Raw genomic sequence first — 70,987 nt, forward strand, 5'->3', positions numbered from 1 at the left:
TTGCTTCCTGAGATCTCACCTAGAATAATATACCTAAAGCTCAGGGTGGTAAGTATGTAGCAATGCTGCAGGAAGAGTTTGGATTTTTATCCCCCCCTTTCTCTCCTGCAGGAGACTCAAAGGGGCTGACAATCTCCTTGCCCTTCCCCCCTCACAACAAACACCCTGTGAGGTAGGTGGGGCTGAGAGAGCTCCGAGAAGCTGTGACTAGCCCAAGGTCACCCAGCTGGCGTGTGTGGGAGTGTACAGGCTAATCTGAATTCCCCAGAGAAGCCTCAACAGCTCAGGCGGCAGAGCGGGGAATCAAACCTGGTTCCTCCAGATTAGATACACGAGCTCTTAACCTCTTACGCCACTGCTGCGTCTCCCCTATACAAGACAGGTAAGCTGGAACTTGCTTGCTTCCAACAAACCACTCCTTTATTTTTCCATGCAGCTAGAAATCCCCACTCAGCCTTCGCTGAGTGAATTTGGGCCAATTGCTTTCTCTTTGCCAAACTTCCCTCACTAGGTTGTTGGGAGAACAGAAATGGAGGAGGGGAGACCCATGTAATGTTCCCCCAAGTTCTTTGGAGGAAGGATGGCACTAGAACGTGATACAGAGATAAGCATCTCACTTGCTTTCTTATTACTTGATTATTCAGGGCTGCATAACGTGGCATGGAATACGAGGAGCTGACTCTACTGAAAAGCACTGCCTTGAAGATGAGCTGTGTTTTGTATGCGCGCCAACCTTGCGGTGCAGTACACTGACAATCAACAAATATGGACACATGGACCCGTCCCCAGACGCAAGGGTTTATGCATTCTCCACTGCCCAGCCCCCCGCTCCACAACACAATAACAATTCAGACTTCTAACTCAGCAAAATATTTTAATGTCTCTGCAGAAAATAGAATAAACCAAGAAATGCCCCAACTAAGCAAACAGGTTCCCTCCCCAACCTCACGTTGTTTTAGCAGCCCCACGGATCCTTTCTTCAGTGTTCAGATCATCTTCTTGAAATTCTCAATGGCTTCTTCAGCCTTCTGCAATTCAGTTTCACTTTGTTTCAACTGGGAAAAGAATTCAATATGTATTTGTAAGCGCAACGTCTGTACTGATTCTCCCCAGCTGTATATTGGCCAGGGATCCTGTGAGGTCCCCCCCACCCCCCATCTTGTGGGCATGGAACAGGAGCCACTGGGGGCATGTGTGGGGGAAATAGTTGTGAATTTTCTGCATTGTACAGAGGGTTGGACTAGATGACCCCATAGACCCCTTCTAACGCTATGATTCTATACCGTAAGTCCCCTAAGTGCTGGTCTCGAGAAGCCCGTCACAAGGACTGTCAAATGTGTATTCCCCTGCCCGTGTGGTGCGGAAGTGATCTGAGTTTTAACAGTGGTGATTGTTACCTTGGAAGCATCTGCCTCCTGGACTTTGGGGGGCACCTTAGTGGCGTAGTCTGGGCTGTCGATGCGCTCCCGTAACCGTTGGATTTGCTTCTGCAACTCAGCTTTTTTGCCTGCCAGTTTGGAGACCTCCTTCTCGGCATCGATCAAGCCCTGGCCGGGGGTGGGGTGGAAAGATCACAGTGCATCAATGGTAGTGTGAAGACCAGCTCTGCCACCAGCAACATACGTATCTCCTCACTCCAAGAATAAGGAGACACACCACCTCATGGAAACTAGTGAATAGCATGGTGTTCATGATCCAGCACAGCTAGTATTTAGGTTTCCAGCCCTCATGGTTTCTGAAGAACTAGATCAGTGGTTCTCAACCTTCTTAATGCTGCAACCCTTTAATACAGTTCCTCATATTGTGGTGACCCCCAACCCTAATATTTATCCATTTTACAGATGGAGAACACTGATGCAGAGAGTCTTAGGTGACCCCTTTGAACGGGTCGTTTGACCCCTAAAAGGGTCGCAACCCACAGGTTGAGAACCACTGGACTAGATTGTGTTCGGGAAGCCCAACCCAGAATGGGGGGGAGCAGACCCATATTTGCTGCCCGCACAGCCCTGAGCGGGCGTGGGTGCCCACACTGCTGGCGCAAGGGGCAAACGTACCAGAGGCAAACGTGACAGCACAGGGGCGACTTATCTGGGCGGGCGCTACGTGGTTCTACAGTGCCTGACCTAGAAGCCGCCACTATCCGTGTCTAGGTCTACTGGCTTAGGAAGCTGCGCTGGTGTGGCCAGGGGCATTCTGGGAGTGGAACTGACTTTAGTCAGCTTCAACTTTCTGCCCAGCTCCTGTGTGCTGGCAGAGCTGGCTGCAGAGATACACCATGTTTTTTGTTTTTCGTGGAGTATCTCTGTTATCCCCTATGGGGGATTCTTCAGTGGCGTATGGGGTCCAAATGGCGCCCAGAGACAAAAAACCCCCCCCCCCCCCCCGCAGAGCCCTGCTTACTTGCACAGCGCCTCATCTCACTCACTCATTCTTTCCTTTCCCCGCAGGCGCTGAGGCTGGGCTTCAGGGAAGCTGCCTCTCGGGCAGCATGTCTCTATCACTTTCTTAAAGGGCAATGCTCCAGAGATTGCTTAAGCAACCTGAGATTCTTGCCAGGAGGATTCTTGCCACTGGGATTCTTGCCAGGAGATTTTGTTTTAAGCTTCCCACACCACAGGGAAGTCCTTTGGAGAGCGTGGCACTGTAACCCCACCCACCCAATCTGGATAGGGCCATAAGCTTCTCTGAAGAACAGAAGGAAGACTGTAGAATTACCTAGTCGTTCATGATTAAATTATTGGCACAGTGTAGCACTTTTGCACTTGTGTAGTCAAAAATTTTAGTAACAGGTTCCCATGGTGGTGGGATTCAAACTGTGGCGTAACGCCAATGGGGCTGGGCGGGGCACCATGGGGGCGTGGCCGGGCATTCCGGGGGCGTGGCGGGGCTGTGGCAAGGATGCAGCCACTGCGCCGGTCCTTGGGAGGGAAACGAATGCACGCAGGTGCAGGCTGCCACGCACACCGGTGAACCTCCTGCTAGACTGCTTCAAGTTCTGCGCGCTACTGCTGAGAGGAGGGGCATAACTAAGGCAAAAATCAAGTGGCAAAATCACCAATTAGTAACCCCCTCTTGGCACACACAAATAATGAGTAACCTACTCTCGGGAACCTGTGAGAACCTGCTGGATCCCACCTCTGTGTGTAGTGCTTGACTAAAATCTCTCCACAATCCTAAGGGCTAGAAACATGGGTTTCTCTAGATGTCAAACGGTGAGACAGGAGCCAGCTATGCACAAATACTGCAGCTAGGCAGCATGAGCAAGCTCAAGACAGACAACATGCTGACAGAGAAAGGAAAACGGCACAACTATGCCAGAACCGCAAGCCCCCCCCACCCCTTCCACAAATTAGGAGGGAAAACCACTCCACTCCTACAATTAGTAAATCTTACTGGTTATTAGCTACTGGACACATCACTGAATATGTGACTTCAGTCACCTTGAGCAGAAGGTGCACAGTGCATCTGTCAGATGCAATGGCTACTGCGCAGCCAGGAGGGGGCGCTTTTCCAGGCTGAAGAACCAGGACTTGCTTGGAAGAAGACAAGGTGCGGATGTAATTGGAGCAGCGCAGGACAGCTTCCGCGGTGTCTGAGTCCAGGCACTGTAAGTAACCTATGGAGTGGAAGAAAACAAGATGTGTTAATTTACCTCAGCTGGCTTGAGTTTGGAGTCCCTTTTTATCCCCATCAGGACGACAGAAACACCACCCAGAGTTCTCCCTATCTTTGTGCAACGTTGGAACAGTGAGGTTAGAATAATTCTCAGTGACCGGTCAGCCGCTACAGACTTCCCAGTTCCCTTGCCAGAACTGGAGGCAGAGTGTTTCGAGGTATCCTAGTTTGCCAGGAGAACATACTTCTCCCCACTGTCCCGTTCCAACAAAAGTCTCCTTTGAGAGGAGCAGCAGTGGCGTAGGAGGTTAAGAGCTCATGTATCTAAACTGGAGGAACCGGGTTTGATTCCCCGCTCTGCCGCCTGAGCTGTGGAGGCTTATCTGGGGAATTCAGATTAGCCTGTTCACTCCCACACACACCAGTTGGGTGACCTTGGGCTAGTCACAGCTTCTCGGAGCTCTCTCAGCCCCACCTACCTCACAGGGTGTTTGTTGTGAGGGGGGAAGGGCAAGGAGATTGTAGGCCCCTTTGAGTCTCCTGAAGGAGAGAAAGGGGGGGATATAAATCCAAACTCCTCCTCCCCCTCCTCCTCCTCCTCCTCCTTCTTCTTGTTTGCTGCTTCTTGGTTTTCTCTCAAAATATAGGCCCCTTCCGCACATGCAAAATAATGCGTTTTCAAACCACTTTCACAACTGTTTGCAAGTGGATTTTGCTATTCCGCACAGCTTCAAAGAGCACCGAAAGCAGTTTGAAAGTGCATTATTCTGCATGTGCGGAAGGAGCCATAGTCTCCTGCTTCAGCACACAAAACACATAAACTGGAATCGAGGCATAATAAATTAACTGGAAAAATTCTACTCAACACCAGTGACTGATCAGCATTTCAGACTGAGGTTAGATAGGTCTATTTCTGGTAGCTACACGGCTCAATATTGTCTTTCTCCCTCCTTCTGCTTTGACCACCTCCCCGTTCTTCTCGCGCTCGGTACTCACAGTCAGTTTTGGTTTTGGTGAGGTTATAATCTGCCCTGAGGGACCGCGCAGCCTTCACAACGCTCAGCGTGAAGTCGACGGTGTGGTCCAAGCCCTCGTTCCTCCAGCAATACTAAGAAAGGACAGGAAAAGATTCATGTCAGCTTGGTTTAAAGATATTCTGGGTACCACAACTCACAAATGAAGTCAACCCATTGTATGGATACCGTGAAGGACAATCTATGAAGTTAATGTGCTACGTCCAAAACAATATAAGATTCACAAACACGCGTGGCACATAGGCGCTGGCCCAAGCAATTTATATTACCTGTTAGTTTCTTGTAAAGTATGCCAAATTGTTGGCTATTAGACTTATCAAACTATTATATCTTCATAACACACATATATATCTCCACTTTAAATCCAATTCATGCAACAATTTATTACAAGACAACCTTCTCTCAAGTCCATAATCATGTATTTGTTAAACCAACAATGTCCATAGTCTTGTAAATATTATTGCGTCAATGTCACCCGCTGTGACTGTGATACAAGTTCATGACAATGAAAATCCTAAATTGGTGGCTTGAATTACTTAGAAATACCGTCCCAATTCAAGGGCAGTCAAATTTCTCATCATTTTCAGTTGTATATATTTCAATCCACTCCGTTGTACTTCCCAAACGCTTCGCGCTGATTATCGCGTTTTCGTCTGTCTTCTTCAAGGGAAGTGTTCATGCACTTGATAAGGAACCCTCAACAGGTGATTCTGTTCATAATGAATGCTGGTAAATGAATGCTGGTAGAATGAATGCTGGTAAAGGGTACTAATAAACAGCTTGGATTTAAGTTTCTGCAGTTTTTTTCACGTTGATCTACAACCCCCCTCACCCCGCTGTGTTCCCATGGCCTTTTTTGCTATAATCCTGGGACTTTATATCTCACTACCTGCTCTGTGGTGGGGTAAGAAGTGACGCAGATGCTGGGGGGATCAGAGGAAGGAGACCGTCGAGGCAGCCGCTGGAACAGTTCCTCAGTGACAAAAGGCATGAAGGGGCTGAGGAGACGAAGGCCGGCGTCCAAGCAGGTGTAGAGAACGTTCCGGGCTGTCTGGATCGCAGCTTCATCTGGGCCAGCGAACACAGGCTTCAGGCACTCCTAGGTGGGAAATGAGAGGTGGCGTAAAGAAGGGTTTTTGGATTTATATCCCCCCTGTCTCTCCTGCAGGAGACTCAAAGGGGCTGACAATCTCCTTGCCCTTCCCCCCTCACAACAAACACCCTGTGAGGTAGGTGGGGCTGAGAGAGCTCCGAGAAGCTGTGACTAGCCCAAGGTCACCCAGCTGGCGTGTGTGGGAGTGTACAGGCTAATCTGAATTCCCCAGATAAGCCTCCACAGCTCAGGCGGCAGAGCTGGGAATCAAACCCGGTTCCTCCAGATTAGATACACGAGCTCTTAACCTCCTACGCCACTGCTGCATAAAGAAATCAAGTATGCCTCAAGAGAGCGCCTGGGGGCAGCTAGGTTTCTTATGTGTTGACTGATTATACTGGCAGCCCTATTGTTCTCCAGGAAGTAGTTTAGACGTAAAAATCCTCATTGCATTTATCGAGGTGTGTGAAAACACTACCTGTCCGTGGCTTCCTCAACAGCTTTGTGACTGAACAGGAACCTTGAGCGTAGGTGACCACATCAAAAACAAAACACCAGGCCACCTTTTATTAAGCAGTGTGGTGCAGCGGTTAACAGTGTCCGAAGAACGTCTGGAAGACCCATGTTTGAATCCCCAATCCTCCACAGCAAATTGCTGGGTCAGTCATACACTCTTAGCCAGAGGTGGGATCCAGCAGGTTCTCACAGGTTCCCGAGAGTAGGTTACTAATTATTTGTGTGTGCCGAGAGGGGGTTACTAATTGGTGATTTTGCCACGTGATTTTTGCCTTAGTTACGCCCCTCCTCTCAGCAGTAGCGCGCAGAACTTGAAGCAGTCTAGCAGGAGGTGCACCGGCGTGCATGGCAGCCTGTGCCTGCATGCATTTGTTTCCCGCCCAAGGACCGGCACAGCGGCTGCGTCCTTGCCACAGCCCCACCCAGGAATGCCCCGCCCCAGGAATTCCTGGCCATGCCCCCGTCGTGCCCCGCCCAGCCCCATTAGCGCTACGCCACAGTTTGAATCCCACCACCATGGGAACCTGTTACTAAAATTTTTGGATCCCACCACTGCCTAGGTTGCCATGCAAGGGAAGGGGAGGGAGGGGTAGCACACAAGGGATGGGGGAGGGGGCCCGGTATCTGGACCGTACTTGCCACAGCCCCGCCCCCGGAATGCCCGGCCATGCCCCCATCGTGCCCCGCCCAGCCCCATTGGCGCTATGCCACAGTTTGAATCGCACCACCATGGGAACCTGTTACTAAAATTTTTGGATCCCACCACTGCTCTTAGCTAAAACCTACCTCAAAGTTACTGTGGAAAAAAATGGAGAATGACATAAGCTTTTTGTATCCCCGCTGGGAAAAAAACAAGCATATACATATGTATGTAAATAAACATGCAGCACCGTGTCCGGTTCCATCCCTTGTATCTTAAGTTGAAAGGGTGGAGCGGCAGATGTGGACAATCTAATTCTGAGGCCTGACCTGGATGGATGAATGGTCTGATTCAGCATATAATGTGCCCTTTTTGTGAGGTAAGATATCACCCCTCCCGTGATTCTACTCACCAGGTAGACGTCACAAAGCTCATAGAGCCAGAAGTTATATATCGCTGTGGTGATGCCGGGAAAGTCGTAGGCCTGGAATCCGGTACCACACAGCTCCACAGCGTGGCTGAGGCGACTCAAGATCCACTGGTCCACAAGGCTCTCAGTGCCACTGGGCTGCAAGAAAACATTTCTAGTTATCGAGGAAATATTTCTGGCCGTGAGTCAGGCCTTTGGCTCACCGGGAGATGAGGCAGTGAGAAGAGCCCACGCTGCACGGCCTGCACTGGAATTAACAGAGTATGAAGGGGCTATGGAGAGGGAGGGAGCTCCCAAAGGCCCCTGGTGGGCCACTGCGAGTAGCAGAGAGCTGGACTGGATGGACTCTGGTCTGATCCAGCTGGCTTGTTCTTATGTTCTTATGTAACCAGAGCTCTTTCCAGGAGGGGCAATTTCAACCACAGGGCAAAGATTACAGAACCTGAAGATGATAGCTTCTTGATAGATGGTAGCTTTAAAAGGGACTTGGACAGATTTATGGAGGAGAAGTCGATCTCTGGCTACCAATCTTGATCCTCCTTGATCTCAGATTGCAAATGCCTTAGCAGACCAGGTGCTCAGGAGCAGCAGCAGCAGCAGAAGGCCATTGCTTTCACCTCCTGCACGTCAGCTCCCAAAGGCACCTGGTGCGAGTAGCAGAGAGCTGGACTAGATGGACTCTGGTCTGATCCAGCAGGCTCTTTCTTATGTTCTTATGAGGGGGGAAGGAAGTGCTGTTAGGAAATGTTCTTGCCTTGGGGCTGGGCGGTGGCTGGAATCCGTCCCCGAGGCCGCGGATGGCAAACTTGGTGGCGTTCCACAGCTTGTTGCAGAAATGGCGGTAGCCCAAGATCCGGTTCACGTCCAGGTTTATATCCCGGCCTGAGGGCAGGATGGAAGGAAGAGGAACGTCAAACGCGTGCAATGGACAAAGAAGTAAACTCAACATCAGGGATTAGACCAGGGGTCTTCAAACTATGGCCCTCCAGATGTTCATGGACTACAATTCCCATCAGCCCCTGCCAGCATGGCCAAGTGGTAGGGCTCATGGGAATTGTAGTCTATGAACATCTGGAGGGCCATAGTTTGAAGACCCCTGGATTAGACCCAGGAAACACGCGCCCTCCTCTCACAGGAAGTGAGGGAAATTACCTTGAGATGTGTACGCACAAAGAGCAAACCGAAGCGCATCAGTGCCACATTCGGGGATCCCACTAGGATAATCGTATTTCTGTAATGCAATCAGAAGTACAATCAGCCCCACTAATGGCATACAAGGAGTGAGATCCTCTAAGGGTCAATAATTCTTGCTCTTACACACCTACGTGAAAATGTTTCTGAGTGTCAACCTCTAATTTTAACTGAGTCAAAGAAAAGAATACCTGAGCTAAGTCTCATGACAGCTAAAATTAATCAAGGTGTTTGATGGATTTGTGGAATTGCTGAAGGACGTTTTATACATTATTGGAGACGCAGCAGAACCAAAGATTACTGGGAAATGATTTCTAGAGCTATTTCTCAAGGAACAGGTGAAGAGTTGTTTTTCTCCCTTGCATGTTTCTTGACGAATTACGTAGGCCTCCTTCCCACAGATGCAGAACAGTTTGTTTCAAATGCCATAACCTTGGCGAGATTAGTCTTTGCCCGATACCGGAAAAGGAACATAACTCCAAGTAAAGAGGAGTGGTTGGGGAAACTAAAGGAATGTGCCCAGTTGAGTAAATGAACCTGTATGTTACATGATAAAATGTTAGATATGTTTGAGAAATGAAATGTTATTCAGACTTGGATGGTGAACTGGAGTTTTAATAATAATGGGAAGCCTGGCTTGTCTGGAGCAGTAGAAAACAGCAAGAGTCCGGGTGCGCCTCAAAGACTAACAACATTTCTGGCAGGGTGTGAGCTTTTGTGAGTTGCAGCTCACTTCTTCGTGTAGTTAGAATGTGACCCCCTCTGCCCTTAAGCAGAGAATAATAAATTCAGACACCCAATGGCAACAGCCATGCAAATATCAATCTGGTCGCCGCATCTCAAAAAGGATATTGAGCAGATAGAAAAAGTGCAGAGAAGGGCAACGAGGATGATTGAAGGATTGGAGCACCTTCCTTATGAGGAGAGGCTGCAGCGTTTGGGACTCTTTAGTTTGGAGAGGAGACGGCTGAGGGGGGATATGATTGAAGTCTATAAAATTAGGCATGGGGTAGAAAATGTGGACAGAGAGAAATTTTTCTCTCTTTTTCACAATACTAGAACCAGGGGGCATTCATTGAAAATGCTGGGGGGAAGAATTAGGACTAATAAAAGGAAACACTTCTTCACACAACGTGTGATTGGTGTTTGGAATATGCTGCCACAGGAGGTGGTGATGGCCACTCACCTGGATAGCTTTAAAAGGGGCTTGGACAGATTTATGGAGGAGAAGTCGATTTATGGCTACCAATCTTGATCCTCTTTGATCTGAGATTGCAAATGCCTTAGCAGACCAGGTGCTCAGGAGCAGCAGCAGCAGAAGGCCATTGCTTTCACATCCTGCACGTGAGTTCCCAAAGGCACCTGGTGGGCCACTGCAAGTAGCAGAGAGCTGGACTAGATGGACTCTGGTCTGATCCAGCTGGCTTGTTCCTATGTTCTTAATAGCAGATAAATGACAACAGCAGGTATGGTTGGATTAGGTGTGATATGCAGAAAGGTAGCAAGCATGGAGAAATCAGCATTGGCCATGAGGCAGGAGTTTAGGTCTCTATTCAGTCCAGGATAATGCATTGTCTTGAGCTTCATTGTTAGATTAATTCAGCATCCTCTCGTTCTAACGGCCCTTTGCAAGAGAACTGCTAGACTTAAGTCAGCAACTGGAAGGTTAGAATGTTCCCTCACTGGTTTTTGAACCGTGTGGTTTATGATGTCAGACTGTGGCTCCGTGGCAAAGCCTCTGGTTTGCATGCAAAAGGTCCCGGGTTCAATTCCCGGCATCTCCAGTTAAAAGGACAAGACAATGTGAAAAAGCTATTCCTGAGACTCTGGAGAGGTGTTTCCAGTATGGGCAGACAATACCGACCCACATGGACCAGTGATCTGATTCAGTATAAGGCCACTGATTCAGTATAAGGCAGTTTCCACGTACCCATGTGATAGTATAGTGGCTAGAGGACCGGACTAGCATTGAGGAGACCAAGCTTCAAATACCCACACTTGCTATGACCTTGTGCTAGCCACCTTCTCTATCCTAACATCCCTCACAGAGTTACTGAGGGGATAAAATGGGACCCATGTCCACAAGACCCATGTCCACAACAGAGACCCATATCCACAAGGTATAGGTATTAACCTTTAAGGCTTTGCACGGCCTGGGGCCCTTGTGCCTTCGGGACCGCCTTACCCCATATGTCCCTACACGGCCCCTGCGTTCAGCAGAGGCCAATTTACTGGTGGTTCCCAGCCCCTCAATGATACGGCTGGCCTCCACCCGGGCCAGGGCTTTTACGGCTCTGGCCCCGGCCTGGTGGAACACTCTTCCTCCAACTGTCCGGGCCCTGCGGGATCTTGGAGAGTTCCACAGGGCCTGTAAGACCGAGTTGTTCCACCGGGCCTTTGGGGAAGCCAGCCGCTGACGGTGTGCACCCTTTTTTGTCCCTCCCTTTTAACATTCTGGGAGCTTGTGACATCTGGATTTACCATCCCCCTCTCTGGGAGGGTTTTATTGATAGTTTTAAATGCTGGACGCCAAGTGATCTATGTGGAACGCTGTAATTTTATGTTTTAATAATGTTAACCATATTAATTTTTATCGCTATTGCTATTTATGTAACATTATTTGTTGTTCACCGCCCAGAGCCCTCAGGGGATGGGGCGGTATATAAATATGAGAATAAATGAATGAATGAATGAATGAATGAATGAATGTATGTATGTATGTATGTATGTATGTATGTATGTATGTATGTATGTATGTATGTATGTATGTATGTATGTATGTATGTATGTATGTATCCTGGATTTCTTGGGTGAATGGCTGGATTTTTTAAATAATCCACCGATCAGAAAAACAGATATCAACAATCTTAAAAAGCAACAACACTAATGCCCCTTCTGCACATGCAGAGTAATGCACTTTCAATCCACTCTGTAGCTGGGCGGAATAGCAAAATCTACAAATGATTGTAATAAATAAATGAATGAATGAATGAATGAATGAATGAATGAATGAATGAATGAATGAATGAATGAATGAATGAATGAATGAATGAATGAATGAATGAATGAATCCTGGATTTCTTGGGTGAATGGCTGGATTTTAAAAATAATCCACCAATCAGAAAAACAGATATCAACCATCTTAAAAAACAACAACACTAATGCCCCTTCTGCACATGCAGAGTAATGCACTTTCAATCCACTCTGTGGCTGGGCGGAATAGCAAAATCCACGAAATGATTGTGAAAGTGGACTGAAAGTGCATTATTCTGCATGTGTGGAAGGGGACTAAGGCTGGTTCCTCACATGTGCTGGGGCACGAGGTGGGACAGGAAGCATGTTGGGGCAAGAAATCTTGTCCAGATGTACTTCCTCTTGTCCTCGGGGAAAACAAGAGCATTTCTGGAGCGACCTTTCACGCCAGAGCGGGGCAAGGGCACGGAACACCGGTAGTGGGTAATCGGCCTCACAGTCCCATATTATCCAATTCCACCATTAAGATCCTCTTCCCAAGCCTTTGATGTATAACTAAAGGACCTGTGAATTTAGGAATCCTTTGAATTTAGGTCAAACAACGTTTACCCCATAAGTAAGCTAGTACTTAGATGGCTGATTTTAAAACTTCTCAGGCTATAGCGGAAAAGGAGGAAGATTTCCTTCTGTAAAAAGGAGCCCTACAAGCTGAGAAAATTTGCTAAGTTGTGGTTGAACTGAACCGAGCCAGTTGCTGGACGGTTCTCCTGAGCAAGCCCCGGAAATGAGAGACAGGTTAAGCCATTTGTGGCTACTCTGACCAGAGTTCAGAAGTTCAGTCTTGGGGGCCTGTCTGCAAAAGTGTAAGGAAAATCAGAGAACAGCACACACTAAGTGATCATTAGGACAGAAACTGTGGTTTGACGCAACTTATGAAGACAGTCTGGAGGAAGATGTGAGCAATTAGGTAGATCTAAATCTTGCTTAAGCTTTACACGCAGATGTGAGCGTGAGATGGTTTTCGACAAGATGTGGTCAGAACATGCACACAGAGGACTGTTCCAGGAAGATGGTGTAATGGAACTTTTGACTGTGCACCAAAAAGCATTAGAAGCAGGGGGTGTAGTTGCTTTTTAAAAAACCCAATATAGACTATTGTTGGAGGACATGAGTGCCTGGGAGACACTCAAGTTTTGGTATTGACCTTCAAAGCCATTCGCGGCCTTGGCCCTGCTTATCTGAGGGACCGTCTCTCCCTATATCGCCCTTCTAGGCCCCTCCGTTCATCGGAGGCGGACCTACTGGTGATCCCTGGCCCCAAGGCGATCCGGCTGGCCTCTACAAGGGCCAGGGCTTTTACACTCTGGCCCCTACTACTGAGTGGAGACAAGGCTTCCAGCAGGTGAGATCAGGGCCCTGCGGGACTTACAAAGTTTCTGCAGGGCCTGTAAAACGGACCTGTTCCGCCAGGCGTTTGGCCAGCCGGGATGATGTCAACTTGCCAAAAAACATCTGGCCTCCCGTGGGTTCATAAAGGGGGAAAGAAGAGCTGAAGCCATCTATAGTTTAGTATTTTTATGTATTTTAGGTAAATTATATATACGATGTTTTAAACTTTTATTGTTGATGGAAACCGCCCTGAGCCTTCGGGGAGGGCGGTATATAAATATAATAAATAAGGAAGGAAGGAAGGAAGGAAGTCAGTCAGTCAGTAAGTAAGTATGGGGCACACCCCCAGAAAAGGGTCTCTCACACACCCCTGACTGACCTCTCCTTCCAAAATGTGGATTCGGAGAAACCGCTGAGGTTGCAAGACCTCCTGGCTCCAATGTGTACGTGCAACTTCCAAATCCCCTGCCCAAATCCCCCTGCGCCCTTTGCTCTGTTCATTGTCTTGTATCCAGGTGCTGCAAACCCCTACCTGCCTTGTTTGTTTTTCCTCTTGTAAACTGTCAATAAAAGGGCTTGGGGAGAAACGGGACGGCAGAGTTGCCCCCTGCATCTCTCACTGGCCGAAACGACATGCTGTCTCCATTGCTGTAAGACTACAGACTATCACACCAAGGAACGCTCAGGGCAATCCAGGCGGGGGAAAGCCCAAAGGGCAAGATACTACCCCAAGAAACCAGCTGCTCTCTATGCTCTCCAGTTCCACTGTTGCAAGGGCAAATGTAGGGATGACCGACCGTGGGTATCCCTTTCCTCCCTGCCACCCCGAAGAAGACCAGACATCCTGTCTACTTCTGAAGTGACTGGCTGGCCGTGAAGTAGATTCATCTGGTATCCTTAATTCCCACGGGTGAGGAGATATGATACATTTAATATTCCTGTAACTCCATTATTTGTTGCAGCTGGTGTAGTGTAGTTTACTACGCCATCCTGATTTGTAAATCTAACCACATCTGCACCTTGGTCTTGCTTTCACTAGAACCTAGAAAAGAGCATGTATCACTATGACATACTCAGCAGAGCCAAGCACTATGAAACATGCATTGGGGTGGGTGGTGAACATAGGTTGGGGAATGCTTTAGAGCTGGTGTATGAATGACATCTTAAACTGTCGGATGCTGCATTGTAGCTTGTTTTTACAACTGTAATTCTTACACTATCATTTTTACAACTTTGCTGTGCTGTTTTTATTACCCATAGGTCTCTGGGGAGGCAGCCTATAAAAGTTCCAAATAAATAAATAAAACAACTAACCTGTCCTTGTTTCGCCCGCTCTATCTCTGCAGAGTCCAAATTGCTATCCAGCAACTGAGCGTGCAAACCCTGTGGAGGCAAAAGGTAGTTTTTCATGGGACAGAACCAGGATACGTTACATAGGAGGGAAACCTCAAAGAACATGCTCTCGCCTTCATCCCCCCCCCCCCCCCGCCCCAGCTTCTGTAAGGCCAAATAAAACCATACGCGACCTGGAGAAGCTTCCAGTGAGGCAAGATTCCTCCCAAAGCCCAAACACCTTAAAAAAAACACATGTGCATTCTAGTCCTCCAAAATTTCCTGACAGGACAGAGGCGTAGCTGGGCCAGAGTGCACCCAGTGCGCACTCGGGCTCCCCCCCCCCCACGGCGGCGCCTCCCCCCACAGCGGTGCCTCCCCCCCACTCCCACTCACTTTAGAAAACCGAGCAGGCTGGAGAAAAGGCCTTCCTGTTCTGGTGGGAACTACATTTCCCAGGGTCTTCTGGGAAATGTAGTTCCCACCAGAACAAGAAGGCCTGTTCTGCAGCCTGCTCGGTTTCCTAAAGTAAGTAGTGGGGAGGGGGGGCACGCCGCAGGGGGGCCGCTGTGGGGGGGAATCATGCTGGCCCCCCGCGACGCCACCCCACTTCCACTGTCACTTACTTTAGGAAACCGAGCAGGCTGGAGAACAGGCCTTTCTGTTCTGGTGGGAACTATGTTTCCCAAGAGCAGCAGTGGCGTAGGAGGTTAAGAGCTCGTGTATCTAATCTGGAGCAACCAGGTTTGATTCCCCGCTCTGCCGCCTGAGCTGTGGAGGCTTCTCTGGCGAATTCAGATTAGCCTGTACACTCCCACACACGCCAGCTGGGTGACCTTGGGCTAGTCACAGCTTCTCGGAGCTCTCTCAGCCCCACCCACCTCACAGGGTGTTTGTTGTGAGGGGGGAAGGGCAAGGAGATTGTCAGCCCCTTTGAGTCTCCTACAGGAGAGAAAGGGGGGATATAAATTTAAACTCTTCTTCTTCTTCTTCAGAACAGGAAGGCCTGTTCTCCAGCCTGCTCGGTTTTCTAAAGTGTGTGTGGGGGGGGGGAGGGGGGTGCCATGGGGGGGGAATCATGCCAGCCCCCCGCGGAGCCCCCCCCCCCCACTTCCACTGTCATTTCCTTTAGGAAACCAAGCAGGCTGGAGAACAGGCCTTCCTGTTCTGGTGGGAACTACATTTCCCAGGGTCTCCTGGGAAATGTAGTTCTAATTTTAGGCTGAGAAGGTCTGTTCTCCAGCCTACTAGGATTTTTCTAAAGTAGAGATAGTAGGGGGGGGCTCAGCGGGGTGGGTGGGGGGGGCCGAGGGTTTTGCTAAGCCCCCCTCACGTGACTAAATCCGTGCGCCCGGTGCATGTGCACCCCTCCGCCCTATAGAACCCTTCGCTGTGACAGGATCAAACTTCTACAGAGTTCGGTCACCAAAAACACACAGTGGTCCCAGTTTGGAGGGTAAATCCTCCCCAGAAAAATTTGGGGCCTGACCATTCTCTCTTTCTCTCAGACACAAACGAATACCCAAGGAAGAGCCCTCTCAGTCTAAGTGAAATAATGGCCAAAGACATCTGAGGCCTTCTCTCCTTTAATGCTGAGGAGGATGACAAAAAGCTTATGAGGAAAATCCAAGAGAAGTGTTGGATTCTGGAAGTGCTGCCCTGGGATGCAGTTTTGACCATCGCAGCACTAACTTGTGGTTGCTCCCTGCCTGATTTTTCTGAGAACAGTGAAAAAGAAGTTACCTCCAGCGTAATGCCGGTGATCACATCCAACGGATCTATGACATTTCCCAGAGATTTGCTCATCTTCCTGCCATGGGCATCTCGGACCACAGCATGGAGGTAAACCTGAAAGGAGGACCGTAGGAACAGGATAAATAAGAGTGCTATGAAGAGAAAGCCCATGAACCAGCACTATATTTGGGTGGTAAGAGTGGAAGGGTCTGTAGTTCCGCATTTGCCCAACATGGTCTACAAATTCACTTATTTAAGTATGTGTTTATCTATTCACTCGATTTATATCACGCTCTCCCTTCAAGCAGGCTCAGAGCAGCCCCCCCCCCCCTCCTTATAACATCAAGCGGATCCTACCGCCCCTTCCTTTTGGGTTTTTGAGGGGGTTGATAAGAAGACAGGCATGACATCTGTATGTTGATCCTAAAATGCTGCATTTTAATGGGGTAATTGGGTTTATATTTATTAGAGAGCATTATTAGAGTGATATTTAATGGTTTTAATTTGATATATGTGCTCTATTTTGTATGTTGTTCACCGCCCTGAGCCCTCCAGGGGAGGGCGGTATATAAACCTAACAAACAAGCAAGCAAGCAAGCAAGCAAGCAAGCAAGCAAGCAAGCAAGCAAGCAAGCAAGCAAGCAAGCAAGCAAGCAAACAAAAAATTGAGTTTCATTTGGGAAAAGAACAAGGAAGCAGCATACGAAGGGTTACATGTGATAACTTCCCACACGCTGGAAAGCAACAGTGACTATTGAGCATGGGTGCGGACGGCCAAGCAGACACATGGAATGATTTCCACACAGTTTTCATAAGGGAAAAAGCAAGGGCGTAGTTACAGGAAACTACGCCCACGGCAAGCACTGAAATTGTGTCCCGATGTCCCGTCCCATGTAATATCATGAGTGATGTTTGTTATTCCAAGAAGTTCCACTGGGGGTTCGTGGATACAGTCATAAGAAGCGGACATAGTTCATGGATATAGTCTACTTTAGTTTAGAGAGGAGACGTCTGAGGGGGGATATGATTGAAGTCTATAAAATTAGGCATGGGGTAGAAAATGTGGACAGAGAGAAATTTTCCTCTCTTTCTCACAATACACTAGAACCAGGGGAGACATCCATTGAAAATGCTGGGGGAAGAATTAGGACTAATAAAAGGAAACACTTCTTCACGCAACGTGTGATTTGTGTTTGGAATATGCTGTCATGGGAGGTGGTGATGGCCACTAACCTGGATAGCTTTAAAAGGGGCTTGGACAGATTTATGGAGGAGAAGTCGATCTATGGCTACCAATCTTGATCCTCTTTGATCTGAGATTGCAAATGCCTTAGCAGGCCAGGTGCTCAGGAGCAGCAGCAGCAGCAGAAGGCCATTGCTTTCACATCCTGCACGTGAGCTCCCAAAGGCACCTGGTGGGCCACTGCGAGTAGCAGAGAGCTGGACTAGATGGGCTCTGGTCTGATCCAGCTGGCTTGTTCTTATGTTCTTAAGAACTTGTTCAAATTCATGAAAGCTGAGATAATTTCAGAAGAAAGCAAGACCGCCATCCTTAATTCTGCCATAGTAATTGCAGCAGTAGAAAATAACAGAATACACCTGAAAACCATCTGACCCAGTGTAGGACAGATTCCTGTGTTCACGGAGTCACCATAAGTCAGGTGTGACTTGATGGCGCTTTTCACTACTGAAGACAGCACACTGCATGCTTGTGTGATGAGCCCATAAATCAGTGGTGGCGAACCTATGGCACGGGTGCCAGAGGTGGCACTCAGAGCCCTCTCTGTGGACATGCGTGCACAGAGTTCGTCATGTGATAATAGTGTAATTATTTCAGGGAGATTATTAGTATTAAACCTACGACCTAGTTTTGGGGAAGCAGTGTAGGTAACCCTGGTAAGCGCTATTAAACCCCACTGATTTTCATGGGAAGGCTGAAAGCGTGATCCTTTACCTATGGGAATTAGCTTCGGTTGCTGGCAATGGGGCTTGCTTCTGAGTAAACCCTCCTAGGGCCGTGATTCACCCGTTTGAAGCGCTGCACAGTTGCTTCAAAGCAAAGCCACCGACTACCACCAAGCTTACTCCCAAGTAACGCACGCCTCGGAGCCAACTGTTTTTTCTAAACTAAAACCTCAGTATTCAGGTTAAATTGCTGTGTTGGCACTTTGCAATAAATAGGTGGGTTTTGGGTTGCAATTTAGGCACTCCGTCTCGAAAAGGTTCGCCATCACTGCCATAGATGCACGCAGCACAAACGGCCCTGATTTGCCATATGTGGCGAAGGAGGACAGGCTGCCAGAGAATAATGGAGCCCTTTCTCACCTCTCTGAATGGCAGCTTCCCAGTAAGCTTGAGGCCCAACATGACCATGCGGGCCACCCAGAAGAAGAGGATATCGTGCCCAGTCTCCAGGAGAGTGCCAGGGTAAAAAACATGAAGATCTTCGCTCTAGAAGAGAAGAAAAAGGAAAATATAACAAAGCTGAAAGAGGCTGGGAGCACAGCAGACGACAACAACATGCCCTTCACTGCCCCATCCTCTCCTCCTTGCTCAGCTGCTGGACTTACAGGGTTTGGCCACCCAAAGATGGAGAACGGAAACAGACCGGAGGAGAACCAGGTGTCCAGGACATCTTCATCTGGAAGCAGGATATGAGAATCAGCGGTTAAAAGGACAGAAAGGAAACGCTTCGATCCTCACGCAAATGTGGAATGGCTATCAATTGCTACCAGCCACGATGCATATCTACTTCCTGCAGTACCTGAGGAAGCATGCCTCTTTGAATCAGTTGCTGGAAACCACAGACAGGGGGGGTGCTGCTGAGGGTCCACTGATTGCGGGCTTCCTAGAGGCGGAAGGCTGGACTCAATGGGTCTTGGCTCTTCTGATAGTCTTCTGATAGTCTTGGCTCTTAGTCTTAGCAGTTCAGGTGCTCTGGAGCAGCAGCAGCAGCAGCAGGTCCTTGCTTTCACCTCCTGCAAGTGAGCTCCCAAAGGCACCTGGTGGGCCACTTTGAGTAGCAGAGTGCTGGACTAGATGGACTCTGGTCTGATCCAGCAGGCTAGTTCTTATGTTCTTTTCTGATAGTCTTAACTTAAGGTGACCAGATTTTCACCTTTTAAACGGGAGCGCCCCAGAAGGCAGTGCGGCAGCGGGGGAGGCTGCCGCACTGCCTTCTGGGGCGCTCCCCTGTTTCCCACCCTGTGACAGGGCGGGAAACCGGGGAGCGCCCCAAAAGGCAGTGCGCTCCTGCGGCCGTGTGCGCGGGAGGCTGCCGCACTGCCTTCTGGGGCGCTCCCCTGTTTCCCGCCCTGTGACATTAATATAAGACACTATTAATATAAGACACTATTCGGGGAAACACGGTACTTGATCCTTCTAACTGGAGGTACTGAGGATTGAACTTGGGACCTTGCACATGCCAGGCAGAGGCTCTACCGCACAGCAGTGACCCCTCCCCAAAGGTTTGCTCATTCAAAATAGTAAAAGCGGAAACCACAGCATTTGCAAGGAGGCAGACAGGAGGGGAGGGAGGGGTCTGGGATTAGGAGCCACGACAAAGCCATGGTGGTGTGTCCTGGTGGAAAGGCCAGAATAGGACCTGGGAGGGCCAAGGTCAAATCCCTTCTTGCTCTCAGTCTAACCTACCTCGCAGGGTTGTTGTGAAGAGGTAAGAGAGCGAGACAATCATCCTGAGCTCTTTGGAAGAAGAGGGTGATAAACACATGACAGACAGTCCCTCGATCAAGGAAAACCTGTCATGCTACCCTGGCTCTGGAGACCCCCAACTGATCTTTAAAAGGGGCTTAGCTTTAAAAGGGGCTTAGCTTTAAAAGGGGCTTGGACAGATTTATGGAGGAGAAGTCGATTTATGGCTACCAGTCTTGATCCTCTTTGATCTGAGATTGCAAATGCCTTAGCAGACCAGGTGCTCAGGAGCACCACAGCAGAAGGCCATTGCTTTCACATCCTGCACGTGAGCTCCTAAAGGCACCTGGTGGGCCACTGCGAGTAGCAGAGAGCTGGACTAGATGGACTCTGGTCTGATCCAGCTGGCTTGTTCTTATGTTCTTATGATCTGAGGCCAACCTATCCACCATACTTCTGGCAGGCGTGCAGACCCTTCCAAGAAAGTTGGTGTCCCCCCTCCCTGCCTTTTTTGGCTGCAGGCTGGGGTACAGTGTGAAGCTCCCTCTTTTGCGGGGGGGGGGGGGGGGCCTTTACCGGATCAAGGCAGCACCGTAATTTCCTTACTTATTCCGTCATCACAATCACCAGCCCCCCGACCCCCATACCTTGCCGGAGTGAGATCTTATCCGAGGTCACCCTGAAGACCTTGGCGGCTTTCTCTTTCGCTTCTCGTTCGCTTCGGCCGCTGACCCAGTACTTGCCGTCAGTGTCCTGAGAAGAAGGCGACAGATTATTGGAAGCCTCTAACTGTGCTCTATCACGCAGGTGGATTTGAATAATCATACAGTCAGCTAGTGTTTTAATGAATTAGCTGGCCAAAACCAAGATAAATTGTGTTACATGTAAGTACATTTGCCATTCACCACAACTCCAATAAGGGAGCCTTTCTGCAGACATTAAACACAAGGGTCCAATTCTTTCAAACTTTGAGATAACTCAGGAGTTTGGAGCTAGTGCAAAAATTCTGCTGGCGCTACAGCTCCTGTGAGTTAAATTTCTTATTAATACTTAAACAGATTTACATCACACATAAAGAATCACAGAAAAACAAAGTACATTTTCGGGACATTTTCAGGACTCCCAGTTTCGTGTACACTGAGTATTAGCACTTGCTCTTTAACAACATAAGAGTTATGACTAATAAAAGTCACACTATTCTCTGCTGGATCTTATTTTAACAATCCCTAGCTTTCAAAACCACTAAACATCCATTTGTTCCTTTCCGTTTTATCCAAATAATCTAGAAAGGGTTTCCACTTGTCCAAACTAGCTTAACTAAATTCTTTTATCTAAGTAACCAAGTTAGTTTGGCCATCGCTGTCAGTTTTCATCAGTTGTATAACTGCTTGGCAGCTTATCTTACCTCCCCTGGTGGGACTGAGGGGTCATTAATCGTCACAAAGTATGCTGGGATACGATGGCCCCACCACAGCTGCCGAGAAATGCACCAATCCCTAGAATTGAGGGATGAATGGACAGATTAATTAAAGGGGAAATGGCAGTGAAATAATTCATTGACAAAATTTTATATCCTGCCTTTCTGCCCTCGTCGCAAAGTTTCTGGTGAGTTTGAAGGTCCATACAGACACACAAATACCCAGAATACACTACAAATCGCTCTTTTGTGGGGGAAAGATAAACAGAGGGAATGGAGGCGAAGAGGGCTAAGAATGAAACAGTTGCAAAAAAAAGTAGTTTGCATTACTCTGATTCATTCCACCTCAGTTAAAAACATTCATTCTAACAATAAAACATAAAAACATAACAATACATTCATTCTAACATTCTAACATTCATTCTAACATTCAATCTAACAATAAAACAATAAAAACATAAAACATAACAATAAAACAATAAAACATAAAAACAGTAGTTGAGAAGAAGCTGGGAAAACAGGGAAGACTATTTCATCAAGTTTTGTGAAAGAGCAAAGGACTGATTAACAGTACAATCCTAAATAGTTACTCCAGTCTAAGTCCATTTAAATGTAGAATAGAATAGAATAGAATAGAATCTTTATTGGCCAAGTGTGATTGGACACACAAGGAATTTGTCTCCGGTGCATATGCTCTCAGTGTACATAAAAGAAAATACATTTGTCAAGAGTCATATCCATCTTTAGGATCGTACTGTAAGGAAACTGCTCATGAGTCTTCCACCATCTGGTGACAGGGCAGAGAAACAGGGCATTTTCACACATGCAGAATAATGCACTTCCAATTCACTTTGCAGCTGGATTTTGCTGTGCGAAATAGCAAAATCCACTTGCAAACAATTGAGAAAGCACACTGAGGCCCCTTCCGCACACGCAAAATAATGCGTTTTCAAACCACTTTCACAACTGTTTGCAATTGGATTTTGCCATTCCGCACAGCTTCAAAGAGCACTGAAAGCAGTTTGAAAGTGCATTATTCTGCATGTGCGGAATGAGCCTGAAAGTGGATTGAAAATGCATTATTCTGCATGTGCGAAAATGCCCTTAGGAGGCAAAAAGTGCCTGATTTTCTCTCCTCTGTCCAGTCTACCCATTTTCCAGGATGCTCCGCGCAGCCACCATTCTTAGAAACAGGGCAACAATCCCACCTGATATTATCCATCCAGTTGAACCAGGTCTTGAGGTGGAAGTCCGGCACAATGCGGAGGTCCCCTCGGCGCACTGCCTCAGCGGCCCCCCGGGCCATTGTGTCACAACGCACATACCACTGGGGCTTCAGGAGCGGCTCCACCACATCTTTGGAGCGACTGAAGTGATGTGGGGGAAAAGAAGAGGAGGAAAACGAAATTAGCCACAGGCCATACATACTGCTGGTCGAGCAGTTCTCAGACCGACCTTCTGTCAATTCTATCTTTCCCTGAATAAACATTCTGAAACTCTCCTTCTCTCCCATACACCAAGATATCAATCAATCAATCAATCTCTCCCATACACCAAGATATCAATCAATCAATCTTGAGAGCCAGTGTGGTGTAGGGGTTAAGAGCAGGTGCACTCTAATCTGGAGAACTGGGTTTGAGTCCCAACTCTGCCACTTGTGCTGTGGAGGCTTAACTGGGGAACCAGATTAGCTTGTGCACTCCAACACACGCCAGCTGGGTGACCTTGGGCTCGTCAGTTCTTTGGAGCTCTCTCAGCCCCACCCACCTCACAGGGTGTTTGTTATGGGGGGGAAGGGAAAGGAGATTGTAAGCCCCTTTGAGTCTCCTTAAATCCAAACTCTTCTTCTTTTTCTTTATTATGGTTATAGACCAGCATATATTCCAAGATATTCTTCCATCTGTTCATGTCTACCTTCCCTCACAAGGAACACACTTGAACTGTCAAAATTCTCTCTCAGGAAGCTAAACCTGCTCTCTCTTATCATCCCTGTATGCCAAAGTCACTCTTCTTCAAATTCGTCATGTTCTCAGTTATAGATAACCCTGTCCACACCCAGAACCCAGTCTGTCACCCTATTCCAGTGGTGGCGAACCTTTGGCACTCCAGATGTTATGGACTACAATTCCCATCAGCCCCTGACAATTGGCCATGCTGACAGGGGCTGATGGGAATTGTAGTCCATAACATCTGGAGTGCCAAAGGTTCACCACCATGGCCCTATTCAATCTTTTTGGATCATATAAAAAAGAAGTAGATTTTAATGGAAAGAATGTTAAAAGTTCCACCGGTTTTACTTATTGCTTTACTTATCAGAAGTGTCCATCACATTAAAATAAATGAACACCAAAGAGAGAAATGCTACCCTTGATCTTCTAAGAATCTTCAGTCGCAAGATTTTCTCCTCTTCCCCATCCCAGCCCCCAAATCTGCATTCTGAATTGGCACAAATCTTAACAGCTCTGGACTTCTAGCTTTGTGTCCTGGATATTTTAATAAGCTTTGGCAAAGGAGCTTAAAGGGAGAAAGCAGCAGATGTATCTTCTCCGTTGATCAAATGTGAAGAGACAAAGGAGAAAGGCCCATCCTCCCGAGTAGCTCCAGCAGGGATTTATTTATTTATTTATTATGTGAACAAAGAGTCCGGTCAGTTTAGGACTAAGGATACAGACTGTTTTTTGAAATACAGTCATTACATAGCTATTCTCCCCCAACCACACTACAAGGCATGTACTTCTAAAATACCTCACAGGGTGTTTGTTGGAAGGGGGGAAGGGCAAGGAGATTGTAAGCCCCCTTTGAGTCTCCTACGGGAGAGAAAGGGGGGATATAAATCCAAACTCCTCCTCCTCCTCTTCTTCTTTTCTTAAAAACTGGTCTCTGAATCTATTTAACATGACCCCTGGCGTCTCTACTAGATTTTAGTCAATATGCAGTTAATGGATGGTTGTTGTTTTTTAAAGGGTAGCTGGGTTGATCTGTAGCAGAATAGTTACATTTGAGCACCTTATAAGGTTTTCAGAGTATAAGCTTCTGTGAGTCAAAGCTCCATTAGTCAGCTATTGTGTCTCACATTTTCCCTCAGAAGTTTAAAAACAAAATGCTCTTTAGATTGTTTTATGTAGTATCCAGCATTGTGAATCTCTCTCGCTGCTAGATAGCAGCCATTTTACGGCCTAGCCTAGTCATTCCTGGAAAAGATTACTGGGTATGGCAAAAGGTACTTTCAGCCTCAGGACTATTGTTCAAGAATGAAGAAATTAGCCATCTCAGCCTACACTGTATTGTCGAAGGCTTTCATGGCCGGAATCATTGGGGTACTGTGTGGTTTCCAGACTGTATGGCTGTGTTCTAGTAGCATTTTCTCCTGCATTTTGTCTGCATCTGTGGCTGGCACCTTCAGAGGATCCTCTGAAGATGCCAGCCACAGATCAGGCAAAACGTCAGAAGAAAATGCTACTAGAACATGGCCATACAACCCGGAAACCACACAACACCTCAGCCTACATTATTCCTGTACACCCCCCAATTTCTCCTCACCTGCAGACTGGTACCACCATGGGGTTGTCCTTCACCTCCCTAAAATGACCCTTTTCCTTCAGAGCTTCCAACACTGCTCGACGGGCATCAAACCGCTTCATGCCCTGGAGGGGACAGAGGGTGAGAATTAGATAATGTATGGCTGGAATGCATATATTTATTTATTATTTATTTATTATCGGGTTTTGTATACCGCCCTACCCCCGAAGGGCTCTGGGCGGTGAACAACATAAATCACATATATACAATAACCCTTAAATACATTAAAACAATTTAAAACGCAGCGATCAGTAACGTAAAACCAATGAAAATCTGCAATAACCCTCATTAAAACCCTCCCCAAAGGGGGGAGAAACGGGTCCCATAGGTGATAAGAGACCCAGAAGTGAAGAAGAGGAAGAGGAGGGGGCACCTATCAACGACTGGGCACTCCAAAAGCCCGGCGGAACAACTCCGTCTAACAGGCCCTGCGGAACTCACCAAGGTCCCGCAGGGCCCGGACAGCTGGAGGAAGAGTGTTCCACCAGGCAGGGGCCAGGGCTGTAAAGGCCCTGGCCCGCGTGGAGGCCAGCCGCATCATTGAGGGGCCAGGGACTACCAGCAGATTGGCCTCTGCTGAGCGCAGAGGCCTAGTATGGACATATATTGTATATTGTTCACCCAGCATCTTACCACCCTTCAGGCATAATCCTATGATGGCCCACAATGCTAATTAGATAAGGCCAAGCTGACACTGTGTCACAAGAATAAGGCCTAGATCTGAAGGGATCCTCCGAGTTCTGCCCATACCAAGAAAGGAGGGGGCACGTTGACAAGAGAGCCGTTCTCATCAATGATGGTGATGAATTCGAGCCCATGACGCAGGCCAACCTCGTAGTCATTTGGATCGTGAGCTGGGGTGATCTTCACCGCACCTGAGAGCGAAGGCACAGAACAAAGGTTTTCCACTTGGTTTATGGCCCACACAGATCAGGAAACATCTTCTCTATTGCAACTGGATCTTTGAGTTTATTCCCCAACCACTGTTCTGGCAACTGGGGCACAACTGGAGCTAGGTGACTTGATGGAGGATACCCCAACTCAGAACCCCAAAATATAAGCATCCCTATCACACATGCACAAGAGTGCCCAGGAATGTTCCCTCACACTCAATGACCTCAAGGAACTCTCCCCAGTTGGAGAATTATTGCTTTAAAACTACAGAGGGTGAGCCTACTTCTTTCTATCAGCTCCACACATACCAGTTCCGAACTCCATGTCCACAAAGTCATCACAAACGATAGGCAAGAGCCGTCTGGTAAAAGGGTGAAGGACATGTCGGCCACGCAGATGCTGTGAACAAAACGAAACGGGAGGCTGTAGCTCCTATTCCAGACTCTAATACACTCCGGTTTACTGAACCCCATGCCCCCCATCAGAAAACGCCTCCCATCTCCCCCACTGTAAAGAGGAACTCCTCTATCTTCTTCACATCCTCCTGATGTTTTCCCAACTACCCAAAGTGGCCTGTTCATTCCTTTGGGCAAAACATATTGGGGTGGATTCAACTATCTTCCAAGGACCTTCTTTTGGCCTAAAAGGCATCCAAATGAATGAGCCACTTACACTGAAGGAGGAGACAGACTGGAGGACGGCTTCAGACTTTGCTCAGTGGAGTGGCAAGATCCATGTTGACATTTGCCCTCCCACACAAGTCTTCTCTAGCAATGGCCACCTCCTAGGCAACTGTAGGAACTTACCTCTAATCCCTCTGAGCATGGAGACTCCCCACCCCCACACACAATCTGTGTAAGCCACAGGTGTCAAACTCACAGCCCTCCAGATGTTATGGACTACAGTTCCTATCATCCCCTGCTAGCATGATGCTGGCAGGGGATGATGGGAACTGTAGTCCATAACATCTGGAGGGCAGCGAGTTTGACACCTATGGTGTAAGCAATTGGACGCTTCCTCTCATTAAGAGGTGCCATGGAGGCCGGGGGAGGGGGCAAAGATTGGCGTAAGAGCCCAACACTGCTCCCCACAAGATGGATGCCCCTCAGAAAGTTTTGGGATCCATCTTGTGTGTCAAGCTTGGGCAGGAAGGAGGTTGGTTGCTGAACTTTTCCCCGGACCTGGCCAAACAGCCGGGTCAGCTAACCCCCATTATGTCAAGTTGATTTAATCAGCGCTCCATTAGTTATCCAGTCTGTACCCGTTCCCAGCAATCAAACCAGTATTCAAGAGAATAGACCAGGCATTCCTTTGGGTCTGGACGACTCATCAAGCCTCTCACATCTTTTTGTTGGCTTTCCTGCCAGTTTATGCTGCTTCAGGACCCATTTTGGGGTATAAATATCGGCCATTCCTAATGTGGGTGCTCTGGATCCAAATGCGCATGCCCAACTCTCACGTGGGCTCTTTCCCTTGCTTCTGGAAACACTGGTCGTCTTTCTCCTCAGCGCTGCTTTCCCTGGACATTCCCTCAAGACCGGATACTATCACCCATCCCTGAAGCCACGTCCAATTTCCTCTCCTTTCTCTCAGCTCTTCAAATATCTTCAAATATATTTCCTGTTTTTGTTATTTTTATTCTTCAATAAAACCACATTTTAATCATACAACTGCCGGCTTATTTGTGTGTTACAAGTACAAAACCTTTATTAGGCCTATTTATGCTACACAAAATTACCACAAGAAAAGGTATAACGTATGCTATTAATTCCCTCTTAGCGACATGACCCGCAACCAGTAGTGAGCTGTTTTCCCTAAAATCAGAGGCTCATTACTATTAAATAGTTTTACCATGCAAACTTTGGGAGATGCTTTACCCGTGATTGGTGATAATAGAGCTTCCCTCTGTGAATTATATTTTGGACAGTAACATACAATATGCTCCAGTGTTTCCACTGCAGTAGGACAATGTGGGCATACTCTGTCCGATAGGGGGAGCGTCTCAATCCGACCTTGTAAAGGGGCAGGGGAGAAGACATTGCATCTGGCTCTAGACAGAACCCAGCGTTGTTTGGGATCATTATTTGAGTGGTTTTGCTCCAGTACTATCAGGGGCGTAACGAGGCAAACTGGAGCCCTGGGCAAAACCTGAGTTTTGATGCCCCCCATGGGCAGCGGAAGGAGGTGGAGCATCAGAAATTCCCCATTGACATCAATGGAAAAAAATCAATGCAGAAGTAAGATTCTTGGCCAAATTTCTGGGAGTGCCTGTCAGGGGTGCAATTGTTAAGCTGGTGACACCAAAATTTCAGGGTATCATCAGAAGACTGTCCTGATGACACACCCCAAGTTTGGTGAAGTTTGGTTCAGGGGGGCCAAAGTTATGGACCCTCAAATGTGCAGCCTCCATCTCCTTAGTTCCCATTGGAAACAATGGGGGATAGGGGCTACCCCTTTGGGGGTCCATAACTTTGGCCCCCCTAAACCAAACTTCACCAAACTTGGGGGATATAATCAGGACAGTCTCCTGATGATACCCTGAAATTTTGGTGCCAATACCTCTAAAATGCGTGCTCTGCAGGCCAATACGTGAATAAAAACAAAAAAAATAAAAACACAGGAGCATGCCCTGCAAAGTTCCTGAGCCCTGGGCAGCTGCCCACTTTGCCCAATGGACATCACGCCACTGAGTACTATCCTGGTATACAAAGGTTATCGGTCCCAGTCACCCACCTCTGTCTCCAGCTAAGTTCCCCAACAACAGTGGAGACAGCCTACTTAGGGTGACATCTGGGAAGCAGAGAGGAGAACAGGCAGAATAAACAGTAGGGCTGATTCCGCATGGGCCAAAAACAGTGGTGTGAAAACAGTATAAACCCTTTTATACCATTTTAAACCCTTTTACACCATTTTCACAGCATTTTCACACTGGTGTTTTTGGCCCATGCGGAATCAGCCTAAGAGAACAAGTCAAACCCCCATGCCTGGATCTGCCATGGAGGATACAGGTGCCTTGCTTTCGACATCCTTCCAAGTCCAACCCGCACCACCCTCTCACATCCGTTTGTTATTAGGATTATGTACCCGATACCGGGGGTCCTTGGGATGGACTGCAACCGCCGTATCCCCCAGCATAGTCTCAATACGGGTCGTAGCCACCACCACTTCATCGTCTAGGGAAGAAAATAATCATTTTTCAGCCGGTTATTCCCAGGGCAGAGCCAACAGCCAATCAGCAGGGAAACCCCTGAACTCTGACCCCTGACCCACTAGCCAAGTCCCCTTTTCTCACCTGAGCCCTCAATCTTGTAAGCAAAGGAGACCAGCACCCCAAATTCAACCTTCTCTTTGTAACCGGGGACGGGAAGGAGCGTTCGGCCCGTCAGCTCTTTCTTATCCACCTGGGAATAGAACAAGACAACCAGGTTCGAGGCGTCTCACTTGCTTCCCTGATTCCTACCGGAATGACACCCGGCTCGCGTCCGTTCCCTGCTGCCCGAATCACCTCTATGTCGGAGATGGCTGAGTTGAGTGTGCAGGACCAGTTGACGAGGCGCTTGCTGCGGTAAATGACCCCTTCCTCGTGCAGCCGAATGAAAGCTTCCTGGACTGCGTAAGACAGTTTCTGTGGGTGATACAAGAATAGCACTGAGCCACGCTGCTTCTGCCATCTGCAATTAACAGCCCCCCCTCCCCCCCGGCAACATTACAAAGGAAACTGGGCCTTCCCTTTCTCCAGGAATGTGACTGCTCGTTTTGTATTGCACCGGAATGCACAGGTGCATCTGTTTTGTTCCCCAAAGCTGCACTTCCTATCTGAATTTTCACAACGGACCTTGCCTTTCTTATTTTGTCCTTTTCATCAGCCTGCAATCTTAACACCAGTTTACTCATGTAATCCAGGAATCACTGAAGAAGAAGAAGAAGAGGAGGAGGAGGAGGAGGAGGAGGAGGAGGAGGAGTTTGGATTTATATCCCCCCTTTCTCTCCTGCAGGAGACTCAAAGGGGCTTACAATCTCCTTGCCCTTCCCCGCTCACAACAAACACCCTATGAGGTAGGAGGGGCTGAGAGAGCTCCGAGAAGCTGTGACTAGCCCAAGGTCACCCAGCTGGCGTGTGTGGGAGTGCACAGGCTAATCTGAATTCCCCAGATAAGCCTTCACAGCTCAGTCGGCAGAGCGGGGACTCAAACCTGGTTCCTCCAGATTAGATACACGAGCTCTTAACCTCCTATGCCACTGCTGCTCCCTGCTTAGCTATGAGCTGACCGGGGAATTGTGGGCAAACCCACCATCTCCAAACATCTCCAAACATCAGCCACTACTCCATTCCTGTACTATGAGCATAATAATGCCACCAGCCCCACCCACCATTTTTATATACTGAAATATTGGTACCTTGCCTCGTGGCTCAAGGAAGTCCACAAATTCCAATTCGAAACAGCACCACTTAAAACATACAAAACCAAGCCCCAAATAACCACTCTTTCACCCCCAGTATGGGGTTAATGACTTATTTCTCCACACCCTACTTGCCCACATCTCTTTCTTCAGCACGGCCCCAAATTCAGAGAGAACCGATCAAATATATATATATTTTTATAGTTGTAGACGGAATTTGGGGACCAGGCCAAATTAAATAGCCAGCCCTCTCAAAATAACTTCTGCATAACAACTGGAAGGGAGTTTTTATAAGGCAGAAAGGCAGCTAAGAGATGGTTTAGATAAATAAAATCTGATCTGGGGTGCTGTCTGGTTTCCGGGCTGTATGGCCGTGTTCTAGCAGCATTCTCTCCTGACGTTTCGCCTGCATCTGTGGCTAGCATCTTCAGAGGATCTTCTGACTCCTCTGATCCTCTGAAGATGCCAGCCACAGATGCAGGCGAAAAGTCAGGAGAGAATGCTGCTAGAACACGGCCATACAGTCCAGAAACCAGACAGCACCCCAATGATTCCGGCCGTGAAAGCCTTCGACCGTACATTGAAAATCTGATCTCTTGTGTACCTGGTCAGTCTTGCTATTTCTGCTTTCCCCCTTCCTTTTAAAAAAAGATGCTCCCCCCACCCCAGATTATGGTGGTATTACTGATCCAATCCAATTTAGATTGGGAGCAGACCCTCTTATGGATCCCACTGAACAAGTGGAAAAGTCCTTAGCAGAAAGCAGTCCCCCAGAAGTCCCCTTACCTAATCAATAAAGAAGGGGAAATGAAAAAGAAAAAGAAAAGGGGACCCCAATGGCAGCTCTGCAGGTGAAACCAACAAGGTTCCCTTTCCTAAATAGTTGCAGATGAATTTCAATATTTTTGCTAAGGAAAACGAGCAACTCAAGATTCAGCGGACTCAAAGTTCAGCAGCATCTCCTTCCAGACCAACCTCCTTCCGTGGATAAAAGCAGACATGCTGGGAGTTATTAAGTTAAAAATCACACCCTGTTGTCATTGTTGGTTGCCTTTCCCCAGTAGAGGCTGCCCTGTTTCACACCAGCTCCCACCCGCATCCTCCTCCACTGATCCTACCGGTTCCATGGTAAAACAAGCTCTGTCCCAGTCCATGGAGGCACCTAGCTTCTTCAGCTGGTGGTAGATCCGATCGCCTTTTCTGCAGTTAAAGAGGCAGAGAAAAACAATATGCCATCTGCAACGTGTTTCTACAGCATTCCATGCGGTATAGTAGCCCACTCGCAGCACTGAGGACGGGTGTTTATGCGACCACTCACTCGTTTTTCCACTTCCAGACGGCCTCGACGAATGCCTCGCGCCCGAGGTCATGCCGTGTCTTGCCCTCCTCCTTCCACAGCTTCTTCTCCACCACCACCTGAGTGGCGATGCCTGCGTGGTCACAGCCAGGGTTCCACAGAGTGGTCTCTCCCCGCATCCGGTGCCTGCAAGAATCGAGGCGTTCCCAGAACAGCCAGTTAATTTTGTTTAGTGCTTTCGAACATACAAAAAACAGGGTGGTTTTCTTTTTAAAAAAGAAACCAATGGACTGTCCCCTCCCCCCTCTCTTGCATGCCACCCCTTACTCCCTCCCTCCCCTTCCCTTGCATGCCACCCCTCCCTACCTTCCCTCACCCTCTGCTAGGGTATGTGGGCCATGTCCAGATTCCGGGCCCCCTCCCCCTTCCTTACATGCCACCCCTTACTCCCTCCCTCCCCTCCATCCCATGCCACCCCTTACTCCCTCCCCTCCCTTGCATGCCACCCCTCCCTACATTCCCTCTCCCTCTGCTAGGGTATGTGGGCCATGTCCAGATGCCGGGCCCCCTCCCCCTCCCCCACATGCTACCCCTTACTCCCTCCCTCCCTCCCCTTCCTTGCATGCCACCCCTTACTCCCTCCCTCCCTCCCCTCCCTTGCATGCCATCCCTCCCTACCTTCCCTCTCCCTCTGCTAGGGTATGTGGGCCATGTCCAGATGCTGGGCCCCCTCCCTTGCATGCCACCCCTTACTCCCTCCCCTCCCTCCCTCCCCTTCCTTGCATGCCACCCCTTACTCCCTCCCTCCCTCCCTCCCTCCCATCCCTCCCTCCCCTCCCTTGCATGCCACCCCTCCCTCTGCACCTCCCATGACTGATGCATGAATTCTATACCCAGCAACGCTTTTCTGCATGTATGCAGGATGGTATCATAAATGTGGCCTTTGAGTGAGGACTCACCAGATTATCTTGATAAGGCTGAAATGAATGGTGGGGGTTGGGGATGGGACCCACTGAAACCATCATTTGGACAAACCCTCAAGCAGGTCAAAGAGACCAAGTGGAACAAGGTAAACACATGAGACACGTTATGGATAGTTGAATGGAGGGGCAAGCTATGTGCCCACACAGACGTAGCAACCCAAGAAGATGGGGAGGTCTAGCAAAAGAACGAGAGTAGGCGGTCAAAGGCCTGCGAAGCTCCTCACCATCGAGTCAAGGAGTCCTGGATGGCATTGGTGAGCGCATGCCCGAGATGAAGAGACCCCGTGACGTTAGGCGGAGGGATACACATCATGAAGAGGCCTTTCGGGTTCGGCTCAGAAATGCTGCGACGCTGGCGAGAGGAGAAAAGAGGGGCTGTGATGGTCCCGCCACACTCCCTTTGCCTCGAGATAAGAGGAGAGCCGGCCATATTGGAAAAGGTGTCCCCTGCAGACCCACACGGCAACACTAAGCTGCAAATGAAATACTTGTGATGCTTCCTTTGCGCTGGCTTTGCTCACCCCATACTCTGGTTTGAAGAAGCCCTGGCTCTCCCACCACTGGTACCAGGCGGCCTCAACATATTGTGGGCTGTACGAGTCAGGCATTGGGTTGGTGACAACTGGAATGAAAAAGCAGAATGGGTTACAAGCAGGGAAAGATTGACTGAGTTAAAGGCTTTTGGGTGGCCACGAGCAATAAGAAGAAGAAAAAGAAGAGTTGGATTTATATCCCCCCATTTCTCTCCTGCAAGGAGACTCAAAGGGGCTTACAAACTCCTTTCCCTTCCCTTCTCACAACAAACACCCTGTGAGGTGGGTGGGGCTGAGAGAGCTCTGAAGAACTGTGACTAGCCCAAGGTCACCCAGCTGGCATGTGTTGGAGCACACAAGCTGATCTGAATTCCCCAGATAAGCCTCCACAGCTCAAGCAGCAGAATGGGGAATCAAACCCAGTTCCTCCAGATTAGAGTACACCTGTTCTTAACCACTACGCCACTGCTGCTCCTCAAGGGGGACTCAAGCAGAGGACACTCTTTGCATGCACAGGAGCCCAGGCCCAACCCCCAGCACCTCCAGTTGAGAAAGGACCCTTGGGAAGGAGATGTTGAAAAAGACCCTTTGCTGATTGGAGCAAACCAGACTGGGCCAGGCTGTGACTTGCTGTATTTGCATAATATTCAGAAGTTCCAGAACGGAGGCAGTGTGAACTTTTTAAAAAGAACACAACTGGCACCAACACAACTGGCACCAAAGGCCTGTTCACAGTACAGGCTAAAAACGGCCTGAGGAACTACAGTTCCCAGGAGACCTTGGGGCTCACAAGTATAGTTCCCATCAGGCCGTTTTTAAGCCTGAACTGTGAATAGGCCTTTTTTTTCAGCCTGAAAAAGTTCTAGGAAAAGGAAAGGAACTAAGGTAAGTGCGGGAAGGGGGGGCGCCCTGGAGAGGCCATGGGGGGCGGGGCGGAGAATATAGACTGCGCACCGGGAGCAGTTTGGCCTAGCTACGCCTCTGCACAAATGTCCGAGTTGTCTCTTCCTCCCTCATCATCGACAGTACCTTTTTTCCCCCCAGGCCTGGTTGGGATATCGTAGGTGATAACACCGAGATCCTTTTTCTCCTTCTTGTCAGCTTTTGGCTTCTTCTGCAGCACAGAGGGCCGGCAAAAAGAGAAGGAGAACGTGCTTCAAAACACAGCAAATCCCTGTTCCCTCTTCTCCTGAAATCAGGCAAATGTGTGTGTGGGGGGAGTGTGTGTGTGTCTGTCTTCGGAAGCATTGCAAGAAAGCCACCTCAGCCCCACCCAACCAGGCATCCCCTATCTTGAGGTGGTACAATCCTTGGCCACCCCCAGCCCCACTCCACATACACCACCTGCTTCCTAAGACTGCTCTTATGATATAGTTCTGACCTCCCCCAGCTGCAGGCTCTTTTCCTTCTTTTGCTGAAACTTCTCCAGTTTCTCTTTCTTCTTGGCCTCCTTCTTCAACTGGGAGGCGCTTTTGGGCGGCTGCTCCATTAGCAACTTCGGCTCTAACAATTCTCCGGAGGGACACGCTGCAGGATGTGGAGAGTAAGAAGAATAAGGAGGAGAGTCTGGATTTATGCCCTGCCTTTCTTTCCTGCGAGGAGACCCGAGGCGACTTACAAACTCCTTTCCCTTCCTCTCTCCACCACAGACACCCTGTGAGGTAGGCGGGGCCGAGAGAGTTCTGAGAGAACTGTGACTGGCCCACGGTCGCCCAGCAGGCTTCAAGGGTAGGAGTGGGGCAACAAATCTGGTTCTCCAGATTAGAGTCCACCTGCTCTTAACCGCTACACCACAGGAAGACCAATCGGCCCACCCTGCCATTTTCCTGCACCTCGTTAAACATCACAAGGCTTGAATGGACTGAAAGGAAAGAAGAAGAAGAAGAAGAAGAAGAAGAAGAAGAAGAGTTTGGATTTATATCCCCCCTTTCTCTCCTGCAGGAGACTCAAAGGGGCTTACAATCTCCTTGCCCTTCCCCCCTCACAACAAACACCCTGTGAGGTAGGTGGGGCTGAGAGAGCTCCGAGAAGCTGTGACTAGCCCAAGGTCACCCAGCTGGCGTGTGTGGGAGTGCACAGGCTAATCTGAATTCCCCAGATAAGCCTCCACAGCTCAGGCGGCAGAGCTGGGAATCAAACCCGGTTCCTCCAGATTAGATACACGAGCTCTTAACCTCTTACACCTTTCACTAGGAAGCCAACTAAGAAGCCCCCACCTGCCCGTGCCCAGCCGGCCCCCTCCACCATCTCAACTCTGCCTCGCTTCTCTGGTTGCCTCTGTATTGAAGCCACAGCAGCCAATTGGCTTTCCCACAGCCCCAGGCCTTTATTTAAAAAGGCACAACAGGCAGCAGATAAGCCATAGGGCTTCCCAAACTCTCACAAGATTCCTCCTTTTCACCAGAGCTCAGCTACCATTTTGGTTGCCCCAGCAACTGACAGCCAAAATAAAAAATGGAGGCCAAACCCTTGCCAGAAGAAGGAATCTAGCACAAATTCAAGAAACTTCCAAATCCAAATCCTTTATTAGGCATAAAAGCGGTGTGTGTCAAGAATTTCGAATACAATAAGAAGATCATTATTGCACAACTTGCAGTACACAGAGTAAAAATATAGCAACAGCTACAGAGATTTCAACATTAGAGTTATTTAGAAGCTTAGCCATTTTTATCTTATCGGAAAAGAGAATAAATCCTGTTGGTAATACAGTTCTCAAATCAGTTCGAATGTTGTTGAATTTTGAACAGTGAAGCAGAGTATGAGAGAGCGAATCAGTTGTATCAGGACAAAATCGACAGCAACGCTCATTTTGTGGAATATTAGAGAAGCGACCTTGAAGATGTACAGACGGAAAAGAGTTACACCTTGCTCTAGTCATGACCCATCTGCAATTGTAATTAACAAGTTGTTCCAGGTATATAGCAGGGCTAGATTTCTGAGGGATAATCCCAAAGTATATTGGGAGAGCAAGAGCTTTGCGCTTTGCTCAGGAGAAATTGAAATTCAAGAAACTTGATAGATGTCCTGCTTCCACACTTAGGGATGCCATTCGATTAAAAACATCCCAGACCAATGTCACTCCTTTGGGAGGCTGAACCCACTAATTATCTCCAGAATCAATTCATTTTGTGCATATAATACCGAAGAAGGGAAACGCACACATGTTGTTCCTATATAGTAGTCAATCGCATTTTAGTAGCAATATTCCCTCACTGTTAAGAGAAAAAGAGCACACAGCCTCTTCGAAGAAAATACCTGTTAGCCATGGCTTTTCTGATGATGTCTTTGTATTAAATTGTATTACATTTGTGTTAAATTTAGAAGTTTAAAAAATATCTGATTAAGTGGGGGGGGGGGGATCTTTCAAACTTAACTGACAGGTTAAAATCCGGGCCCTGCGGGACATACAGAGTTTCTGCAGGGCTTGCAAAATGGACCTGTTCCGCCAGGCATTTGGCCAGCCAGGGTAACATCAGTTAGTCGCTATAAATAACATCTGGCCTCCCATGGGCACAGGGAAGAGAGGAAAGGGGGAAAATTCTAAAGGATAATGCTGACGCCATCAATGAAAATATGTTTTAAACTTTGGTGCAGGTGGGATGTTTTTAGTAGTTGGTAACTGTTGATGTTTTGATGTTATTATTGATGTGAACCGCCCTGTGCCCCTTGGGAGAGGGCAGTAAATAAATCAAACAAATAAATAAAATATAAAATAAACAGATGAAACTTCACAGACCTATCTCTTACCCTTTCTGTATCCCCCACCCAATCCAAGAGGATTGCGGGAGGGGATGTGAGGAGAATGGCAGGCACGTCTTACCTTTGCGCTCTAAGGTCGGGGCGCCGACACTCGGTGACTGGCCACACAACTTCACTGGGCCGAGAACAGCTTGAAATTCTGGCTGGTTGATGCATGTCAGGAACCAACGAGTGACGTTGGTGTAGGAAGTGCAAAGATCTTGGTCTAGGACCTAGAAGAAGTGGGGAGAAAGGAACATAAGAACATAAGAACTAACCTGCTGGATCAGACCAGAGTCCATCTAGTCCAGTGGCCCACCAGGTGCCCACCATCTAGTCCAGTGGCCCACCAGGGCCCACCATCTACTCGCAGCGGCCACCAGATACCTCTGGGAGCTCACGTGCAGGATGTGAAACCAATGGCCTTCTGCTGCTGCTGCTCCTGAGCACCTGGTCTGCTAAGGCATTTGCAATCTCAGATCAAGGAGATCAAGATTGGTAGCCATAGATCGACTTCTCCTCCATAAATCAGTCCAAGCCCTTTTGAAAGCTATCCAGGTTAGTGGCCATCACCACCTCCTGTGGCAGCATATTCCAAACACCAATCACACGTTGCGTGAAGAAGTGTTTCCTTTTATTAGTCCTAATTCTTCCTCCCAGCATTTTCAATGAATGCCCCCTGGTTCAAGGAAAAGAACAATAGCTTGGGACCAGTTGAGTGGTCAGACAGGGAAGATGAAGATTTTCCACACAGGCCAAATAAAACAGGTTCAGGGGTGTGAAAAAAGGTTTATGGGGGAGAAGTTCCCACAGAAGTCGTTCCCCAAATGCTTCTAACCCATTATATTTGCCTGAACCTGGGTTAAATGAAAGTTGCTAAATTAGCGACCTTTCCCCTCCAACCCAGGTTTCAGTCGCTTCCTGCTTGCTTGTGAGAACTACAACAAGCAGGAAGTGTTCTATTCCCACCCCCCTTACATCCACCATTATGGTGGATTCCCTAGGGCAGTGGTGGCAAACCTTTGGCACCCCAGATGTTATGGACTACAATTCCCATCAGCCCCTGCCAATTGGCCATGCTGGCAGGGGCTGATGGGAATTGTAGTCCATAACATCTGGAGTGCTAAAGGTTCGCCACCACGGCCCTAGGGGGCTGCCATTAGAGTGGATTCTCCAGGCGGCCACCACGTTGTGCCGGCAAGTGGGAGGGGGGATTCTCAGGTGAGGGGGATTCTTGGGTGGGGGATCCCTGGGTGCGCAGTTTGCAGGGGAACACAGCGTTTCCTGTGCGAACCAAGCTGCCTTCAGCGATCCCGGATGGCCCCTGCACCTGCTGTGCAAATGGAGGCAAAGGCAACATGGGTCCGTTCGTGTTGCCTGTGCAGAATCAGCCAATGAGAGGGGGAAAGTGCGAGAATGGAATCTGAGGGCAGAAGAGAGGATTGACGTTTGCAAATAACTAAAAAACTTCTAATTTCATTTCATTCCCTCCACGCAATTTAAAAACACAGTCACTAGCCAGATTCCACAACTTGCAAGCCACTCCTTAGTGTGGAAACAGGGCCTGCGTACGAACTGCTACACGCATTCGCACTGAAGGGTGCAAAGAGACTCACATATTTGTACGGCAGCAGCAGAGAGCAGGCCACGGTCACATCAGCCAAAGTCACGGCCTCCCCCACCAGGTACGTCCGCAGCTTCAAGTGACCATCCAGCACCTCAAGGATCTTCTGGAGTTCTGTCACAGCGCGATCCAACACCTGGCCAGAAGGAGAGAGAATGACAGGAATTGCGTACTTCCAGGGGCCTTAGGAGGGTATAATTCTGGTCAGGATTGCAGTGATTAAGAATCTAAGAAGATCAGACTGTTCGTCTATTTAGTCCAGTATTCAGATTCGCCCAGTGGCCAAGCAGTTGCTCTGGAGAGACAACTAACAGGACATATTTTTTATTATTATTATTATTATTATTATTATTATTATTATTATTATTATTATTATTATTATTATTATTATTATTATTATTTATTTATTTATTATTTATTATTATTATTATTATTATTATTATATACATAACAACACAGCACAAGTGTCTGGAATTCATCTCTGAATATCGAGTCCTTCCCAAGGACCTAGGGTATTAGAGGTATTTGTGTAGAATATGTGCAGTTCCTAGAAGTGCTGCTTTCTGCAGCATGTGGACTGATGTTCTGTCCAAGTTTAGGCTTTCCAGATGTTTTTCAAGATTTCTTGGGATTCCTCCTAGAGCACCGACTACTAGTGGGATTACTGTTGTTCTTTTTTGCCACAATCGTTCAACTTCAATTTGTAGGTCCTTGTATTTTGTGATCTTTTCCAGCTCTTTGTCCTCTACCCTGCTGTCAAGCTGGCACAGCCACATCTATGATCAAACATGTTTTTTTCTCTACCACTGTTATGTCTGGGGTGTTGTGTATTGCCCAAGGTGTCTGTCTGTCTGTATTCTAAAGAATCCCAGAGTATTTTTGCTTCTTCATGTTCTGTGGTCTTCTCTGGCTTGTGCTCGTACCAGGTCTTGCTACAGGGCAGGCCGTACTTTTCGCAAAGGTTCCAGTGCACCATTGCTGCTAGCCTATTGTGACGTTCGAGATAGTCAGTTTGGGCTATTTTCTTACAACAGCAGATGATGTGCTCCATGGTTTCATCACCCTCTTTGCAGAGACGGCACTTTGGGTCATTATTATTATTATTATTATTATTATTATTATTATTATTATTATTATTATTATTATTATTATTATTATTATTATTATTATTATTATTATTATTATTATTTATTTATTTATTTATTTATTTATTTAGCTTGATTTATTTGAAAGCGATGGGCAAGCCCAACTTGAAGGAACTCTGGAAGCGGTGCCTACAATGAAAGGCTTATTACAAACAAATACAATATAAGGTCTCATAAATACAATATAGCGATAAAACATTAAAATTCATTAAAATACATTTTAGCAGCACAGAACAGCACTACACAGCCAGTTTCACTACACAGCACAGCACAGAACGCGGGCGCTAATCTTATTCTCACCTGTTTATTTTGTTTAGCAATGCCCAGTGCAGAGAAGGCTGCTGTACAGGCCGCAGGGGCAATTTCTAGGTCAGCATAACTGACCCATTGTCGCACCAGAGTGCTTGCATTTGGGCCTTGCCCTCTCATGTTGTCTGGGGACAGAAGGTACGAAACGGCTGCTGGACCGGAGACGTAGACACCCGCCTGCATTTCCAGAGCTGGAAGTTTCGACAGGGAGAAGGACGGGTTCCCCAGATCTCTGTCGGGTGGCAGTTCGACCACCTTGGGTTCCTGCTTTCCATAATGGGCTGCAACAAGCACACGGAGATTCTGGAAGTTATCCGGATGTGGGGAAAGATAGACGGTGGGCATGGCGAGGAGACAAGAGTGACCTGAGAAAAAGAAAACAAAGAATTGAGACGTAAGGCTACTCTGGACATACCCTAAACCAATGATGGCGAACCTTTTCAAGACCGAGTGCCCAAATTGCAACCCAAAACCCACTTATTTATTGCAAAGTGCCAGCATGGCAATTTAACCTGAATACTGAGGTTTTAGTTTAGAAAAAACGGTTGGCTCCGAGGCGTGCGTTACTCGGGAGCAAGCTTGGTGGTAGTCGGTGGCTTTGCTTTGAAGCAACCATGCAACTCTTCCAACGGGTAAATCACGACCCTAGGAGGGTTTACTCAGAAGCAAGCCCCATTGCCAGCAACCGAGCTTACTCCCAGGTAAAGGATTGTGCTTTAGTTCTTCGCATGAAAATCAGTGGGGTTTAACAGCACTTAACAGGGTTACCTACACTGCTTCCCCAAAACTAGGTCTTAGGTTTAATGCTAATAATTGATCCCAGCAGCCCAGGCCAGCCTAGATGTGTGGGGGAGGGGGGCGACTCTGTTTGCGTGTGCCCACAGAGAGGGCTCTGAGTGCCACCTCTGGCACCCGTGCCAGAGGTTCGCCACCACTGCCCTAAACTATGCCATCACCATACTGACAGACTTTTCCCTGTGCCGAAAACAGTTTGAGTCCAGTGGCACTTTTAAGACCAACCAAGGTTTATTCTTGGTATAAGCTTTCGTGTGCATGCATAAATGTGTGTGCACGTGAAAGTTTATACCAATAAGAATTTGTTGGTCTTCAAGGTGCCACTGGACTCAACACTTTTTTCTGCTGCTTCAGACCAACACAGCTACCCACCTGAACCTATTTTCCCCATGCTGTTTACGATGGCTTGAAGAAATGCCCCTCTATTTACACTGTCATTTCCTGCGTGTGAACGCTGCTCCATGTGGTAACTGGAGGACTAAATATGAGTATCCTTCACTAGCTCTCAACTTGTCCCTTTTGGAGTCAGTCCCTGGAATACTGAACTATACCCTCTTAAGGGGCAGGCTCATGCTAGCTGGTAGCCCTCACACGTATCCTATTGCCACAACTGTTGTACAATTGTATAAACTTGGAAAAGGGCCAGATTACGGGGTCACAAGCAAAGCTCCAGTGCAGATGCTTACAGTTTGGGACTCTTTAGTTTGGAGAGGAGACGTCTGAGGGGGGATATGATTGAAGTCTATAAAATTATGCATGGGGTAGAAAATGTTGACAGAGAGAAATTTTTCTCTCTTTCTCACAATACTAGAACCAGGGGGCATCCATTGAAAATGCTGGGGGGAAGAATTAGGACTAATAAAAGGAAACACTTCTTCACGCAACGTGTGATTGGTGTTTGGAATATGCTGCCACAGGAGGTGGTGATGGCCACTCACCTGGATAGCTTTAAAAGGGGCTTGGACAGATTTATGGAGAAGTTGATCTATGGCTACCAATCTTGATCCTCTTTGATCTGAGATTGCAAATGCCTTAACAGTCCAGGTGCTCGGGAGCAACAGCCGCAGAAGGCCCTTGCTTTCACCTCCTGCCTGTGAGCTCCCAAAGGTACCTGGTGGGCCACTGCGAGTAGCAGAATGCTGGACTAGATGGACTCTGGTCTGATCCAGCTGGCTTGTTCTTATGTTCTTATGTTCTAGTTCAGCAGAGACCTGCTACTCAAAGCACTCAGTGAAGGGAAGAATTCACTATCAAGGGTGCTAGTTTTATTGTATAAAGCCCTACACAGCTTGGGATTACAATATCTGTTAGAGTGCCTCTCCTGGCCTCAGTTTACTCAGGCATTATGCTCTACTTCTGAGGCCTTCCTTAAGGTTTCCACCCTTCTGAGAGTGGAAGCTAGAGGGAGAGTTTTCGGTGGTGGTCCCCCATCATTGGAATAGCCTCCCTTCTGTGGCCTGCTTGGTTCCAAATTTGCCCACTCCACACACAACTTTAATACCACCTGGGAGGGAATCAGCGACGGATGAACTATGTCATCCCTGGGGTGCTGTGTGGTTTCCGGGCTGTATGGCCGTGTTCCATCAGCATTCTCTCCTGACGTTTCGCCTGCATCTGTCACTGGCATCTTCAGAGGATCTGAAGTTTTGGGCTGGGATCAGAGATCCTCTGAAGATGCCAGCGACAGATGCAGGCGAAACGTCAGGCGGGAATGCTGCTAGAACATGGCCATACAGCCCGGAAACCACACAGCACCCCAGTGATTCCGGCCGTGAAAACCTTCGACAATACATATGTCATCCCTGCCCTTTAGGTGACACCTGGCTCCATGTAGCCCTAGAGCAGTGATGGCGAACCTTTTCGAGACCGAGTGCCCAAACTGCAACCCAAAACCCACTTATTTATAGCAAAGTGCCAACATGACAATTTAATCTGAATACTGAGGTTTTAGTTTAGAAAAAACGGTTGGCTCCGAGGCGTGCTTTACTCAGGAGTAAGCTTGGTGGTAGTCGGTGGCATTGCTTTGAAGCAACTGTGCAACTCTTTTAACGGGTGAATCACGACCCTAGGAGGGTTTACTCAGAAGCAAGCCCCATTGCCAGCAAATGAGCTTACTCCCAGGTAAAGGATCACACTTTAGTTCTTCGCATGAAAATCAGTGGGGTTTAACAGCGGTTAACAGGGTTACCTACACTGCTTCCCCAAAACTAGGTCTTAGGTTTAATGCTAATAATCGAGCCCAGCGGCCCAGGCCAGCCTAGATGTGTGTGTGTGTGGGGGGGGGGGCGACTCTGTTTGCGTGTGCCCACAGAGAGGGCTCTGAGTGCCACCTCTGGCACCCGTGCCATAGGTTCACCACCACTGCCCTAGAGCATATAAATGTACCAATTAAACAACACAATATGCAGCAACTGTTCAGCAGCTGGTTAGTTTCCCTGTTAGGACAATATGTAAACACAAGAGACAAACACAAAAATCTACTGTCTTCCTCTATATCACCAACTTGCAGGCACACATGTACATGACTGTCCAGAGGTCATAGCATCACAGATCAAACATGAAAGTGCTTCGTTGCCTCTGCCATACAGCAGACACATGTTTTATTTGAAAAAAAAATCCGGAGTCTCACCGTCCTTTCCCTTTCAGACCCCACTCCCTGTTCTAGCTGGAAATCCTGCCTTTCAGCAGATGTTTCCTTCTCTAAAGTGTTATAACTGCTGTCCCCACCCAGAAAACCCAGCTCTTACATCTAGATCAGGGGTAGGGAACCTGCGGCTCTCCAGATGTTCAGGAACTACAATTCCCATCAGCCCCTACCAGCATGGCCAATTGGCCGTATGAACCAGGCCTTGAAGTACTCCAGTTCTCCTCCAGGCACCAGAGTGGGGGGAAGTTGCAAAGGTAAGGCCCCTTCCGCACACGCAAAATAATGTGTTTTCAAACCACTTTCACAACTGTTTGCAAGTGGATTTTGCTATTCCACACAGCTTCAAAGAGAACTGAAAGCAGTTTGAAAGTGCATTATTCTGCATGTGCGGAATGAGCCTAAGAAGGGCAAAATGTATTCAAAGCACGCACACACACACACACACCATATGCCATAACACATTCTAAGGTCCCTTCCGCATATGCAAAATAATGTGTTTTCAAACCACTTTCACAACTGTTTGCAAGTGGATTTTGCTGTTCCGCACAGCTTCAAAGAGCACTGAAAGCAGTTTGAAAGTGCATTATTCTGCATGTGCGGAATGAGCCTAAGAAGGGCAAAATGTATTCAAAGCACGCACACACACACACCCTCACACACACCATATGCCATAACACATTCTAAGGCCCCTTCCGCACACGCAAAATAATGCGTTTTCAAACCACTTTCACAACTGTTTGCAAGTGGATTTTGCCATTCCGCACAGCTTCAAAGAGCACTGAAAGCAGTTTGAAAGTGCATTATTCTGCATGTGCGGAATGAGCCTAAGTTAAATACAGAGGTGTTTTTAAAAATATCCACCATAAAAGGTGTACCCCTCCCCCAGATGAAATCGCCGGTCCTATGCAACGTGGTAGCAAGCAAACACCATCTGGAAATCATCCAGATATGAAACCCCAGCAGACCTGTCACCCCGAATTAGATTGCAGTCCACCAAAGGGACCAGAGGAAGAGAAGAACAGGTTGCTCAAAGCTGGAAGCGTCTCTTTGACTGAATGGTCACAAAGAGGAAAAGGCTGAGTGAATTAAAGGCTGAGCGGCTGGGTGTGGGTATGATCCCAAGGGGAGACTTTCGCTTTCCCTGGATGATGCAGAAAATACTAGAAGCCGAGAGTGGCTGGACCAAGAAATCAAGGCTCCTGGGGGGTTTGGAAGGAGAGACCCAGTGGATTTGGGAGCAGGACACCAGGAGCCAAAAGGGGGTCGCTTGGCAGGAGGAGACACAGAGAAAAAAGGGATTGACAGAAGGTGGACTGCATGGCTGCAGCGCCTGGGCTAGAGATTAGAAGCCGGGACTCCCGGGTTCCCAGAGGAAAGGGGGCGGGGACCCGGTCCCCCCTTACCTGCACCGCCAGCCGGGACCAGCTCCTGCCACACGTGCTACTTTCCTTTTGCAGAAGGACCCCGCCTGTAGGCGTCTACAGCAACGCCTGCATCACCGGCCGCAGCCAGCCGAGCCTGAATGCTGAGCCATTCATCTGTGCTGAGCGTGCATTTTCGGAAAGGAAGTCAATCCTGCGTTGAGGAGACCCAGGAACCCTGGCTCCACCCTTTGTGCTCAGCCCGACGGCCTTCTCTGGTTGTGATTTTGCAACACAATAACAATCTGGAGTCAATTGGCTTTTGTGAGTTTTCTGGGCTTCTGGCCGTGGTCTGGTAGTCTTTGCTCCTAATGTTTTGCCTGCATCTATGGTTGGCATAGGTGGCATATGGTTGGCAAACCTTTGGCACTCCAGATGTTATGGACTACAATTCCCATCAGCCCCTGCCAGCATGGCCAATTGGCCGTGCTGGCAGGGGCTGATGGGAATTGTAGTCCATAACATCTGGAGTGCCAAAGGTTTGCCACCACAGGGAAAACCCATAGGTGGGTTTTCTGCGCTGTGTGGCCATGGTCTGGTAGTTTTTGCTCCTTACGTTTCATCCCCATCTACGGCTGGCATCTTCAGAGGCATGTCACAGAAAGACACGTTTCTCTCCAGCCCCTGAAGGTGCCAGCCACACATGCAGGCCAAACGTTAGGAGCAAAAACTACCAGATCAGGTCCACACAGCCTGGAAAACCCACAACAGCCCAGTTGATTCCGGCGGTGAAAAGGCTGTGATAACACAACCAGGAATAAGTTTCTGTGCACATGTGCAGAATGTTCCCTCCCCCCAGTTACACTGGACTGCCAGCTTTTTTGCTGTGAGCTTGGACCCCCAGTGTCAGAGGGGCTTCACAGGCAAATGAGATTCGAACCCGGTTCTCTTCAGTTTCTAATCTGATGCTCCTACACTTGCACTGCACGTCAGCTTGGGCTGTTTTAGATGCTCCAGTTCCATATGATCAAAATGATCATGGGATAGGAATCCTTTGCTGCTCCACCATTAACTATTAACTGCCTCTGTGTTGAAATCCGGTGACTACAAAACCAAAGATCCCTTGTGCAAATAACGGGTCATTGCTGACTCAAAGCAGTGTCTTCACATCACGACGTTTGCTAGGCAGACTATAAGATCCTTTCCGCACAGCATATTTATGATGAGTTGCGGTCATTATAAATGAACAAGTTTTCCCCTTTCAGGAAAACAGGTTCATTTATAGCCATTTCAACTCGTTGCAAATATGCTGTGTGGAATCGGCCGTATGTCCAGGTAGCTCTAAAAACTGGAGGAGCTCAGGAAGAGAACCAGTTGCATGGAGGGAGATACAGCTGTTGCAATACCAGCGTTATTTCTGCCTTAGACCACATTCCCTTTCCATGTATAAACCCAAACCCTTTTAAAAAGCTCCCTACATTAGTGGCCATCATCATATTCTAGATCAGAGGTCTGCAACCTGTGGCTCTCCAGATGTTCATGGACTACAATTCCCATCAGCCCCTGCCACCATGGCCAATTGGCCATGCTGGCAGGGGCTGATGGGAATTGTAGTCCATGAACAGCTGGAGAGCCATAGGTTGCAGACCCCTGTTCTAGATTAAAATGCATTCCAATGAAACGAGCTAGCTTTTAGGGGGAAAATCAGTCATCCCGCCTGTGACAAAGCATTCAAATGCGCGGGGAAAATGGGGACTTCGAAATCCGGTTTTTGAAGGAGTTCACCGGCACATATGAAGAGAAAAAAAATGCATTTGTTACAGCCTATTTTAGAAAGGCAATTCCTGCGACAACCCTGGACTCTCTGTGGTGGGGCCATTCCCGGTCATAGAGTAAGCGTGACACACCTCCTAGACGTTCGCTCTTTGTTCCCATCTGTGGATACAGCGTCCCTAGGCTATCATAGAGTGCGTAGTACAAACCGGCTGGAGTAGTGGCGGGGGGGGGGACCGCCAAAGAGCCTCAGGAGCGCCACCTAGTGATGGGGAAAAAAATCTCTTGCACCTCGCATGTAGTGCTCCTTGCAAAATCAAGGAAGGTGGAGTGGATTCCTGCCCTGCTGAGCGACTGATCTTCCATATCCCGGTGTCCTCTTTGTATTCCCTTTGTTGCTGGTCCAAACAGGTCACATTTGGTGCGTTTTCAATGCTACACATTTGAAGGGTTTAATCGACCAAGCTCAGCTTCATTCCTAGGAATCTGCATTCGGCAGGCGGGGCTTGTGTTTGCATTTAAGAAACAGTGAATTAAAGTCTTTGACGGTTTGAAGAAGGGAATTTGGGGAGTGAAGAGGCAAGGGGAAGGCATCAAGGCAGGTAAGAAATAGACCATGGGATGGAAATGACAGAAGATCCAGAAATTAGCAGAAAAGGGATCGGGGAAACCAAGTTTCAGAGAAAGGCAAGGCATCTTCCCCTCTTAGATTTGGGTAAGCTTTGGGTAAACGCAGCTCAGCACTTCACATCTGCATTGCTTGAGTTTTTCCTTACAACTCTTAAATGCACAGAAACCATGTTCTTCTGTGCTTCTATCCATGTTCTCCCCCTTTGTTTCTGATCTACATCACTGCTGTATCCCTTGCTGGCCGTGCAGAAAGATTGCAAAAAGAAAATAATACACACACCCCCCCCCCCCCTTCACACTCTGGTAGGGTTCCTGGGCTGCATGAAACACAGAGTTTCAACAGATACATCTTTTGTCATAGGCAGATGGGAATTCTGTAGAAAACTCTTGGCTTGTGGGATGTATTCCTGTCATGACGCTATTAACAGCGTGAGAGCCCTGCTGTGGTTAACAACCACAACAGCTATAGAGCAATTACATTTTGCAGGCAGGCTTTGCAGAGGTAGTATGGCTATTTACCTTTCTGGGAAATTTCCCAGTGGGCCATTGGCAGCCAGGTGCAAGCGGAATCAAGCTCTCAACCTGTTTCTAGTGCTGCAGGGATTGGTCAGCTCAAATGTGGCCAGAGAAACCAGGACTTGCTCACCTGTTGCATCCCCTGGCCCACTACCAACTGGTGAATTGCCACCCGTTGCTGGTGCCGCTGGCTAGCTAGGGCTAAGCTCCTGCAAGGGCCACTCGCCCTGGCTTATGTGTGGGCCTTTTAATTTCCCAGGTCACCTTTGCAAATTCTTTGTTGTTGACGTGACTTAGAAAAAGCAATGAGTCCATTATGTACTCTCCATTCCAATCTGACCTTGTGTTTCCTGAGGCTCCACAAAGACACCTTCACAACTCTTTGCTTTCTCTCTTTCTTTGGCACCCATTTTCCCCCTTTAGGGACATCTAAGGGGGTGGGTGGGAACATGACAGAGGTTTGTAAAATTATGCACAGGGTAGTGAAAGTGGACAGAGAATTTTTTCTCCTTCTCCCAAAATACTGGAACTTAGGGGCGTCCAGTGATGCTGATGGGCAGTAGATTCTGAACAGACAAAAGGAAATATCAATTTTAAACAGAGTGTGATTAAAATGTGGAACCGGCTGCTAGAGAGTGTAGTGACGATCCCAGGCATAGACAGCTTTAAAGGCAAATTAACGAGATTCATGGAGAATAGGCCTATCAAGAAGTACTAGCTATAGTGACTAAAGGCAACCACAACACTCTGGCCCCTTCCGCACACGCAAAATAATGTGTTTTCAAACCACTTTCACAACTGTTTGCAAGTGGATTTTGCTATTCCGCACAGCTTCAAAGAGCACTGAAAGCAGTTTGAAAGTGCATTATTCTGCATGTGCGGAATGAGCCTCTGAATGCTGGTGCCAGGAAGCAACATCAGGGGTTTAGCCCCTATGCCCCATAGTTGGACCTCCAGGGAAACTTGTTGGTCACCGTGTGAGACAGGATGCTGGTCTAGATAGACCACTGTCTAATCCAGAAAGGCTCTTCATATATTCTTTAGGAAGTGTTTCATCAATAGGTAAGACAGAGGCATTATGTTGCAGCTGAAGGAGGGGGTAAGAATGGATAGAAATCTCTTCTGGCTGCAGACATTATCTGTGAGTTCTACACCATTACCTAGAGCCATGGTGGCGAACCTATGGCACACGTGACAGAGATGGCACTCAGAGCCCTCTTTTTGGGCACGCATGCTGTTGCCCCAGTTTGGGAACTTGGCAGTGGCATAGCACCAAGGGGGTGAGGGGTGCACGATCAACTGGGAGCGCACCCCTGTGGGGGCGTGGCAAGGGCATTCCAAGGACATGGTGGCGGTGTTTCAGGGCATTCCAGGGCAGGGTGGGGCAGATAGGGGCATGGAAGGGGCTCAGGGCGCGCGCACGCATGCCTCAGGTGCAGTTTCCCCTTGCTCCGCCCTGGCACTCGGTCGCTAAAAGGTTCACCATCACTGACCTAGAGTGTGTTCCAAGACATCTCAATCAGTAGAAAACTTAACAATGGAACAGCTGAACCACCCCCTCTTTGGGTAAGTGTATCTCTATGCTGGGGATAATTAGGAAAGGAATTGATAATAAAACTGCAAAGATTATCATGCCCTTATATAAAGCCGTGGTGCGACCGCACTTGGAGTCCTGTGTTCAGTTCTGGTCGCCACATCTCAAAAAGGATATTGAAGAGATAGAAAAAGTGCAGAGAAGGGCAACAAGGATGATTGAGGGACTGGAGCACCTTCCTTATGAGGAGAGGCTGCAGCATTTGGGACTCTTTAGTTTGGAGAGGAGACGTTTGAGGGGGGATAGGATTGAAATCTATAAAATTATGCATGGGGTAGAAAATGTGGACAGAGAGACATTTCTCTCTCTCACAATACTAGAACCAGGGGGCATACATTGAAAATGCTGGGGGGAAGAATTAGGACTAATAAAAGGAAACACTTCTTCACGGAATGCGTGACTGGTGTTTGGAATATGCTGCCACAGGAGGTGGTGATGGCCACTAACCTGGATAGCTTTAAAAGGGGCTTGGACAGATTTATGGAGGAGAAGTCGATTTATGGCTACCAATCTTGATCCTCTTTGATCTGAGATTGCAAATGCCTTAACAGACCAGGTGCTTCCGGGAGCAACAGCACTTGAAAGGCCATTGCTTTCACCTCCTGCATGTGAGCTCCCAAAGGCACCTGGTGGGCCACTGCGAGTAGCAGAGTGCTGGACTAGATGGACTCTGGTCTGATCCAGCTGGCTTGTTCTTATGTTCTTATGATCTAAGTCACTTTCCTGGGAATAAGCCCTACTTAGCAAACCTCAACAGAATTCTGAAGAGTCCAGCTTGGGTTCTGCTGTAAATCATGAACTTTCACAAATTCAGTATTTATTTTCAAAACTTTACACACAAGTTTTAAGGAGACCCTTTTTTAAATATAAAAAGCCACATACTCATGTAATAACAACAAAAGATCAGGAAGACAAAAACTGCCTCAAAACCACTTAGGATTCATAATGGGAAAATCATTTTGGAGGGTAGAGAAAACGACCTTAAATCATGCTCTGATGGCCAAAAATAATACAGAAATAGGATTATTAATCCTTAATAACCCTTGTAGAGCCCTGAGACATTGAGTGGAATCATAGTTCACAGAACAGAAATAATTGGCACATGAGGCTCTTGGGAGTGTGTGTGTGTGTGGTGGTTGTGGGGGCTTCAAGCTGAGACGTGAGAAAACACCAAAAATACACACAATTACAAGTGGATCACTGGCAAACACCAGTGGCACATGGATAGATCACATATTCTGATGTCTGTGGGCACTGAAAAGAAAAATGGGTTTTAAAAACTAAAAATTGAATACTGGTATCACCCAAGACGTTTGTCTCCTACCATTTAACAGTGTAATGAAGCCAACTGCTACAAACGGGAAGATCATGGGAAACAAATTATGCTCCTAGCTTTTTTTAATTCAACAAAATGTGCCGATAATTTTCCGCAAGTAATTCCTGGGCATCTAAAAGAACCACAGGACTGAAGAATGTATAACCCTATTCGAAGTGATAACCTGATTCTTCTGGCAGGTCCAAACTGGCAAAGAAGCATACTACACGCTCGTGTGCATACACACCCTCTTCCAAACAGGTACACAAAATATTCAGGGTTCTCTCCAGAAAAAGGTTTCCCACACCCTCTCTCACTCTTTCCCGGGGGAAAAACACACACACACAATAAAGCAACGCACAAAAGACAAAGGAACTATCATTGTTTCTGCTGGAGAGCTTCTTTGCGTGCGGCATCCTGCAACAGCTGTGTGTCGACCTCATCGGCTGGAAGCTGGACATAGCGGACGACTGAGCCACGAATGAAGCAGTTCTTGACAGACAACTGGAGGGGAGAGGGAGAGAGCATGAGAGCCAGGGAAAAAATTGGGGGCTTGTGATATAAAAGCAGCTATACACTGTCTCACAAAAAATATGTCAGTAGATTGTATATTTTTCCACCACATAACTCAACTTGTAGAATGCTCTGCGTTGGTCCTGATGCCAACCTAGCCCTGCTCCCCCATCCGTTTGAAAGTCTGATGATAAATCATTTACTGAACTACAAATGCTCTTGTATCAAAGTATTATTATTATTATTATTATTATTATTATTATTATTATTATTATTATTCATTCATTCATTCATTCATTCATTCATTCATTCATTCATTCAATTTAATAGACTGCCCTACCCCCCAAAGGGCTCAGGGCGGTTCACAAAACAATCAAACATTTAAATACATCAAATAGTTTCAATTAAAACCATAAATAAATAAATTAAACATTAAAACACTAGCAGCAGTGATCTTCCACCATTAAAAGAAGTAGATGATGTCCGGCATTTAACCCCCCCCTCCCCCCCCCGGAGGGGACTGGCCGATATTCAGTCAGCAGATGACATATGGAGCTGTAAAGAGCAACAGAGAAGGGCGGACTCAGCAGCCAGCCTCACCAAGTACCATGTTCAATAATGCACAAAACAATGCTTTTGACAAAGGCAACGAGTAAAAAATAATTCTCATATTTGTTCGGACCTATATTCTAATGCGGAAGTATACAATTTTTCTCAACTGCAGCACCTCAACTGACCATATTAACACCTTTATTTGAGACAGAGTATAAATCACACTGCCTCCACTGCCAGTGTAAAGTGCAGAGCCAGTAGAGTGCAAGAGGTGATGCATCGGACTAGAGTCTGGGAGACCCGGGTTCAAATTTCTGTTCTGCTCTGGAAGCTCCTTGGGTAACCTTGGGTCCACCATCTTCGCTGTCAGCCTGACCTAGTCCTCACAGGGTGGCTGCTGGGAGAATAAAATTAAGGAAGAAAGAAAGAACGACACTATAAGCTGTTTTGGGGGCTTCAGTGGGGTCGAAAAGGGCACAGAGGACAAGCCAAGAAGTCTAGCATTCCTCCTGAACATCCGGTTTTACAAAATTCATGGAATGACAGAAGCACGGGAGCCTTCATGACTACCTCAGGCTGGCTTTTCCACATGGGGGAACGCATGTGTACAAGAAGCTGTCAATCTTACAGATGAGGGGCTGAAGCTCCAGATATTGTCTCACTTCACAGGACTGTGGTAAGGATAACTACATAAACTAGCCTCTCACTACTGCACAGAGGATTATCGGCTGCCCTCTCCCCTCCTTGGAAGAACTCTATCATTCCCGAAGCCTAAAGAAAGCCCAAAATATTCTGAGAGACCCGTCTCATCCAGCACACTCTCTTTTTGAACTGTTACAGTCCGGCAGACGATACAGGTCTATCAAAACTAGGACAAAGAGGCTTAGAGACAGCTTCGACTCTAGAGCTGTGGCGATGCTGAACTCCGCGGCTTCGTGTTGATGTGTTTGGGGCTGTGTAGGGATGGGTGGAGGAAGGGGAAAGTGAGGATGGGGTATGAGTCTGAAATTGTGTGCATCGAGGAATGCTGCTGTAAATTTCGTTGTGCGTGCACAATGACAATAAAAAATGCTTATGCTACCTCACAGAATTATTGTGAAGATAAAATAGAGATGGGAACAGCCATGCATCTCCAAGCTCCTCAGAGGACTTGTGCGCTAAAGACGTGATATGTACTCACCATGTGAGGATACTTCTCAGGGTCTGTCACACTGATGTCTGTGAGTTTGATGTTCAGATACTGCAAAGTGAAAAAGAAAAATTAAGTGACAAATTAAGTGATTCAAAAGGCCTGTAAGATTTTGTTCTGAAGCTTGTTTATACGTTTCAAGATACCTGCCACCCGGTTGTTATTACCCAGAGAAAATGGATAGCCACTAAAAACATGTTGGGATGTGAAATATTTGGCCAGGTGAGAACAAATTAATTGTCTGGATGAAAGGAACAGACACTGCCATTCGTACCTGATCCACAGAATGTAGAGTCCCACATATACTGTGAAAGAGAAGAGAGAGAACAGCAATTAAAATTCACCTTTAATTAAGGTGGAAGATATATAACATTAAAGAGTCTTCAAAAGAAGTACAGGGTACAGAATCTAAAAGAGTTTTCAATCTAGTAATGGTGGATTTTGCACAGGGCAACTATCATGGGTATAGTTTTTTTTGGGGGGGGGGGACTTCACACCAAGTTTGCCCCCACTTTATTTCCCTCGACCCAGGATTTTCAAAAATTGCTAAACCAGCGATCATTTTGCAAAATTCCAGGTTGGAGCCACTCCCAAACAAATGGCCAAACAGAAGGCGCTTTATCCCCCCCCCCCCCCCTCCCACTGTGCTGACACCAGTCAGGGAGAATTCGCCTGCCATGGAAATACGTTCAGTAATGCCCTGCTATTGCAGGGAGGTTTCTTTTTTTAAAGTTTGCATGTTGCACGTGTGCAGCTATGCAGGTGCAGCCAACTTTATTGCGGAACGACTGGCTGCAGGGGTTCATTTCTGCAGGCCTGAGCAGCTACACGTGTGTTGCAGGAAACTTTTTAAGAGAGACACGCGTCTCCATGCAAAGGCAGGAAAGCAACCTGGATTGTTTCCATGGGCTCCAATTGCTGGCTGTACAGCACACATATCAATGGGAAAAAGAGGTTCCTTTATAACGACTGCAACCCATTATACCCATTTGCTGTGTGGAATCAACCCATGACGGCTCTCTGTTCTTATGAGGGAAGCAAAATCCATGCAGTAAACAAACAGCTCTGAAGAAAGACATACCTCAAATCATTCTTCAGCTCAACCACCACGTCCTTCCCAACCAGGGACTTGAAGAAAGAATAGAAAAGCTACAAAGGGAGGAAATGGATAGATCATCAGCCACGGGGAAAGGGTTTTTTTTTTTAATTAAAAAATCAGAAACAAAAACACGTGGAGGGAAGCAGCATGTGTAAAACCCACCGCACTTTCAACAATATGCAATTGCACATGATCCAAATTTTTTGCACAAGAGAACAACATGACCCTCTTTGAGAAAGGTGGTGTGTCAGTGGCGTAGGAGGTTAAGAGCTCGTGTATCTAATCTGGAGGAACCGGGTTTGATTCCCAGCTCTGCCGCCTGAGCTGCGGAGGCTTCTCTGGGGAATTCAGATTAGCCTGGGCACTCCCACACACGCCAGCTGGGTGACCTTGGGCTAGTCACAGCTTCTCGGAGTTCTCTCAGCCCCACCTACCTCACAGGGTGTTTGTTGTGAGGGGAGAAGGGCAAGGAGATTGTCAGCCCCTTTGAGTCTCCTACAGGAGAGAAAGGGGGGGATATAAATCCAAACTCCTCCTCTTCTTCTTCGTAATACTCCAGCATTGCGAATTCCCACTTACTCCTTCAACATATTGCAACGTAAACCGTTTATTTCCTTTTTCAAAAGAGCCTTCCTTCTTTATTAAAAGCATCTATACCATGCTTTTCTATAGCCCTATTCAAAGAACCTTACAAAATCCCACAAAATGCAAACATAACAATTAAACCAAGAACAATAAAACTGATAGTGAGAGACAGATTGCAGACCTGCACTCTAGTGATCAATTAAGAACAAATAATTTGGCATTCGTTAATAGATCCACCCCAGCCCCTGAATGCTCCCTGCCCTTCACTTACACCAGGGCGAACTCTTCCAGTGTCCACCTCCAAGGGGTGTAACCAGCTTCCCCATAATCTCAGGCTATTAAGTTTGAGCCTCTGGTGCCCAAACCGAATTCTGCAAACGAAAAAGAACCCCAACTCTACTCCCTTTAAGGAAAAAGGGGTGGGGGACCCAAATTACTGCGTCACGATGCAAGAGTTGTGACGTCACAACTCACCATTGCGGGAGCTGCCACTCACGGCCGCCAACAACCCGCGTGGAGAACAGAGCTGCAGAAAGAAGTCCCCGGGGCAGCACAGACGTTGCAAGCGCGTCTATAGAAAGGAAGGGCGGGACTGGCCGCGCTCCCCCGTCACGTGAGAAGGGACCGTGTCACGTGCACTCGGAAGTGAATGGGAATGGCGAGCCATTCTTAAAGGGGCGGCTGACTAAGAAGAAGACGAAGAAGAGTTTGGATTTATATCCCCCCTTTCTCTCCTGTAAGGAGACTCAAAGGGGCTTACAATCTCCTTGCCCTTCCCCCCTCACAACAAACACCCTGTGAGGTGGGTGGGGCTGAGAGAGCTCCGAAGAACTGTGACTAGCCCAAGGTCACCCAGCTGGCATGTGTTGGAGTGCAGAGGCTAATCTGAATTCCCCAGATAAGCCTCCACAGATCAGGCGGCAGAGCGGGGAATCAAACCCGGTTCCTCCAGATCAGAATGCACCTGCTCTTAACCTCCTATGCCACTGCTGCTCCCTAACCATTCTGTGTTGCCCTCTTCTCATTATAAACCTAAGTAAGGCTGGTCCATTTGCTTTCCAGATTTACTGCGGCGCAGACTGCTGCTGCTGCTGATCATAGCTGGGCGAATCAGAATAGGCAAATCGAACCTCCATCTGTAGGAGCAGTGCTTATGAAGCAATGGTGGGAATCTGCAGAGGAATCTGTTTGTACCCTGTGGAAACAGAACGAGCCCCTAGTGGGTGTAGATTTATCCAGCAAAGCAGTACGTGCGAGTACTGTGTAAAAGTTTCCCTGCTTTACCTCGTTTTTCCTTTGCAGCAAAGGGCAATCGCCCACCCTCCACTCTTATCAACACAATTATCCTTCTGAAATTATACCCCCCCCCCCCCCCCCCAATACCTTGAACAACAGGCAGAAATAAAGGGACAAGAAATCACTCGTGTCTTCAGGGTGGGGGTAAGAATGCAACGATTGTTCCTATCCAGTTTAAAAAGGCACCAGCGATAACAGAGGGAGGTAGGCACTGGGATTGGAGTGGAGAATCCCAAAAACAAAGACGGTCCAACACGTGTCGGATGACGTCACAATTTGACTTAGATCTTTTCGTTGAAAAGGGTACAGCAAGTTCTTTAGATCCTTGTCTCTGACTCTTCCACATGTGCATGCGCCTTCCCCTCAGTGTTATAATTATCATTTCGATGTATTCCCCGCCCTTTACAATAGTCTCAGAGCGGGTTACAATAAAACCATCTCCCTAAAGCAGTGGTGGCGAACCTATGGCACGGGTGTCAGAGGTGGCACTCAGAGCCCTTTCTGTGGGCACACGCAAACAGAATCGCCCCCACCCACCCCCACACATCTAGGCTGGCCTGGACTGCTGGACTCGATTATTAGCATTAAACTTAAGACCTAGTTTTGGGGAAGCAGTGTAGGTAGCCCTGTTAAGCGCTATTAAACCCCACTGATTTTCATGCAAAGAACTAAAGCGTGATCCTTTACCTGGGAGTAAGCTCGGTTGCTAGCAATGGGACTTGCTTCTGAGCAAACCCTCCTAGGGTCATGATTCACCCGTTGGAAGAGTTGCACGGTTGCTTCAAAGCAAAGCCACCAACTGCCACCAAGCTTACTCCTCAGTAATGCATGCCTCGGAGCCAACGGTTTTTTCTTAACTAAAACCTCAGTATTCAGGTTAAATTGCTGTGTTGGCACTTTGCGATAAATAAGTGGGTCTTGGGTTGCAATTTGGGCACTTGGTCTCGAAAAGGTTCGCCATCACTGCCCTAAAGTAATCCTTTAAAACACACGCACACACACACACACAGAGTCAACTGCGACTAACTGAATCAGCTTTGCTTCGCATATTAAACCTTTCAAGGTTTCAAAGTTGAAATGGCAATTGCTTAAGTTGCATCTCCTCCTAGGAAGCTGGGAAATCCCACGGGGCATTCCTCAAGGAGGAAGTGTGAAGAAATGGTCTGTATTAGCTAAAGAGCAGCCATGATGGATGCATTTTGGTTCAAAAAATAATCTGTGTTTTTCTGGCTCTTTCCAGCCTTCTGTGCCTGATTATCTCATTGCTGAAGGTCAATCTGGGCCCACCTGCAGATTATTTCCTAACCGTCAGGTACCATCAGACCTTTGAAGCTGTTTCCTACCTGTTAATGATGATGAGTTAATCATAACGGTTACTGTTAATTGGCACTGTGCTATGATTAGGGAGTTCATGCCACCTGACCCTCTGATGTTCCTATAACCACAGTCCAGTATCCTAACAACATTTTCCCTCCCGCTCTGTTTCACAATACTGTTGCTATCCTGCTTGCACTTATAAGATTTTGTTCTGATCGACTTTACTTTGATTTTTGTAATTAAGGCTGCACTGAGTCATTTTAATTTTATACATTTGGTTTCTGCTATTAGCCTGAGATTATTGGGGTCTGCAACCTACGGCTCTCCAGATGTTCATGGACTACAAATCCCATCAGCCCCTGCCAGCATGGCCGATTGGCCATGCTGGCAGGGGCTAATGGGAATTGTAGTCCATGAACATCTGGAGAGCTGTCTTATGAGCCTACTGCAAGCATTAATTGTTTGTTAAGCTATTATTTTTCTCAATAAACCTAAAAGATTTTTTTTGGTGAATTTTGACTCTGCATGAGTGTACCAAATCAAGGACCCACTCCGGAGGTGACGAGTTCGAGTCTTCCTCCACAGGGAGAAAGTGGAGTTGGGGGCAGAGGAAGCACAGAAGACTCCTCCTAGGCCAATGAGAAGCAGCGCTGGGTGTTGAGTGACATGAGATCTTTGAAACTTTCTGGTGCGGTGCCGTCCTCATGGTTCCTGTTGCTGCGGGGTGGCACATGCTTTGCGCTTCTGCATCAAATCCTCCTTTGCATCTTTGCATGGTGGTGGGATCGCTGCTGAAAAGGGATACGGGTCCAGGATTCGTTTCCTGATCCCATTGTTGCAGAGCTGGTGGAGAGATTTTTTTTGTGGCGTTGGGATGGGTGGGTATGTCTTGCAAATCAGGCCCCTTCCAGACTATCCAAGGTGAAACCCAAGGATGGGGGAAGGAAGCCTGGAGGGAGCAGGCCAGTATGCGACTCCCAGTGGCCTAATGGGATGGGTGGGTATGTCTTGCAAATCAGGCCCCTTCCAGACTATCCAAGGTGAAACCCAAGGATGGGGGAAGGAAGCCTGGAGGGAGCAGGCCAGTATGCGACTCCCAGTGGCCTAATGGGATGGGTGGGTATGTCTTGCAAATCAGGCCCCTTCCAGACTATCCAAGGTGAAACCCAAGGATGGGGGAAGGAAGCCTGGAGGGAGCAGGCCAGTATGCGACTCCCAGTGGCCTAATGGGTGGACTGGAAGGGGAGGGGGTCTTCCACCCACTCCTCTGGATGCAGAAATGAGGTACCTGCCACGGGCTTCCTCAAACTAGGGGGCTCCGTGGCCTTCCCATCCAGAGGCGTAACGTAGCCCAGGGCAAAATCTGAGTTTTACACACACACCCCAATAGGTGGCCCCCTCCCCACCACGACCAAAGATTTTGCACCAGGCTACATTTTCCCTTTGTAGAGAGGTCGAGAGCGAGCAGGTGAAAGAATGGATTTGCGGGTGTCGCTTACAAAGCAGGAGTCAATTGAGAGGCCTGCTGGTGGAGGACGAAGCCGGCTGGCAGGAGGCCTTGGAAGAAGCTGCTCCTTGGAAAGCAGGGAGAGGGAGGCTGGCAGATGCTGAAGGCTCATTGGGCAGGAAGGGCCATTGCAGGGCAAGTGTAGAGTTCACAGGCGGCCCAGGCCGAGACTGCAGTGAGCGGGCGAGGGGTACGGTCTGCTTGAGGAGGGAGGAAGCGAAGTACTTTGACAGAAGTGCTTTATAACAAGTACTTTTTCACTTTGACAGAACAGAAACAAACCAATTGGATATTAGGGACTTGGGAAACAATTCTCTCCTCTCCTAGGCTACCTCACAGGGTCACTGAGACTTCACTGGGAGCAGGTAATGTGGGAAGGGGGAGATAAATATAGTCCCCCGAGATCTTCAGAAGTTAGGGGAGACATTGATGTTTGAAAGAAATGACATGATGGTGGTTAAAATTTCCTAATACTTAACATTTATCTTGTATTATCCCAAGCACTTGGGGCAGGATCACAGTTTTTTTTCCTCTCATTTTCCCAGACACTCACAGTCTAAGCCCCTACAGCCTACACCCTTCTATAGGGTTATCACAAGTCATAGAAAGTGAACCAATTTGTCTTCCTTTTGGTTCAGCTCTATGATTGGTGTGGTACTGGTGGTGGTCCCACTGTTACTGCAAGCTGGGCCAGGCTAAACAAGAGGCACACCAAAAATATTAGAGAAAATAATATTTTATTCTGACTGACAAAGGTTCGTTCAGCAAAGGAAGAAGGCACAGCCCTTCTTAAAGGGTCTCAGAGAGGTACATCAAAGGCAAAAGATTATACATAATAAAGAAATTCATACCCATCGAAGTCCTTCATTTCGAGACATCCTGGCACCTTGTTTCACACTGCTCCATCCCAGAGCCATTTCCTTATCTCCCATCCCGGATGTTGCTATATGGCAGTTTTTACAATAACAATAGATGCTTGTCTTGCAGACTATACAACACTTCCATCTGGTCAATCTGCCCTATATCAGGGTATGAGAGGGGGTACTTGAAACTGTTGGTAAAAGCATCTTTAGGCTGCTTGAAACTATCCTCTCTTTATTTCTCTAGCTCAGGGGTCTGCAACCTGCGGCTCTCCAGATGTTCATGGACTACAATCCCCATCAGCCCCTGCCAGCACGGCCAATTGGCCAAGCTGATGGGAATTGTAGTTCATGAACATCTGGAGAGCTGCAGGTTGCAGGCCCCTGCTCTAGCTGTAACAAGGCAGACTTCTTAACATGTTTTTCACTGGGGTGTTGTGTGGTTTCTGGGCTGTATAGCCGTGTTCTAGTAGCATTTTCTCCTGACATTTTGCCTGCATCTGTGGCTGGCATCTTCAGATGCAGGCAAAATGTCAGGAGAAAATGCTACTAGAACACGGCTACACAGCCCAGAAACCACACTATACCTCAGTGATTCCAGCTGTGAAAGGCCTTCAACAATACATGTTTTTCACTATCAGCCATTTGGCCTTCCGGAGCACTTGATAACTGTTGTTAATTATGTTGGGAAACAAAGAGGTCTATCTTGTCTGCCAAGTACCATTATCCTTCTCACCCCATTTCACACATTTTATATCTACTTCTCACCCAGCTGCATTTGGCATGCCCTATTCATTCATTTAAAGCATGCCCAATTCATTCATTTAAAGGTCATTCCATGATTGAGGAAAGACTTTCCTTATATTCCATTACTAACAGTTTGGTGTATTCCAAATTTATTGCTTAATACATTTATTTTTCCCATACCCTGACCTCAACACTATCTCTTCGAGAAGAGATAATACACGAATCCTCCAAAATCATAGAGCTTAGGAAGTTCTAGAAGGGCTTCTTTGGTATTGATTTTTGTGTCTCAGGGATGCATGGTGAGTTGTGTTCCCTCCCACACACGGAACCAGGGGTAGATCTTTTCCCCAGAAAAGGAGGGTGAAAAGAAAGTATAAATTGAATTCTTGGTTTCGACGTTGAAAAATTCCACTTGGTTATAGGTGTAGTCCAGAGAGACGCGGATTCTGCGGGGAATCTTTTCAAATAATAGTTTTGTATGCTGAGGGAAAGTGAAAGCCAAATAGTTGCCAAGTCCCCAGGACTCCCCTATGGCCCAGATGCCCTCAGAAGTGCTAAATTCTGGTAGTCCTTTTCTCTTCAGGGACTGCTTGGCAACTCCCACAGCCCATTCCCCATTCCCCTTCACTTCAACTTCCCAGCAATGTTTCCCGTAGAGGAATCCCTCACGGCCCAGCACCCAAACACGCTGATTAAATCTCTCTGGGTTGTCGGGAAGGCTCCTCTCTTCCTTTCCCCAGCTCACAGTTTTCAGATCTTGGGACAGGACGAGTCGGGGATGAATAGTGGCTGGATCCAGAGTCACATAGTCTGAGGAGAAAGAGAAGAGGAGAGCATTTGGTGTGGGAATGAGGTTCTGCGTGTTCACTGAATTGGCTCTAGGGTTAACATGTCCAAACTGAGGAAAGGTACCCACAAGAGCCAGACTACAAAATATGCTTTCCCAGATCAGATTGACAGAGGCAGTCGGGGAGTTTTTTGCCCAGAACCTTTCCTTATTTTCATTTATAGTCCACCTTTCTCACTAGAACTTAAGGTATTTTTTATTTTCTTAAACTTTTATACCGCCCCATCCCCGGGGGGCTCTGGGCGGTGTACAACATAGGGGAAACAATATAAAATAAACATTTAAAAACAGCGATAACCATAAAAACTATTTCTAACAATATATAGTAAATTTCAATAAACTAAATAGCGTACAACAGTCTGTATATAAGTTTCCATCCCCTCCCCTAAAAGGGAGGAATGGCGTCCAATATTCTAGCTTTAAAATTCCCTCCCCTTCCAAAAGGGAGGAATGGCGAGTCAGGTAGGTTACATGTCCGAGAGAACTATTCTGTCCCTTGATACGCCAATTACAAAACATGATATTATTTGAGGATATCAATATTTGAATCTAACGGCAAAAGATTCCTAGGAGTATGTATAATACATTGGGGATGGAATTGAAGGACTGGAAGATAAAACCCCCCACTATCCCTAATGAAGGTCGCCTCCTAAGCGGAATCATTCCACCCCAGCTCTACTCCTCTACAAGAACGCCCTCCTGAACAATTCTGAACTCCTCTGCAAGAATGCCCTCCTGAACAATTCAATGGCAGCTGTGAAAAAGGCAAACTCTATGCTGGGGATCATTAGGAAAGGAATTGGTTAAAAAAACGGCAAAGATTGTCTTGCCCTTATATAAAGCAGTGGTGTGACCGCACTTGGAGTACTGTGTCCAGTTCTGGTTGCAGCATCTCCAAAAGGATATTGAGGAGATAGAAAAAGTGCAGAGAAGGGCAACAAGGATGATTGAGGGACTGGAGCACCTTCCCTATGAGGAGAGGCTGCAGCGTTTGGGACTCTTTAGTTTGGAGAGGAGACGGCTGAGGGGGGATATGATTGAAGTCTATAAAATTATGCATGGGGTAGAAAATGTTGACAGAGAGACATTTTTCTCTCTCACAATACTAGAACCAGGGGGCATTCATTGAAAATGCTGGGGGGGAGAATGAGGACTAATAAAAGGAAACACTTCTTCACGCAACGTGTGATTGGTGTTTGGAATATGCTGCCACAGGAGGTGGTGATGGCCCCTAACCTGGATAGCTTTAAAAAGGGGCTTGGACAGATTTATGGAGGGAAAGTCGATTTATGGCTACCAATCTTGATCCTCTTTGATCTGAGATTGCAAATGCCTTAACAGACCAGGTGCTCGGGAGCAACAGCCGCAGAAGGCCATTGCTTTCACCTCCTGCACGTGAGCTCCCAAAGGCACCTGGTGGGCCACTGCGAGTAGCAGAGAGCTGGACTAGATGGACTCTGGTCTGATCCAGCTGGCTTGTTCTTATGTTCTTATGGTTTGCACATTTGGTAAAACGATAGAAGTGTGTGGGTGGCCATGTGCCTCACAGTCTCAAACACAATGTTTCATAATGTAGGAGCTTCCCCAGGGAGTGCATATGATTGGGTGGTTGCCAATTTAACCTGTTTGGCAGGGTGGCACCGTCAGAAAGCTTTCCTCTGAGGAATCAGCTGTCTCATACCAAGAGAGACAGTCCGCAGGTGCATGAGTCCAAAGGCGTGGCGGTCTTTGTAGGTGATACATAGAACCTTGAATGTAGCCTGGTGTCTGACTAGTAACCAATGGAGGCGGTACCTTTATGGTCCTAAATACACAATACGCTTCCCCAGTTGCCAGTTGCGGTCTGGGGGTGTTGTGCGTGGAACTCAACTACCAGGTGTGTGCTGGTATTTCGATTGGGAATGTAATGCGTGGGCAGAGAGGACTTAAACCCCTCATCCCTCTCTGCTTCCTGACCTAAAATTCACACAGACACTGTTTCGCAGTGGAAAAACTTATTGTGAAATGATGCTCATCATAACTTGTGGTAGAACTGGAGAAAAAGGAACCGCAAAGAGGGAACTCGGCATCTGCCTTGTCCCTGAACCCTACTGCAAAGAAAGACTTGAAAACATACTCCAGCGTTCCTTTATTTTTAACCTAACCCTCCCTTTTTCCTGCAAAATCAGGCTTGCATATCGCTTGGGCTCAGAAAGCAATATCAGAATTATCTGTAGAAGTTCATTAGATGTCTTTATTTAGGGATGGGAGAATTGTCCTTCACTAGTAGTTGTCCTGCAAACTTTGTAAAACACAACTGGTCAGGAAGGAATTTTTTATATAAAGATAATAAGTCTATATTATAATGACATGGTTGAGGAGGGTGCTTCTACAAAGGGGCGTTGCGTATAGTACATATTATCCTATGCGTACTGCTTTGTTTTTATACTTAGTGTTAGGTACCATTTTATGCATTGCTTGACATATGCTGTATACTCTTATGTCAGGGGTCCCCTGGTTCATGTAGGTGCCAGGGTACCCAGCAACACCTTTGCGGTTGCCCAACAAATGTATTTAGATAATGGGCAAGGCCAGTAAAGCTTTTACCTAGCTGGGCTTCTGATTGGCTGCACTAATATTTGTGAAACTGGAAGGATTACAACAAGAAGGCACAGTGGATAAAAGATTTTGAGAAAGGTTTTGCAAAAAATAAATTCAAGGACTGGAAAGAATAACTGGAAATAAAAAGAAAGTGAAAAACTGGATGTCACAAGGGGCCTTTCCCCACTTAAAGCGATCCCCCCTATGCCGCACGCTGCTCTCAGCGCGTGGCATCCCTGGTGCGCGCCCGGGCGTCCCCACGACATCAACGGTCATCAACAGGCGCCGTTTTCTCCAGCGCCAGGGATGAGGGGGTGCGACCGCGGCAGCGTCGGGGCGGCTTCGCTGTGGCCGCCCCTGTCGTGGGGAGTGCCCGAGGACCCCGCGCTACTTGAAGAGAGTAGCGCAGGGCTTAAGGTAAGTGGGGAAATGCCCCGGACATGATCAGTTGCATGGCTTCTGGCTCAAATACCTAACCAGTTTGCGCCTGACAATGGCCAAGCAGTTCAGCGAAACCATGCAGAATGATGAAATCGACCAATGGCTAACAACTGGGAAAATGAGCTCACACATTTAGATATGGTTTAACACTACAGACAGTACTCAGATAAGGAGTACCGAAATTTCTTTTAATAACCTTTTACTTCTTATCTTGTAGTTTTACCTGACTCTGTTTTTAGTCTTTTTTTCCCTTTTCCCTTCTCTATATTACTGGATTTCTAATCCATTGACCGGATTATTCAATATAAGGAATTCAGATGCTTAAAATAAATAATGACATTCTCTCCTTTGGGGAAACCTAAGAGATTCTGACAGTTAACAGAACCTCTTTTGAAAGATATGTAACTAAGATAGAAATTGGTAGATAATATTGTAACCTTTTTTTCTTCTTTCTTCCCTTTTCTTTTCCTTGTGAAATCCTTTACTGATAATTTGTTTATTATGGAAGATTGTAACCGGTGTTATTCTTGTATCATATGAAAAATAATGGATTCAGAAAATCCAGCACAGAGGGACAACAACTGAAAACTAAAGGCCAATAACATGTTTGACTACAATGTTGAAACAGCTTACTGGCATAATAGCAGATAACATCATGGACTACTTAGAAGCAAATAACATCCTGCTGGTGGAACAAAAAGGAAACAAAAGAGGAGAAGAGGTACAAAAGATCAACTCCCGATAGACAAAATGATAATGGAGAACTGCAAGAATCGAAGAATGAATTTGCATATGTTCTGGATCAACTACAAGAAGGCATTTGACTCACTGCCCCATAGCTGGATCATGAAATGCATGGAAATAATTGGTGTCAGCAAAAAAACATACGAATATTCACTGCAAAAGTGATGGGACGGGGCAGAACTGACTCAACATTCAGAAATAAAAACTAGGGGACAGTCAACATCAAGGAAGGCATTTTGCAAGGCAATTCACTATCACCCTTACTCAGTGGTGGGATCCAAAAATTTTAGTAACAGGTTCCCATGGTGCTGGGATTCAAACTGTGGTATAGCGCCAATGGGGCTGGGCGGGGTACGATGGGGGCGTGGCTGGGCATTCTGGGGGTGGGGCATTCCTGGGCGGGGCTGTGGCAAGGACGCAGCCACTGCACTGAGATCACTTTAGGCTGAGGAAATGAATGCAGCAAGCGCCCAGGCTGCCACCTGCCTTGGTGCACCTCCCTTCAAGTTCTCTTGGCTACTTACTGCTGAGAGGAGGGGCGTAACTAGGGCAAAAATCACGTGGCCAAATCACCAATTAGTAACCCCCTCTCGGCACACACAAATAATTAGTAACCTACTCTTGGGAACCTGTGAGAACCTGCTGGATCCCACCTCTGCCCTTACTGTTTATCATTGTCATGATCCCGCTAACGGTGATTTTAAAGAAAACAAAGCTGGGATATCAAATGGTCAAAGACTCAGGGGGAAAAAAAACACATTTGCTGTACATGGATGATTTGAAGCTGTACAGGAAACCAGACACAGAAATTGAGTCTCTAATGAACAACACTGTCCAAATTTTGATGGATTCTGAACACAGACATTTTGACGGATTTTGGCCCGGAAAAGTGTACCACTGTGGTGATAAAGAGGGGCAAGATCGGGGAAGGGAACCTGCGGCACTCCAGATGTTCAGGAACTACAATTCCCATCAGCCCCTACCAGCATGGCCAATTGGCCATGCTGACAGAGGCTGATGGGAATTGTAGTTCCTGAACATCTGGAGAGCCGCAGGTTCCCTACCCCTGGGCAAGATCATTGAGAGTGACGGCATAGAAATGCCAGATGACCAACTAATCAAGGGCAACCAAAAGGAAGCCTAAAAACACCGAGGCATTTTTGCAGCTTGATAATATCAAGCATGGGTAAGTGGAGACTGTGGTCAGCAGAGAATACACCCGGAGAATCAGAAAATGTTGACATCCAAATTAAATAGTGGGAATACTATTAAGGTCATCAACACTTGGGCCATACCCGCCATCAGGTACACCACCGGAATTATATACTAAACACAGGCTGATTTGGATGCATTCAGAGCCGTGGGGGAGGGGGGAATGGCACCTGGGGCAAAATGGCACCTCCCACTCCTTCTTCCTTCCCTTAGTTCACCCGGCTGCAAAGTGCAGCTGGCTGAAAAAGCAGCCTGGTGGGAGTTACTCTTCCCAGGAGACCTTGCGAGCCCCAACTCCTGCAGAGGCCTCACCTGGGGGAGTGGGGTTCGCAAGGTCTCCTGGGAAGAGTAGTTGCCACCAGGCTGCTTTTTCATCCGGCTGCACTTTGGTAAACTAAGGTAAGTGGGGGGGGGGCGCGGGGGGAGGGGGCAATTTTCTGCCCTCCTTGTGACCCACTGGTGCGCACTCGGTGCGCGGTGCGGGCCCCCCGTCACCTTATAGCTACGCCTCTGGATGCATTAGATAAGAAAACTTGGAAGCTTATGACAGCTTATGACAGACAGGAGCAGCAGTGGCGTAGGAGGTTAAGAGCTCGTGTATCTAATCTGGAGGAACCGAGTTTGATTCCCCGCTCTGCCGCCTGAGCTGTGGAGGCTTATCTGGGGAATTCAGATTAGCCTGTGCACTCCCACACACGCCAGCTGGGTGACCTTGGGCTAGTCACAGCTTCTCAGAGCTCTCTCAGCCCCACCTACCTCACAGGGTGTTAGTTGTGAGGGGGGAAGGGCAAGGAGATTGTAAGCCCCTTTGAGTCTCCTGCAGGACAGAAAGGGGGGATATAAATCCAAACTCTTCTTCTTCATCATCTACACTATGCCTTATACCCACTTAGTGATACAGTGGAACCTTGGTTTTCGTTGGTAATCCATCCGAAAAAAATCGATGAATACCGAAACCGATGAAAACCGAAGCAAACTTTTCCATAGGAATCAATGAAAATCCAATTAATCCGTTCTAGGCACTCCAAAAAACATACCAAAAACACATTTTTGGGTGAATAAACATAGTGTTTAATGCTGAAAACAGCAACAAACAATAACACTAGGACCAGCTTCAGAGCCAGTGGACCAATGTCACACCAGAAAGCTGTCCAAAGAGGTCTGTTTCTGACGCCTCTTTAAGATTTGTCTGAAATGGGGCAAGACATTGTCATTAAACAAGTTGCAGACACGGCCCGCAACAGCTTTGTCCGGGTGATTTTTCTCTACAAACCCCTGCACCTTACCGCAAATTGATGAAAACCGAGGCAAATCGATGAAAACCAAGACAAATTTTTCACTGAAAAAATAGATGAAAACCAAAACCAATGAAAACCAAAGGCAACGAAAACCGAGGTTCCACTGTAGTGGTAGGCTATATACCAGTGATGGCGAACCTATGGCACGGGTGCCAGAGGTGGCACTCGGAGCCCTCTCTGTGGGCACGCGCACACAGAGTTCGTCATGTGGGTTGTGGAAAATCACCCACCCACACAAATACATCTAGGCTGGCCTGGATCACTGAGCATGACGTGTTCCTTGCTACTGAACTATATTTGAGACTGAAGAATGTGTCTGTGTAAATCTTGATCTATTTATGCCTATTAAAGGTTAATAAAGAATAAAGAATGAGGTGTACGCACCGCATGCGAGCAGGGAGGACTCGGCTGGTGGGCCTGGTGCCTGTGCTCCAGGTGGCTGCTGCCCGAGGGGTAGGGGCACAGAGGAGGCAGAGAGGCTAGAGAGGCACAGAGCGGTGCGTGCAGGACTTGCTGGAGGCTAGAGCAGGCTGGCCTCTGCTTGAGCGGGTGGGGCGAAGGAAGAGGGAGCCAACCGATTTTTTCTAAACTAAAACCTCAGCATTCAGGTTAAATTGCCGGGTTGGCACTTTGAGATAAATAAGTGGGGTTTGGGTTGCAATTTGGGCACTCGGTCTCAAAAAGGTTCGCCATCACTGCTATATACCTTCCTCAGAGATCTGGAGGCAGAGGGTTACTGCAAGTAAAGCAAACAATGGAGAAGGAGAAACATGTGCTGGCTGATTTATGTGAATGAAAGTCAAAAACAGGCATTGATTGAAGTGAAGAACAGGCATTGATTGAAAGACCGGAGAACAAAACAGGAGTATTGAAAAATTGTGATTAAAACTAGGACCAAAAGCTGGCACAATAAAGCATTCCACAGCCAATTTCTGGAGAAAATCCAGAATTTCTGGAGGAATTTCTGGAGAAAATCAAGGAACAACTGGAACTCTGAAAAAGAAAACCAAATCACTGATTTTAGCTGCAAATGCGGTCAAGGTCAGAATTGAAAAATCCTCGGATGATGCAAAGTGAAAAATTTGCAAGGATGTTGATGAAACTGTAGACCAGTGTTTTCCAACCTTTTTGACATCACGGTACCCTTGACCTCACTCTTCATATCTCACAGTACCCCTGCCATCCTCCCCCCCACCTTCCCCTCCCAGGGTGAAGTGAAGCACCAGGTGGGTGTGGGTGGGAAGTGGCTGCAGACCTTGCGGCAGGCCCTGCCCCCTGGGCCAGCTCCATATCCTTGCTGGTGCCGGTGGGAGACACCACAAAAGTGAGGGGGGCTGTTAGCGTTGCCGCAGTACCCCTGGGACATGCTCACGGAACCCCAGGGTACCACGGAACCCTGGTTGAGAATCGCTGCTGTAGATAATTTATTTATTTATTTTATTTATTTATTTATTAGGCTTTTATACCGCCCCATCCCCGGAGGGCTCTGTACTCAGTTGATGCAAAAAGATCGCCCAGATTGACTACAGAGGCACAGTGGCCAAAATGATTCCCTGGCATTTATGCAAGAATTACAACATTGGGACAGCTAAGAGATGGTGGGAACATCATCCAGAGAAAGTCACCGAAAATGAGGAGGTCAAGGTCTTGTGGGAATTTTGAACCCAAACAAAGTGTTGGCACGTACCACAGTGACTGAGCACAAGAAAGTTACCAAAGTCGACAATACCTAGTGACAGCAGGGTCATTGAAAAAGAACATGAGAAGGTCTCTAAATACCACGTTTTGAAAATCGAGATTCAGCAACTATGGCACAAACCAGCTGAAGTCATCCTTGTGGTAATCTGTACCCTGGGCGCTATTCCAAAAACACAAGGGTGGTATATGAAACATCTTCAAATCAACAAGACTCAACATCTGTCAGATTCAAAAGACAGCCCTACTAGGATTCACCTAAATACTACACTGATACACTACAATGTCCTACGATGGCCTCTGAGACTGTTAAGGAAACAACAAGTGAATGGAAAACTCCTGGTGTCCTTTTACCGCTGTGCTATAGAGAGTGTCTTAACCTACTGCATCTGTGTATGGTTCTCCAGTTGCACAGTGGCAGATAGGAAGGCGCTCCAAAGGGTGATCACTACTGCACAGAGGATTATCGGCTGCCCTCTCCCCTCCTTGGAAGAACTCTATAATTCCTGAAGCCTAAAGAAAGCCCAAAATATTCCGAGAGACCCGTCTCATCCGGCACACTCTCTTTTTGAACTGTTACCATCCGGCCAGGCGATACAGGTCCTATCAAAACTAGGACAAAGAGGCTTAGAAGACAGCTTCTACTCTAGAGCTGTGGCGATGCTGAACTCTGCGGCTTCGTGTTGATGTGTTTGGGGCTGTGTAGGGATGGGTGGAGGAAGGGGAAAGTGAGGATGGGGTATGAGTCTGAAATGGTGTGCATCGAGGAATGCTGCTGTAAATTTAATTGTGCGTGCACAATGACAATACAAATGCTTATGCTTATGCTTGAATTTCAATGACAGGCCAACAACCAGTTCAAGAACTGGCAGCTTTGATTTGAAACAAAATTGAATAATAGTAACACTAGCAAGTGTCACAGAGGAAAAACACATGACCACGGCATGGCTCTGAAGATGCCAGCCATCAACGCAGGTGAAACGTGAGGAACCAAATCTACCAGACCACAGCCACACAGCCCAGAAAATCCACAACAGTCAAGTGACAGCAGTCTTGATTTCTAGTGGCGTCATAGATTGTTTGATGCTCTGTGATTAGCCATGTCAGACGCCATGAGGAAACACCATACAAATAATAAACAAATAAAGGTTGTAAATCACCTGTTGAATTGCCTGCAATCCAATGACACGAGTTGGGAGCGTTTCCATCTTGCCCGTCTCTCTTCTGAAAAACTTTTGGGGGGATGGGGGGGAGAAACAACACAGGGTTAAGGGAGGAACGTTACACCACCCAGAGAAGTTGAGTCACCTCCTCCACTTCCCCCTCCTCCCCGCTATGGGCCAAATGAGAACCTTAATTGCTCCATCTACTAGAACTGGCAACAGGAAAGGCAGCAGAAGGGGTTTTTTACTTCCTCTTGCCTTGCAAGACATATGTAATATGTAGATTATCACTGCCCCCCCCCCCCCAAATCTCTACCAAGCACAAACACAAGACATCAAGAACAGCGATATTCACTCAGCAGTGGAATAACATTTAAGTCTACCTTTACAATGTTTATCAGATAAATCAATCTCAGAAACACTCGCAGCGCTGATGTACAGCATAGAAACTAAACAATAATGATCTCTCTCTCAAACCAAAATATCCAGAAACAGCATTAAAAATGAGTATTGGCTGAGGACTTTTAGATTCTGGCTGCGAATTCATTTTCTCTCGGACTGTAATTCCCTGGTCCACCGTCTGCTCTCTGACACCCATTCCAACCCCTGGTTTTCCATAATTGAAGAAAAAAATGGCCTCTATTGGACTGTCAGTGGATTCACTTTGCCCTTTGTCCTATTCAGAAGCTTATAGGAAATTAAAAGGTCAACTATTGGATAGAGAGTTCTCTACCCTAATCATCGCAGCCAAGAAAACGTGCTCCCCCCTGTATTTTTTCTCTCCTTTGAACAGGGGCCACTTGGCACACTACCTGTATTGCTTAATAAACCCTGTTCAAAGGAGAGCCATAATGCTCGCCAGGTTTAATGCTATACCTTCTGCCTTGTTACATGGCAGATTTAATAAGCAAGAAAAGGCTAAAAGATTGTGCCCATGTAACGATGGCTCAGTTGAATCTCTGGCCCACCAATTACTACATTGTCTCAGATTCAAGGAAATCAGATCCAAGTATGTGAATCTTACTCCTTTACATTTACCTGATCTCCCGTTTTAATTAGATTACACTACTTGTTGGACAATCCTGATCCTTCTCTCTGTATGATAGTGGCAGACTTTCTCCTGGAAATTACTAAACGCCAGTAGATTTCCTTCGACCTAACATTTATTTCCAGTATTGTATATGCTTTTTAAT

At 47.4% G+C, this 70,987-nt stretch overlaps 3 protein-coding genes across 3 annotated transcripts in view; all 3 read right to left on the bottom strand.

The window, feature by feature from the left end:
• Window positions 1-857: 857 nt before the first annotated feature.
• Window positions 858-44,481, bottom strand: LOC125429711 (valine--tRNA ligase-like). The gene is made up of 31 exons (XM_048491074.1): window positions 44,364-44,481; window positions 39,510-39,883; window positions 38,057-38,200; window positions 36,523-36,673; window positions 34,084-34,229; window positions 33,732-33,816; window positions 32,691-32,791; window positions 32,394-32,521; window positions 31,208-31,372; window positions 31,008-31,089; window positions 28,994-29,113; window positions 28,781-28,889; window positions 28,573-28,661; window positions 25,797-25,887; window positions 25,345-25,469; window positions 24,556-24,659; window positions 22,224-22,382; window positions 21,004-21,094; window positions 20,246-20,351; window positions 18,518-18,588; window positions 18,273-18,398; window positions 15,957-16,061; window positions 14,196-14,264; window positions 8,481-8,559; window positions 8,083-8,210; window positions 7,311-7,466; window positions 5,539-5,748; window positions 4,612-4,723; window positions 3,441-3,616; window positions 1,398-1,547; window positions 858-1,055 (listed from the first exon to the last, which is right to left on the bottom strand). The coding sequence occupies exons 2-31, from the start codon at window positions 39,861-39,863 to the stop codon at window positions 987-989; spliced, it is 3,801 nt and encodes a 1,266-aa protein (XP_048347031.1). The 5' UTR covers window positions 39,864-39,883; window positions 44,364-44,481; the 3' UTR covers window positions 858-986.
• A 5,195-nt stretch (window positions 44,482-49,676) lies between these two features.
• On the bottom strand, window positions 49,677-54,696 carry LSM2 (LSM2 homolog, U6 small nuclear RNA and mRNA degradation associated). The gene is made up of 5 exons (XM_048487177.1): window positions 54,562-54,696; window positions 53,485-53,552; window positions 52,678-52,708; window positions 52,395-52,454; window positions 49,677-50,653 (listed from the first exon to the last, which is right to left on the bottom strand). The coding sequence occupies exons 1-5, from the start codon at window positions 54,562-54,564 to the stop codon at window positions 50,528-50,530; spliced, it is 288 nt and encodes a 95-aa protein (XP_048343134.1). The 5' UTR covers window positions 54,565-54,696; the 3' UTR covers window positions 49,677-50,527.
• A 5,404-nt stretch (window positions 54,697-60,100) lies between these two features.
• Window positions 60,101-70,987, bottom strand: part of LOC125427732 (butyrophilin subfamily 3 member A1-like) — a 13,942-nt gene continuing 3,055 nt past the window's right edge. Inside the window, exons 3-4 of the mRNA XM_048487285.1 lie at window positions 69,792-69,863; window positions 60,101-60,624 (exon numbers count right to left, since the gene is read on the bottom strand). Coding sequence (XP_048343242.1) covers window positions 60,101-60,624; window positions 69,792-69,863 — 596 coding nt within the window. The remainder of the gene's footprint in view (window positions 60,625-69,791; window positions 69,864-70,987) is intronic.

The sequence above is a fragment of the Sphaerodactylus townsendi genome, linkage group LG03 (assembly GCF_021028975.2).
Source record: "Sphaerodactylus townsendi isolate TG3544 linkage group LG03, MPM_Stown_v2.3, whole genome shotgun sequence".
In the NCBI taxonomy this organism is placed as follows: Eukaryota; Metazoa; Chordata; class Lepidosauria; order Squamata; family Sphaerodactylidae; genus Sphaerodactylus; species Sphaerodactylus townsendi.

What these genes read in the sequence shown, in the direction of transcription:
- LOC125429711 (XM_048491074.1), bottom strand. Translation starts at nt 39,863, where the DNA reads ATGCCCACCGTCTATCTTTCCCCACATCCGGATAACTTCCAGAATCTC. An exon ending in CCAAGGACCCCCGGTATCGG is followed by an intron (nt 25,888 to 28,572) that starts GTACATAATCCT and finishes TTTTGTTCACAG; the next exon opens with CATCTGCGTGGCCGACATGT. An exon ending in CCTCAGTCCCACCAGGGGAG is followed by an intron (nt 20,352 to 21,003) that starts GTAAGATAAGCT and finishes CCTTCTTCTCAG; the next exon opens with GACACTGACGGCAAGTACTG.
- LSM2 (XM_048487177.1), bottom strand. An exon ending in GAGCTGAAGAATGATTTGAG is followed by an intron (nt 52,709 to 53,484) that starts GTATGTCTTTCT and finishes TCTCTTTCACAG; the next exon opens with TATATGTGGGACTCTACATT. An exon ending in CTCTACATTCTGTGGATCAG is followed by an intron (nt 52,455 to 52,677) that starts GTACGAATGGCA and finishes TTCACTTTGCAG; the next exon opens with TATCTGAACATCAAACTCAC.